General features: G+C 55.1%; 1 protein-coding gene and 1 long non-coding RNA gene across 3 annotated transcripts in view; both read left to right on the plus strand.

Moving 5' to 3' along the window:
• The window catches only part of LOC119233961 (uncharacterized), a 1,779-nt gene extending 165 nt beyond the window's left edge, over nucleotides 1-1,614 (plus strand). For both annotated transcript variants that reach the window (XR_005122509.2, XR_008549898.1), the window contains exons 2-4: nucleotides 373-814; nucleotides 919-1,058; nucleotides 1,271-1,614. This is a non-coding gene — a long non-coding RNA (uncharacterized LOC119233961). The remainder of the gene's footprint in view (nucleotides 1-372; nucleotides 815-918; nucleotides 1,059-1,270) is intronic.
• Nucleotides 1,615-7,349: 5,735 nt separating this feature from the next.
• CUNH10orf90 (chromosome unknown C10orf90 homolog) lies at nucleotides 7,350-60,713 on the plus strand. Its single transcript, XM_037496679.2, has 9 exons — nucleotides 7,350-7,518; nucleotides 10,687-10,778; nucleotides 18,016-19,150; nucleotides 46,830-47,120; nucleotides 48,499-48,683; nucleotides 50,656-50,833; nucleotides 57,813-57,876; nucleotides 59,739-59,838; nucleotides 59,907-60,713. Exons 1-9 carry the CDS (start codon nucleotides 7,473-7,475, stop codon nucleotides 59,943-59,945), a joined length of 2,130 nt encoding a protein of 709 aa, XP_037352576.1. The 5' UTR covers nucleotides 7,350-7,472; the 3' UTR covers nucleotides 59,946-60,713.
• The last annotated feature ends 235 nt before the right edge of the window (nucleotides 60,714-60,948 follow it).

The raw sequence follows: 60,948 nt of genomic DNA on the forward strand, positions 1-60,948 counted from the left end.
TGCGCAGGACTGAGCGCCTCCCTTTCATCACCCCAGACCCACTTCCCCAGTGAAGTTCATGAGCGTCAGCGATGGGCGGCTGGTCCCAGGGTGGCTGGTCCTGGGGCGGCTGGTCCCAGGGTGGCTGGTCCTCAGGCGGCCGGTCCGCGGGCGGCTGCTCTCGGGCAGCTGGTCCACACACAAGTGCCAGTTAAGGATCTATCGGCAGCAAAGTCGAGGTGTGATATCAAGCCTTGCTCCTTCTTTATTTTCAAATTTCCAGGGCTAGTGATAAAGAAGCAATTACCCGTTATCTTTGCTGGGAGAGACTATAAGCACCGAGCCCTCTCACCTCCCTCTTTATTTTAAGTCTGTGTGTTTGTTTAATCCGAGGCCTTCCTGCTCCAGCTCCTGGGACCTGGGGAATGTTGACTCGCCAGACGCAGTCCTTGAAGACTTAGTGTTTTGGGGGATCAAGGACGCCCCGCTGCCTCCCCAGCGGGACTGGTCTTCCATTGCAGGATCTCTGGGGCTGCTCTGAGGACAGTTTTCTCAGGCGCAGAGAAGCCCCTGGAAGTGGCGGGGCAAGTCTGTTTGCAGCGGCACCAGAGTGGCCTCCACAGGCCCGGGGTTCAAACGCTCTTTCCTTGAGATCCCGGCACCTGTGGGGGGAGGCCTGGACTTGGAGCCTGCTAGCTGGGTTTCAGTCCTACCACCCTCTCTCCTGAAGTCCTGGACAGACCCAGACCATGGCTGACCACCGAGGGCAGCAGCAGGTCTTGGCCTGTTCACCCGGCTCTGCCTGTCCCACACCACCTGCCAGCCCAGGTTCCAGGTCAGCTCAGTCCCATATGCAGAGGGGGGCAGTCTGTGCCCAGCAGGGGGTGGCTTGCCCTAGACTGAGGCCCTGGTTCTTGACGTCAGTGCCCCTGATTCTAGCCCAGCCACCCGCAGAGGCCCCTCCCCACACCCCAACACGAAATGGACGCCTGGCGCCCCTCTCTGGCTGGCCTGTCCTCCTGGCAACCTGAAGCCCTTTAGTGGCTGTGCGTCTGCTCCATGCCAGTTTCTAGAAAAAGGTCGGAATCAAGATTCTGTGCCCCCTGCCACCCACTCATGGGCTCGGTGGGGCAGCCTGTTCCCCAGAAGAGGCCTCCAGCCCCGGTGGGGGAGGGGCTGCTGGCTGCTGTGTTCACGTGGGGCCCTGATGGGGCGTTCAGGGGGAGGCCTGGAGGGGCAGAGGGGAGGGGAGTCTCTGTCGCCCACAAATGGCCTTGCTTCTCCCGCGCAGAGAGCCAGGACAGACCAAGGGCAGCAGAGCCTCATGCGGGAGAATCACCACCTGGGACGGCCGTGCGCTCAGCCCCGCCTGGGGTGAACCGCGCACCCTCCCCGCGGGGACCCCTGGAGTCAGTGACCGGAGGCGGGAGCACAGAGTGGGTGATGTCTGTTCATTTGCTACTGACCCGTTGAATCCGCTGACCCATCCAGCACGTGGACAGGCCTGGAAAGAGATTTGAAACAAATGCTCCAGCAGTAGAGCCGCGGGCCAGGGAACGGGGACCGGGGTTCCTATCAAAGCCTTTTCCCCAAATTGGGGAGAAGCAGGGACTTGTATGGGGATGGTCTGAGGCAGGGGAGGGTCTGTGTGGGCAGGAATTCAGAGAAACTGGGTTTCCAGGAGCTGCATGCGCGCCCTTTCTCTTCCTAGTTTGGTCCTGATGGGGTCTGCCGCGGCCGGGAGGCTGGGTTTTCCCCGCCGGGGTGAAGGAGGACAGAGGCTGAGCTTCTGGCCTGGTGACAACTTCACCGACGGTCAGAGAGGTTCACGTCGCACAAATCAAAACTTGGTGTGAGTCCCCCCATGTCCAAGTTCATTCATTCCTCACTGCTTTCTCCCCTAAGCGCCCCAGCAGACAGTGGGGACATTGGGGTTATCCCCATGGAGATGCAGCAGTGGGGCAGCAAGCTTTTTGGCTTCTAAAAATAGATTTGTTTTATGCTCACTCTGTATGAGATTCCTGACCCAGTTTGGTGGATGTCCCCACTCTGAGCAAGCCCAGTAAAGGCTCCATGTCAGAGCTCAGGGGACGTGAGGTGGCCCTCTTTTCTGGGGTTCAGAGAAGCAGCTGTAATGCCAGCCACGGGGATGGGGCCTCCGAGCCCAGCCGTAGGTCAGGCTGGAGGAGTGGAGAATGTGTTGGAAGCGGAGGAAGAAGCCACACGTAGCCCAGGCCCCTGCTGGGACATTTGAGAGGTCAAGTCTGTCTTCATTCCAAGTAATATAAGACCAGGGAGCCCAATATCAGGGATGTGGGGGTGGTTGCCAGACAACTAGCCTAATAAGACATCCTTTCCTAGCCGAGATCATAAAGATATTAGCTGTTTTTATCTCTGAACAGTTTTAAAGCTTCACTTTTCACTGTTCAGCTTTTAGATGACCCGGACTTAGTTTGTGGCTATGGTAAAATCATGGAAACTCATTTTGATTTTTAAAATTATACCAGCTGTCCAAGCACCGTGGCTAATCGCCGATGACATCTTGCTTTCGTCACGCAGAGCAGTGATCCCCGAGCATGCATGCGACAGCGCCACCCTGCCTCGCTGATCTTCACGATTCCACCTCTGAGAGTCTCTCTCTGGCCTTCTTGTTCTTTTCCATTTGTCTCTTTATTCCTATGGCAACGCACGGTCTTTTTCCCACACCTTTAATGTAAATTTTGGCATGATAGGGGCACATCCCTGCCCTGTGTGTCTGTTTTTCTCCACACTGTGTCCGCCACACTATGTCTCACTCTGTTTAACCCCCCTCCCCAAGAGGGACTGGCTCCTGGCACCCCACAGAGCGGGGGCTTAATGACTAGGGTGTGCTAGAGCCCGCATCGAGGCATGTCCTTTCAGGAGCCTCACAGGTCTAACCTGCTGAGGAGAAGGCGGGGGACTCGCCCTGTTCCAGGGGATCCGTGTTGGGGCTGACCCCTGGCGCAGGCAGGCTAGTGTGTTTCCAGCAGCATCGCTGACCTCTGCGTGGCAGCATTTCCGTGATGCCGAGGCCTCATTTGCTCCAGTGGGTTCTGCTCCTGGTTCGTGGAAAGCTCTGGAAACCAGCAGCTTTACTCTCCACTCAACTCCATGTCCAGCCCCACCAGCCCCACTGGACAGCTTGTCCAGCAGCCCAGTGGCTCTCCTTGCCTTTCTTCCCGAGCACCGTGCCCACTTCCTTCCTTACGCTGTTTTTCATGATCCGAGTCGTTAGGCTTCTCACGCCCTCTCCCACCACCAGCCCCAGAGGGGGGGTGTGGACCAGCCCCCTGGCCACCGGATGCTTGGCCGTGAGGACCTTGGCTCCCTGCGCAGACCTGCGGACCCGCTGCCCCGCCTGGCTCTCGGGTGTCCCCTGTGAAGACGGGGGGGGGGGGGGGAAAGGCCAGGCCAAGTTCATTAGTGAAACTTCTTATCTTGTCACTCTAGTTTCTGATGAGCTGGTACTTATTTTGCAATCAAGAGTAAAGATCTTGAATTATAATAACCAGCATCATTAACTGTAGCTGGAAAGGTCAGCTGGAGAAGCCCCACAAGGGCAGGGATTTTCTGCCTCTTATGCGCTGCTGTCACTACAAGGTCGAGACTAGTGCCTGGTTCGTGACTGGTGCTCTGGAAATCTCGGTTGGATAAATAAATAAATTTTACGGGGCTCTTCCTATATGCGGGGCCACACACCAAGCGTGTTCAGAGTGTCTTTTCTCGCAACAATGCAGTGAAACAGATATTGTGGCCCCTGTTTTGCAGCTGGGGAAATGGAAGCCCAGAGAAGCGAGTGAGTTGAGTTCCAAACTTTATAGGTGGCCAAGCTAGATTTGAGCCATGTCCTGGGGCTGCCAAAAAAACGTTCTCTTAGTCTCCAGGCGGACATGCTGCTCTTGTTGAAGGTACCCAGCTGTGAGACCCCACAGTAGGGGAGCTTGAGAATCTTGTTCCTTTCACTTAGGGGAGGGACGCAGGAGGCGCCCTTTAGCATCTTTTCCCGAGAGAGCTGCTGCAAGAAGACAAGTAACCCAGTTCAAAAATGAGTGAAGATATTTTTGCTGAGGAGATATTTTGCTAAAGAGATATTTTTCCAAGAAGATATTCAAATAGCCAATAAACATCTGAAAAAATGGAGAACATTTCAGGCTCAAGGAGAATGCAAATCAAAACCACAATGAGCCGCCTCTTCAGACCCATGAGAATGGCTGGCGGAGCGGGGCTGAAAGGGGACATTAGACATGGCTGGTGGGATGCCAAATGGTGCAGGCACTTTGGGAGACAGTGTGATATTGCCTCAAAAAGTTAAACATGGAATTCTGTACGAGCCGGCAGCTCTACTTCTAAGTCTGTACCCAGGAGAAAGAAAAGCCATATCCACACACACAAATTGTCCGCAAATGTTCATGCAGCATTATTTATAACGGGCAAAGCATGGACGCAACCAGATGTCCGTCAGCGCATGCAGATGGACAGTCAGCCGCCCTCCCCACCCCCGGACAACGGAGTGTGACCCAGCCACCGAAGGGGATGACACCTTGACACCCGCTACCCCGTGAATGTACCTGAAAGCAGGACGCTCAGCAGAAGCAGCCAGAACAGAATCCAGAGTCTGTGCTTCCATTCATGTGAAATGTCCAAAGTAGGCAAATCCAGAAAAAGTGTATTTGTGGTGCCCAGGGACTGGGCAGGGGGTGATGGAGGGTAATGTGCATAGGGCTTCTTTGGGAGATGATAAAAATTTTCTGGAATAGTGGTGATGGCTGCACAATTTGTGACTATAATCTTGAGCACTGCACTTCAAAGTGAGCTTCATGGTATGCAAATTATTTCTCAGGAAGCTGCAGAGAGAGCAGCGTGGCCCAGCTGGACGGGTGTCGTTGGCCTGAACGCCAGGGAGCCGGGGTCTTTGTTAGACTTGACCGAGCCTGCCAGCCCCGGCCTCTTCCTGGCCGGAGCTCACGGGCCAGCCCTGGCCTCCTGGCTGGTTTCCTTCTGTTGAAAGGTGGTGTGCGCACGAGCAGAGGGCCGGGCCGCCCTCGCTTCTCCTGGGCCTACACATTGAAGGGGGCAGTGACTGTGGTTCTTGCCCAAGTTTTGGGGCTGTTACTACAGAGGGCACAGAGGCCAGGGGCTTTGCTGCATTAAACAAGTAAACTGGAAAGACAAACAACTGAGAACTGAAGTTCACCAGGGGGCGACCGGCAACCTCGTTGGGACAGTCTGGCCCAGCTGAGGCGCTGCTGCTGAGTTCTGGAAGGGCCATGCGGTTTGCAGGGAGAGATGCAGTCCTGTGGCGCTGCGTGTGGATGAGAGCCTCTCCCCGGGGGTGCTGCCGCTCCTGGATGCGGCCCCCGGCGGCACCCCCCGACTGTGATGCGCTTGTGCTGTGGGCGCTGATGGTCCTTACAGTGAGACCAACGAGCGGGGCCTGCAGCCAGCGCTGACCTGGCTTGTGCAGCCGTGGTGGACCCTGCGTGCTCCTGTTCCGGGCTCCAGGCGGGCTCCAGCTACTTCCACAGAACAGACGAGAAAGTAGCAGTAGCACAGACTCGCTCACACCCGCCCCTCCCTGGCGAGAGCCATGGCCGCTGCTCCGGCGAGGACCCCGGGCTGGCATCTCATGGAGATATGTCTGTGGCTTGTTCACGTCATGGAGCTGAGCGGACACGTCCCGCTGGTCCCCTGGGTGGGGTTCTGCGGCTGCGGCTCCTGCTTCCCCTGCGGGGCTTTCAGGGGCCCCTGTTTTTCTTCCTGGTGGCTGGGTTGGTATCCAGGCCTGAATTAAGAGCCAGGACTCCATCCTGCTGCCCCTCCAGCAAGCTGGGTAGTGTGAGTGGGGCACTCAGTCCCCGCACAGCGGGCAGACCTCACCCCAGCCATATCAAGGCAGACCCGGGGAGCCCCACACAACTCCCGAGGGCACCCAGACATCAGCTAGACCCACACGGCTGCACGCGCAGTGGCAGGCTCCAGACCACCCGAGCAGGCGCGCAGGCCCAGCTTCCCGAGAGATCAGCGTTTGTCTTGAGGACGCATTTCCTCACCAGCATCCCTGTGCTCCAGGCACTGTGGGGAGCCGTAAAATACCTACATTCACTTCATAGTTCCTGGCCCTCAAGACCCGCTTCAGCCGAGCTTCCCGAGGAGCCAACAGAGGGTGGAGGCTCCCGTCAGGCCAGCGTCTACCCCAGGCCGCCCCGGCAGCTTTCTGAGCTCGAGGAGAGATGCTGTCAGGCCCCGGGTCTGCCTGTTCCTGGCTCTGCATGTGGGTCATTACTATTAGCTCAGCTCGCGGCTGGACGGTGGCCTCGCGGGGTGCTTCAGGGCGGCCAGCGTCCTCACCCATAAGGGGGCGAGCAGGGGAGGCCTCCTCCAAAGACCACTTAGAGAGGAGGGGACAGTTGTCTCCACCCTCCATCCCCATAAATCTCCCCATTATGATGTCATCAGTGTCACAGACCGACTCAAAGCACCTGGGTCAGCCAGTGAAATTCACAGTAAGTGACCACATGGGCCACGTGATGACCAGCACCCCCGGTGCCCTCGCCCCAGGGAGGAGGCCAGCCTCTTTTGAAAGCCTGACATTATGCCTTTGTCCCCTACCCCTTCCCTCCACCCCACCTTGACCTTGACTCTTGCCCTTGCTGGAGGCTGTGGGCATCTGTGCCGGTGCCACCTTTAACCCCAGCTTTTGGTTCCGTGATTTCTCCAGGCCATGACTTGCTTCCTTTGCCACAGTCTTACCGCTTTTTAAACCTGTGTTGTTCGTCATCCTTGTGATCTTATAATGTTAATTTATGCTCTAATTTAGTTGGGCATAAATTTTAAAACTTTGTTCATTATCATTTCATGTCAAAGGTGTTTTATTAAATTGTGTGAAACCGGCCATTCCCATGAGACGTGCTTGACAAACGACCGGCGGGGGCCGTGTTCTAGATGGACTGGTTTGCAGAAATGGGTAGCAATTATTTATTACAAGTAGATTCAACCAATTAACTTGGTGATGTTACCTGGATGTATTTTACTACTCGGGAAACTGTTGAACAGTAAAAATGCTGCTTGGCAACAGCATCAGCAGCATCCTCCAAAGCAGGAGGGAGATAAAGTCTGAGAAGTTGGGGGGAGGAGAAATGTGCGCTGACCGCGGCAGCGGGCAGGGACGCCCCCACCTCACATCTAATGGGGCTCGCAGAAAGCTGAATGGTTGTGCAACCTGATCTTACCTGTCGAAGAAGCCTCGGGTAGAAACATAGCTATGGGCCATCCGGGCTCAGTGAGGAGGTGGGTGGAGGTGGGCGCCCTGCCCCCGCCTGGTTGCCAGGACACCACTCTGGTGACGTCCTCCTAGGTAGAACCTGCGGTTCTTCAGCCCAGGACGGGCGGACCCTGTCTCATCCCGAAAGCAGTTACAGATGTGAGCAGGCCAAGCACATCTTGTCATTAGCAGGCCTTTGAAATGGAGGAAAATGTCTTTGAAATGTCAGTGGAATATGATCAAGCAGTTTGAGCAAGGTACGTTCTGATCTTCTCCCACCGAGGTGACTCTATCAAACAAGGAAACAATTTGCTCATTCAGTGCGTCTTCATGGCCAGGCACTATGCTAGACTCACGGGGAGAAGCAGAGTGAGAAGGCCTGGGTCAACAGTGGGAGGCAGACCCCAAGCGGATCATGACAGAGCAATGTACTGAGGGTGTGCTGACAGTGAGGATGTGGGACTAGGACAGCCGGGAGGGGCACCATAGAGAATTTGAATTTTCCTCCCCAAAGACTTGCTCAAGTCCTAACCCCATCCCTGGGACAGTGACCTCATTTGGAGATCAAATGGCAGATGCGATCAAGATGAGGCCTGAAATCCGGTGAGTGGCAACCTCATACGGAGAGAGGCATGGAGACGTGGGGACATGGGAGAGTTGGCCACATGAAGATGGCAAGGTCAGAAGTCAGGGTGAGGTCCCCATAGCCAAGGATCACTCAGAAGCGCCGGCATCCTCCAGAAGCTGGGGCGAGGCGAGGGAATTCTCCCCAGGAGAAGCGGAGAGCAGGCCCACACCTTTGGATGTCTGGCCTGCACTGCTGTGAGCCAGCTTGGTGATGGCGTCTGCATGGCCCCAGAAAAGGGTACAGGTTGGTGGGCTTCCTGGGTAGGGCAGTGCTGGGGGAGTTGAGCTGGCAGAGGATGAAGAGTTAGCCCGGGGCCACATGGGCCATGGCATCAGGTGAAAGATGGTAGCTGCTGGGCTGGGAGCTGCTGTGTTATACGGATTTCCATCTCCATGTCCCTGAGCCCCTGGGGGTGTAGACGTGTGTTCAGAAGCCCCAGATCCCGCACTGGGTGGGGAATGTATCTGTTTCCTTAGAGTTTTTATTTATTTTTTAAAATGTGAAACTGTAACACTTTATTATTTTTTTAAAGATTTATTTATTTTTATTTATACAAGAACCGAACCAGGGTACAGGCCAGAGGTGTGGGAGGGTGAGAGGATTCACCAGAGACAGAGCGGGGAACAGAACAGGCAGACTGATGTAATACACTGCTGAGGGGAGCAGCAGGCGCGACAGGCGATGTCTGCTGCGCCATGTGGGATTCTCCCTGGCTGGCCGGGATCAAACCGGCGCTGCAGAGGCTGCGGGCAGCTTCATAGCGCGGCGCTCAACCGCCTGCCCCACCAGGGAGGCCCTCCTTGGAGTTTTTAAAGGAGCGTGTGATCCCACAAGGCCACAGACTGGAGGCCGAGGGGATTTGGGGAAACTGGCAGGAGACAAGCTAGGGGGTCACCAGCTTGATTGTGACCTTGCTGTGGGGACAGGCGGTACTGGGGAGACTGGAGGGGGCACAGCCTTTCTCACCAGATGAAACTGGCCTTGCTTTCAGCTGGACATCAGAGGTGAGGGCAGGGGAGGGGCGCAGAGGGAGACACCTCAGCTTGTCTCGAGTGATGGGGGGTGGTCATAACTTGCCAAGATAATGAACACGGCGGGAGGGGAGAGGGAGAGACGGGGGGGGGGGAATGAGAGGAAAGGCGAGGGAGGGGCCAGTGAGAGGACCGCGGGTTGGGCTCATGAACCCTGGCAGCAGCCGTTCACCAGGCACAGTAGGGTCTACCCCACCCAAAGGTGCTCAGCACATGGGTGGCAAGGCTGGGGGGCTTGGCAGGAGGGGCTCCTGGCAGCAGTTTGTGGGCAAGGAATCTCAGCGCAGGTGAGCACCTCGCGCTGCAGGTGACCTGGGCTGCGCCAGCACCTCCCCCGAGCTCCTCGCTGCAGACACGGCCATTTCTGTCTCTATTAGCTGCACCATCAGCTCATCAGGATGCTCCGATGCAGCCCACAAACCCGTGAGCTCTCCAGGCCTCACATCCACACTTCACGGAGATTCTCTCACACCTCCTCTCAGTCAGTAGCCCCCAGTGATGGCCCTTAGACTCCTGGATTAGAGCTGACGGGGGCTCTGCCGTCACTCGGGAATGAGACGAGACGTGGGCAGCTTTGCAGGGGTCCCTCGTGACCCTGGACACTCCCTTGAGCCACCCTAGCCCGTTTGCAAATCCAGCGGACTTGAAGTCCTATATGTCATCTGTCATTCCCCCGTAGAAAGTGTGAGATTAAACAGTCATTAAGTCAAACAACCCTTCTGATGAGCTGATCAAGACTCTGCTTTAGAGAGCGGCCTTTTTCATCTCTAAATTTAAATTTTTAAAAATACTGTCGCTTGGCGACACAGCGTAGGCCTCAGGTGCGCGGCTGTGTGTCCACACCTGTGTGTGCTGCCGCCCATCAGCACGTCTCTCCCCAGCACTGGGGGTCGGTCTTTTCGCCTCCTGAAAGCCCCTGACCCCGACTGTGCGGTGGAGACAGAACCGTGGCCTGGGCCGGGAGACGGGCCCGCAGACGGCGCCGCTGCCCCACCTGCCCGAGTATGGTTTTCACCCCTGCAGAGTCTCCAGACCAGGTCTTGTGGGGACGAGGATGCTCGGCCCTGAGGGCCGGTAGCCCGGGCTCTTCTAGCACATCTCGGGCGCAGGCGGACGTCCTTACCCCATGCACGTAGAGCCACGAGTGCTCTTCCCTCCCACCCGGGCTCGGCGGGTGAGGCCACCCCTCCAGCATGTCCAAGGGCATCTGCATCTTTCATCCTGGAGACGGTGGAGCCAGGCCTGGAGCCAGGCCCTCCGCCTGGGTCCACCGTGGGTGCCCGTGGACCTGACGATGGCCTCGGCTTCCCGTGGCGCCCGTCACCAGGGCTCGGTCGGCCTTACGCTCCTCACCCAGACCCCCTTGGTCCCCACGTGGAGATCTAAAGCCCCGTCTCGGCGGAGGCCCTCAGCTCGGGGAGAATGTCCGTGCAGAGGCTGTCGAGGAGGCTGGGGGGGCCCTTCATGACTCGGGCAGCAGGCGACCGGGCCCGGCCTTCCGCCTTGCAAACTCAGGGTGTGTGAGCGTGAGAGGCCCCGTGCCGACGGCGCCCTGTCTAGGTGCAGGAATAACCGCGGGAGGGGTCGCACATCTGGTGAACGCAGTAGCCCTGGACTCGGCTGGGGCTGGGGGAGGCAGTGCAAGGTGCCAGTATGTGCGGATTCACTGCCAAGGAGCATCAACCTGAGCGGGTGACATGGGATTTTATAGTGAAGTGACGCAGCCGTGTTATCTGTCATCACTAATCCTGTGTCCTCCTGCCTAGGGTTACAGGACGCTCCACACTGCGCAAACAGCCGATTTGCCCTTAGAAATCTCCAGTCCGATGTTCCAGAGAAACAATCTGACTTCACCAAGGTAACGCGTTTCAAACTTCTAGTGTCTTCAGCAAAATGCAGCCAATTATAAGACACGATCACAAACCTACTTGTGGTGTGTCTGCATTTTGAATGGTGCAGTCAAAACCTGAATGAAAGCTGGGGCCTCCCTGGTGGTGCAGGGGTTAAAGCCTCAGTGTTATCAAGCTATCCACAGCCACTGCGGCCTCAGTTCGATCCCTGGCCAGGGAGCAATCCACATGGCGCAGCAGACCTCTCCTGTCTCCCCGCTGCTCCCCTCAGCAGTGTCTCTCAGTAGATCCACCTGTTCTGTTCCCCACTCTGTCTCTGCTGAATCTTTACTTCCCATACCTCGGTCTGCACCTCAGTTCTTGTATGCATAATTAAATAAATCTTAAAAAAAAAAAACAAAACCTAATGAGTGCAGCAGGAAATCCAGCCATCGGTGACTGAGATTGGTAGCAGGGAAGTGTGAGCTGCTTCCGTTCCTCTCTCATGAACTTCACCCACAGTTTGTCATTTGCAAGTCGTAGGAGAGTAGGGTGACCGGACCTCAACTTTAAATCAGAATTAATCTTAGGGGAGGCGGTGGGGAGAAAGATGCTGTATGTTGCCTGTTAGAAAAGAGGGATTTGAAATCTCAGGCTAGTACAGGTTATGAACTTGCAAAGTGTCAGGGTCTATAGCCGGGAAGGAGATTGGAGGTGGAACTCATGAGATGAAATGTTCCTGATCTCACTGCACGTCGGTTGGTGCTTCTGAGGTCCTGGAGTAGCTGTCGCCATTACACTTATTTTACAGATGAGAAAACTAAGGCCGAGTAACCCCAGTAGCCCACCCGCCCCAAGCGCCGCTCCACGGCCGCCTCCTTGCCTGTCTCACTGCACGGGGCTGACTGAGGCTTGTTCCGGTTAGCAGAACCAAAAGGACAGGGTCTCCCCCACCCGGGAGCCTTGTCCGAGTGTCCGCTGGGTCTCTGCTGTTTTCCACAGTGGATGTTCCATAGCCAACTTTTGTAATGCGGGGCGGCGGGGCAGGGGCGTGTAGAAGAATCCATCTCCCTAACAGATTAAAGTGGCAAAGTATCTAAAAAATTTCCCCCAAAAGTGCTTGTGGTGGGTGTCAGCCTTGAGTCAGCTCTGCGACGTCTAAAGCCCAGGTCTGAAATCCCACGTGGTGGAGAAAGAAGGTGATTCTGGGTCCTGAGGTTTAGTCATCAAGAGGTGAAGTCCTTTCTGCGCGGAAGCACCGAGCTCGCTGTCTCAAGACGGGAAAGTGCGTGGCTGTGGCGGGTTTGTTCCCTGAGAGCAGGAATTGGGGGGTTGTCGGGGGTGGTCAGAGGAGCAGCGGCTCGTGGAGAGCGGCCCCCGGGTGTGGCCACCCGTCAGGAGCAGGAGAATCTGAGGTCAGGTGCTGCTCTTCTAAGGAAAGACGCCAGCTGGAGAGCTTCCCTCCTGCGTCTCACGTTGGACGGGCAGATTGTCCACAGGAACCGGCTTTGTCATCATGATACAGATCTTTAGGGCCTGTGACTGAGTCTCCATCACACGCACATACACTTGTTGTCCGTGACTGAGTTTAAGGACGTCCGGAACCACACCTCCTGCCCGCCTGCTCTGGGACGAGCGGATCATCTCAGGGGACTTATCAGCCCCGGGACATTCCAGTTTCCCTGGGAAGGCTGGACTTTGAAGGCCGCCCTCGTGTGTGCGGTAAGAGGTTGTAAGATGGCGCAGCACCCCAGGCGGGCGCCCTCCCTCGGGAACGGCCCTAAGTCTCCCCTCCCTTCCAGCACCTGCCCAAGATCGAGCACTTTTGCTTTCAAAATCCATCCAAGCCGTAGAAAGGGGGTGCAGCAGGCCCCTCTCCAGCCGAGCCGTGACTCAAGAGGAGTGACAGAGGCACAGAGCTCCTGCGTTAAAAAAAAGTGTCCAATTTCTGATAAAATCATGGCGACTCCATGTAGACATGCAGGAAAATACAGAAATTATAACTATTTATTTATGTATCTGAATGCATTTCTGTGTGCTTGTATTTCCCCGCCCACAGTTCACACCTGACCGTCGTGCACGCAGCCTCGCTGGCTCGCTGGCTCACGAAACATCCCATCACAGGCCACTTCCCTCATCACTGGAATTCTGTGGAATCTTTATTTTTCCACTTCTGCAGGAGGAGCCGCAGGCGCGCACACCCTCATTTACTTTTCAAACACTCAAAAGCGCTGGGATCCCGGCCCACCTTTCCGTGCGATCTGTGCCTCTGCGCGGGACCCTTTGGTTTCCAGGAAACGTGCGGAAAGGCGGGGTTCCAGGGTGGAGAGGGAGGAAAGTCGTGTGTCCTCGTGTCCGAGACCAGCCGTCTCCCTGCCGCCCACTGGCGTGAGGCACACGCGCCTGCTGACACGCCCGCCTCTAGGCCGACCTCCCCGGGGCGCCGACGCCGGCTCCGCTTGTGGGCGTGAGCGAGCCTGCAGCGTGGGGGGGGCAGTGTGTGTGGATGTGGGGGTGCCTGTGGGGAGACTTGGCCCAGGACTCGCCCTGCACCAAGAGCTGCAGGTTGCACGGCAGGGAGGGGCAAGGGAAGAAATGTCTCCTGGGGAAAATGCGGACTTCAAAGGCGGAGACTGGTCTGACGCTTCTACTTTGGAGACATGAACCTGGAGAAGAGCGGAGCCGCCCTCGCTCGCCGCCCAGACCGATTTCCTGGGCCACCTGCCACCCAGCTCCCGCTGACGTCGGGTGATGCGATGGCGGGCCTCTTAGTCCTGCGCCTCGAGGCCTAAGTGTGAAGTTAAAACCAGTCGATAAAAGGCATAAAGCTATGAACACAGTTACCAGCACTACAAAAGCAGCCTTGAAACATTTAAAGAAATCAATATCTAAAAGCAGCATTTATGAGCAAGTAATGTCCAGATGGGAGTGCTGGGTGCTGAGGATCTAGAAATGGGTGATTTAGCACCAAAGCCAGCCCCGAGCCTGGCGCTCATTGGCCCTCCCTCTGACCTCGGCTTTCTGCTTAAATACAAGATGATTTTCTTCCTTGCAAATCAAACCTGCACCTCATTAATTTTATTTGAGATGAAAGATACCTTTTCTCAAAGCCCTGCTCAGTCGGCCCAGCACGGAGAACAGGTGCAGTGACACCGGAAATAGCTTAATTGGGGAAGATATTTGATGGACAACATGTGATTACTTTTGCAAGGAAATTTGTCCCGTTTTAAAAAGAGTTGGCGACTTAGGAACGTCAGACAAATCCTCTGTCTCCTCTCCTTGGCTCCCCGCCCCAGAAGGAAGACCAAAGGCCAGCCAGGTCCTGCCGTCTGATGTGGCTGAGTCGTGAGCCTGACCAGGAGCCATAACCCAGGCCTCCCACCCGGTCTCTACAGCCGGAGTCCTACCACATGCCCCGCCACCCACCCAGTTTCTCAGCACGGAATCCCCCTGGAGAGCAGAGAGCAGGCCCCTGGAGAGGTGGTGAAGGTTGAGTGTGGCATTGGGTGGCCCTAATCCAGCCTGATCAGTGCCTTGCAAGAGAAGGTTGGGACAGACACACAGAAGAAAATGTGAAGATGCAGGACAGAGACTCAGAGGAGACCAACCTGCCAACACTTTGATCTGCCTTCCAGCCCCAGGATTATGAGAAAATAAGACTTTCCACTGCTTAAGCCACCCAGACCGTTCTTTGCTTTTGCCATTCTCAGAAAACAATACAGATTTTTAAGAGATTGGGGCATATCTTCAATTACTTCATGACACTCAGGGAGAAAATAGGGTCTGATGACTAGGACGCCCCCTACAAGAGGAGGATGGATGTTGAAGAGCAAAGATACTAATTTCTCTGTTTATTTTTATCGGTTGGGGCTTTCATCAAAACTGAGTCTAAACACTCCAAAACCCGGGATTTAACCTGATAAAATTCCTGTCCTGGTAATTTGGTGCCCGGTTCCATGTGACTCCAGTCTGTTAACTAACTCAACGACCCAGGGCAGAGCCTGGCACCGAGAGGTGCTCAGTGACTATTAGTCTGAAGAGTGAAGAAATAAGTGGTTTGACCATGAGTCTGTGTTAGAATAACACGAGCACATCCGTTCTGCAGCTGCAGCCGCGCCGTTTCAACGGCTCACATGCTCACAGCCCCTCATGTGTGCAGTTCAAGGAAACTCGCATGCACTCTTTGCACATTCCACTGACGTATGACCCAGCGAGATGCAGTGCCCGTCTGCTCCCTGGTGAGACTCTCGGGTAGTCACGGCGGAGTCCCAGGAAGCGCACACCTTGGAGTTATATAACATGCTCAGATTGTCGTGGTTTTTGATTTCCAAACTATTCCCTGGCAGGAATAGCAGGCGACAGCCTTCCCTTCGTGCTCTGTCGCCTGCACGGATCCCGTTGGACAGCGTCACCCTGACACACCGAGCGGTTTCGGGGCTTCAGATAGAATCCAAACCCACACTGTTCTCTGTTGCGCTCCCCGCAGCTGCTGCTGAGGGCTCAGGGCTCTGCCCAAGGTGGGGACGGGGGTCTGAGTCTTCACCCACCCTCTAGACCCCCAGGATCTCCTATGGTGACACCCGTGCAGCCCCCGGGGTGCCCCTCCAGCATGTGACTGCCTGTCTCAGTGGAGCCAGATGGACCTGGCAGTTAGGGCACCTCCTGTCCTGTTGCAGGCTGCGGTGGTGTGACTCATGCAGAGCCCTGCCCTCCCGTACCAGCCTGGCACCGCGGTCCAGCTCTCAGGATTCAGTCCTTAGGACCTCAGGTGGGAGGAGCCCCTAGATGTCGGATTCCCGGGTGCTAGGAAGCCCAAGACCATGAGAATCACTATTTTCTCCCTGCTCTACAGGCAGGAGACCAAGGCCACGTCAGGTCCTGTGGCCCGTCCGGGAGCCCCAGGTCTGATATACCCCGAGGGGTAGGCCGAAGGCCAGTGTCCTGGCACCTCATGTGGGCCGAGCAATCATCTGGCAGCTGCTCAGAAATACAGACTCTGGGCCTTATCCCATAGATTTGATTCACGGGACCTAGAAATCTGCATTTTCAGTGTGACCACCCCCCTGGCCCTGAGATTTCTGTGCAGGTGGTTATCAGGCACCCCAACTTGGAGGCCTCGCCCTCCAGAAAAATCCCCATGTGCGGCTTCTGAGATGGATATTGATGCTTTTTATTCAACAACCAGTGTCGAGGCGCTTGCTGGCGTGACTGTGCGCTCTGTAGGGTGCTCGGGAACAGTGATTCTCAGAACTAAATTTAACCCAAATGGGAGGGTTGAGCGCCAAGCCCAGGGTCTGGGGGAGCGTCAGGTGCGCGTCAGTGCTCCTGTATGTGAACTGCAGCCCTGCATGGTGCTGGGGGGCCCTGGGGAGGGGAGAGAGGGAGGGAGGTGATGCAGAGAAAAGGCGGAGTGATACATCAAGTAGGGGGAAGAGAGAGAGACAGGGAGACAGAGAGAGACGGAGGAGGCAAGGAACAAGAGGTCCTCAGCATGTAAGTGCTGTTCTCAGCATTATCTGCCCCCTGGATCACGCTGGAAACTTTAAAATTCAGATGCGTGGCCCCACCCCCCATCCCCGCCCGATTCCAATGTGATTGTTTCAGGCTGAGATCAGAGTTTTGGGGTTTTACAAACTCCCCGTGACTGCAGTGTGCAGCCTGGGCTGGGAACCCCTGAGGAGGAGGTCTCACCCTCAACCAGCAGAGCCCACTGCCAGGGGGTTCCCCTCAAGCAAGTAGCAGGGTGTGGGTGGACTTGGAGTCAGGCGTCCCCAGTCCTGACTCAGTCCCTCTGCGCCGGCCCTCTGGAAAGAGGCAGCGAGATGCTGAGAAATGAACTTGAAGGCGATGTCCTGCCGGGTCCTTCTCCAGCTGTCCTTGCCCCGAGGACGTGCAACTTCCCTCTTTATCTTCAAAACAGCTGCACGCGGGGGAGAGCGACGCCATGAAAGCCGAGGGAAAGCAGGCGGGCGAAGTGGGCCTGTCCCTGCCCTGAGCGGAGGGGGCCCTGCTGCGGGAGGCCCGCTGGGCGGAGAGGGAGACCATGAGGAATGGGTTCATCCAAAGGACAGAAAAGAGCCTCTGAAGATTTTTTGGTAACATCTTAGCAAAAGAGAATGATTTGCATCTCCCCAGATGCACCTGCTGCTCTGTCATTCCAGGAAGTGGGCTCCCCAGAGCTCCTCCCTGGAATCCCAGGGTGCCCAACGCACCCACAGATGCACAGAATAGAGCGTCCAGAGCCCAGGCAGTTGTCACATTCAGGTGATTCCGGGCCCTCGGAGCTCGGAACATTGGCTCCACGTACGGAGCATCTAATGAGCCTTGGACTCCCCAGGGCAGACCCGAGGCCTCAGACTGAGCGGGAAGCAGGATTTATGACCTGGATCCGGCGCAGCTCCACGCAAGGGCTCATTTTAAGCACCTGCACTGATGGATGCACCGGGGGCTCTGGATCCCCAAGCCTGCCCGGAGCCGGTGTGCTCGGCCTCCTGGGGTCGCTTTCCACAGTACGCCAAATACATGACCAAACCAGGAATGAGAGACCCTCTCTCCTGGCGTTGACTGGGTCAGACGCCCTGCCCGGACACGCACGTCTGGCTCTTAGCACGTCTGTCTGCTGATTAGGAGGCATGAAACCCTTGGCGAGCATTGAAATACAGCGAGGCGGCCCCTGTCTCACTCCAGACCCTCCACCCCACCCACCCTGATGCTGGACATGACGCCAGCGTCACTGCGTTCACCTGGCTGCTGCAAGGGGCCTGAATCACGCTGGAAAACTTTAAAATTCAGATGTGTGGCCCCTTGGGTGCTTGGGTTCTGAGGGCTTGCTCTTAGGGCTTGGCCCCGCGTTGCCAAGCAGTGAAGGCCGGGGCTGGGTGGGGAGCTGGGACGAGGCACTCTTGCTGTTTCCACTGAGGCGTGCTGACTCGTCTCCCCGAGACCGGCGTCCCCAGGTCCTGGGCCCTTTGAGGCTGTGACCCGTGTTCCGGGGCTCCTGGCCCGGGGAGATGATTGTGGAATCTGACAGTCCCCCCGATGCGTCAAGAGACAGAGTAGGAACAGACACCCCAATTGGCAAACCAATTCCCCAGCCAGCCAGAGGCTCCCAGATACCCGAGCACTTCACAGACAGACCCGGGCTCTCGGGTGCGCCGGGTGGACGAGGACAGCAGCGCGGGCAGGCAGAGGCCGGGCCCTGGACGCCGGCCCCGCCCACACGCACCCAAGGGCTGCTGGAATAATTGCCTCTTTTTCCTCTTGCAGGAGACTCTGGCCTCGCAAAACACAAAAATGATTTCATCCATCGTCATTTCACAGCTGATGGATGGGAGCAAGTCAAGCGAGAACGGGGCCTCCCTGCCCGTGCCGTGCGCCTACCCGCAGCCCCCGGCCTGCTCCGGGAAGCAAGCCCTGGCTAGTCGCAGCGGGGTCGCCATCCACCGGGCTCTCGCCTTCCTGCCCGCCACGTTCAGAGTCCAGACACCATCGGAGGAGCTGGGGCCACCGCCGCCCCAAGGGGAGCCACCCGCCGGTACCCCCCAGAGAGGCTTTTCGTCCATCACGGTCACGGCCAGGCGTGTGGGCCCCCCCGCCAGCACCCTGGTGTGGGAGGTTGTTGGGGACCCCCTGTGCACCAAGTGCAGGGACAGGGGCGCTGTGCTCAGGGACCCTTCCGCTCCGGCCACCGGCTCCGATCCTCGGCGGCACCGTGCGCCTTTTCCATGCACGGAGTTCCCCAGAAGCAGCTCTGGCGTGCAGCTGGCGGTGCCGGAGGCCCACGCGCGCCTGTGTGACGGGCACGGGTACTGGGTCGCCAACGTGGACAGGGAGGACGGCTTTTCTCCCGACGCCCCGCTGGAGGGCAGGGGCCCGCTGGTGTTCAGCTCCTGCGTCCACCTGCGGGTGTCCCAGCAGTGCCCCAACGCCATCTATTACCTAGACCGCTCCCTCTCCGCGCCTGCCCAGCAGCCTCAAGCTGCCAGCCCTAAAATGCACAGGTCGGTCCTGTCGCTCAGCCTCAGCTGCAGTTCACACAGCCCGACACCAGATGGGGCAGGCGGCCCGGCCAACGCGCCGCCAGGGAGCGGCGCCCCGAGGCAGGAGCCCTGGCCTGGGCAGCAGGAGCCCTGGCCTGGGCAGCAGGACCCCTGGGGCGGGCGCTGGAGCCCAGGTTTGCCAGAAGGTCTCTCGAAGGAAGGCCTATCGCTGCGGCAGGTGCATCTGGGCCCGGGCAGCTGCCCGCGGAGTGCCGCGCCTCTGCTGGACGACACAGAGTCCAGAGATGCCGAGAGGAGCCAGGTCACCCTACGAAGAGGGACGGGTCCCCGTGCCCCCTGGCGCTCCAGAGGTGGCGCCAACCAACTGTCCATTCACATCCCCGGCTGGAGCTACAGGAAAGGTGAGTGACCGTCCACCCTGGGCAGCGGGCCCCAGCGCAGACCCTGCCCCCAGGGCACAGAGGCCCCACGGGGATGGTAAGTGGCGGTTCCCGAGCCTCCCGCAAGGCCCCTCTCAGCTCGGGGCCGCATCTTGGCGCTTGAAGTTCCTGAGACGCCTTTTGTACATGACGGGAAACCGCCCCTCAAAGCTTTGTTTCCCACGTGCAGCTTAGGACGTGATTGGGAAACGGTAGCCCCGAGAACTTAAGTAAGACCCTCACTGTAGAACTGGTGAGAAGGACACACCCCTGCTCCCCGGTTTTGTGTCCCTGGGCTGGACACCTGCCCATCTGGACGGCCGCGGGCCTGCTTCATACTTCTCAGCCTGGTAGGATCGCGGGTCAGTCTAGACCTCGACCTCAAGCTTTGAAATAGTGCGTGTGGTGTGTGTGCAGTGCGTGTGGTATGTGGTGTGTGGTATACGTGTTGTGTGTGGTATGTGGTGTGTGTTATATAGTGTATGGTGTGTGGTGTGTGTGCTGTGTGTGTAGTGTGTGCAGTGTGTTGCATGGGTGATGTGTGTTGCATGTGGTGTGTGTGTTGCGTGTGTGATGTGTGTGGTGTGTGGGGGTGGGGTGGGGGTGGGGGTGGTGGGAGTGTCATGTGTGGAGTGGTGTGGTGTGTGTGCACGCAGCTCTGTGTGTGTGTATAGTGATTATGAGACATTTCCAAACCAGGCAGGTTGGGGACTCTCCACACAAGCAGCCTGTTTTCTGGGGTGACTTGTCTGAGCGCGGCTGTGTTGCTGCTGAGGCGGGTGGACTCTGGGGTCCTGACCCTGGGCGGGAGCGGGAGGGGACAGGCCCAGCCGCAGGCCCCGAGTCCGGCCTCACTTTCTGTGAGAGGCCCTCATTTATGGATGAGAGACTTTCCTTCTGGGGGAGATATTTAAAGATAATAATAGTAAAATTGACAGGCCGCATATGCATCATAATTTTACGGTGCAATTTTTGTCCATTAAAGCTTTATTAATTAATAAAAATGGCTGTAAAACATTTTAAAACTCTAATGTGCACAGAAGTGGTAAATGATGTCATTAATTTTAACGGCGCGTGCCCCTCGGACGACAGCCCGTGGGCGCCTTCACGCTGCCGCCTCGTTAGACGTGGAGCTACCTTGGTGCCGCGAGCCCTGATGGCGTGAGGAGACGCCGGCGGACATGGCCTCGCCTTGGCATTTAGAGAACCCCCTCCAGCCGCTTCCTCGCCCTGGCTGCCGAAGATTCTGGAAATGTTGCCACCAGTGCCCCATGGACGCACCTCCGGGTCCAATGTGGCGTCTCGTGGCGTGACGGGATGGCTGGATGTCAGCCTCCCAGGCGGACTCTGGACCGTCCCTGCAGGGAGTGTCAGACGCCCCAGACGGTGAGGGCAGGGCACCCCGCTTATCTGGGGCTTTGGCGTAGAAGCTTTTTGACTGTGGCTGTGAAGTGACTCCTGTGGCTGAGCGAGGAAAGGGTCGGTGTTAGTCCCACTCCCGCAGGTGACGTCCCCCCAGTATTCCAAGGGAGGACGCACCCGGGGCGGGAGTGGCTCTTACGTTGTGTTTCTGGCCTCCAAGGGGGAGAGGAGGCCGCGGGGCCGTTCTGCGAGACTGGCCTGCAGGGAAGGTGGACCCGGGAGTGAGCCTGCCTCCCGGGAACTTGGTGAGACTAGACCCAGCAGCAGGAAGTTCCAGGCCACGGAGATCGGGGCTCCCTGCCTGGGGCGGGCACAGACCTGGGGTGTGCACAGGTTCACGCTTGCATGCGTGAATATGCAGCCCCACGTTTGCACGCTCAGAAACTTATCTGCAAGGGGACGGTTGTATGTCCGCCCAGCTGGTAGGAAAGCGTTCTTTGTCCACACAGGGCACTTCTGACCCCAAGTGTGTAAACGCCACTCCTGGTGTTGACCCCCATGGTGTGCAGGATGCGTCTGGGGCGAGCTTGTTGACCTTGAGTCTTGATAAGGCTGGTCAGCCTGATGCAGGCGCCTCCCCGGGGCTGGTGCTCTCGCAGTTCAGAGGTGCTGCACGGGGTCCCCTGGTTGAGGGGCTCTTGGCGCCTCCCAGGGCTGCACCTGCTGTGCGTGATCTTCACACACCAGTTCCCGAGTCTGCCCTTTACATCATCTGCAAGACTCTGAAACGTGGCCAGCGCGGCCGTTCTAGCTGGTCACTGACACTCGGCTGCAGGGAAGTGACCTGGGGGATTCTGCAAGCAGAGGCAAGCTCAGGTCCAGCCGTGAGGTCCTGGGCAGGAAGCCCCCTAAGCTGTTCCTGAGGGAGCCTCCAGCGCATGCCCAGAAAGATGCCTCAAATTGCAGATCCGCCATGGCTCCTGGGACACGCCTTCCATTAGCGCAGGGACCGCTCTGCTCTTTTCAGGCTTGGAAGCCACTTACCTGTTTGCTCAGCTCTGCAGTTCCTGTGTGTTTGCTGCTGTCACGGCCACTGTTAGGGTGTCCTGCCAGCGCCTGCTGCGTGGGATTGCCCAAGCCCCCGGGTGATTGAAGGGAGAGTTTTGGTGTCACCATTACTGTCACTATTGACAGCAGCAGCAGCTTCTGCCGCCTGCTGCCCATCACCAGGACACACCCTGGAGACCTGAGAAGCCAAGCGCTGGGCCTGCAGGCCGGGACTCACTGGGCCTCTGTGAAGAGCACCGGGATCCCAACTTTGCAGACGAGTGAAGCTTGGAGGTGAAATGGCTCACCCAGTTCACGTGGCCGTGCAGAGCCGGAGCAGACAGCAGTCCTGTGTGCCTGCTCCCGCTGCACCCTTCTCATGACGGTCCTGGCATAGCCACCAGGAGGGGGCAGGTGGCCCAGGACCCTACGGAGGCGATGCCTGAGGACCTCCCTGCACGAGGCGCTCCTGGAGTGATAGCTTGGTTGAGCTATAAGGGGCGTGAGCTGCCTGAGTTTCTAATTAAATAGTAAGCCACGTCATTTGATAATGAAAATTTACTGCCTCAGAAATCCTGCCCACCTTGAAATCCCATATTTTTGTGGGATTGTTCTGAGCGGATCTCTCCCCGCTGGGTGCTGCCTGCCTAGAACCGTGTTCACTTTGGTGCATCACTTATACTGTCTCATTTGGGATCCGATTTTGTTAGGGGTGCTCGGCGGAGACGGATGGGCACACTGCTTGTCTGCATGTGATTGCCCCCAAAACACTGATGCTTGGCAGAGGAGCCTCTGCCAGGGATGCCCCCGCCAGTGCACAGGCTTCGGGGGCATTGGTCTGAGAAGCCCCAGGAGAATCTAAACTAGGGATCAGAGATGTAAGTCACGGGGGAGCAAAGTGCCCTGCAGACCCCCGGGCGCATGCAGTGTCCTGTGCGCTGCGTAATCTGACCCGCGGGTGGCGAGCAGGTCTGGTTTCATGAAGGAAGCACTCACTTCACACGAGGAAGACTCAGCGGAGAACCCACGTTAGCCCCTGCTCCCCAGTCCCACGAGGATCTCTTACTAGAGGAGCCAGGGGACATTTGAGGAATCCTGATTTTACAAAAGTGGTTTTTCTTTAATGACTTGGAACTGGGGCAGGCAGACTTGTTGGGGTGAAGGGCCCAGAGTAGTCAAGTTTGGCTTTGCCGGCCGGGGGGCTCGCAAACAACTTGTCAGCTCTGCGGTTGCAGCCCCGAAGCAGCCATAGACAGTGCTCAAGCACGGGTGTCTCTGTGTTCCAGTAAAACTTTCTTTACAGACCAGGCAGTGGGTTCTAGTGGGTGTGTTGTGGCATCCCAGGGTTGTAACTTGCACCTCCCTGGTGGCATACGAGGCGGAGTCTTCTCATGCTTTATTTACCACCTGTACCTCGTCTTCGGCGATGTGTCAAGGGCATCGGCCCATTTTTAATCAGGTTGTTCTCTTATTGTTGAGTTCTTAGAACTCTTTACATATTTTGGGTAACGGGAGGTTTTTATTCAGTGGGGGAAGATCAAGGAGGAGCAGAGAGCTCCTGAGCTCCATGAGGACGGGTCAGTGTGACCTCAGACGCACAGCAAAGCTGGAGCTTGTACTGTTACTCTGGAGCTTGAGAGAACATGACGGGCTCGGGAGCCATCGTCTTAGCACTGGGGTTTCATGCCACAGGGTGTGTGAGAGCGCCCAGGGAGAGACAGGGACGGGGCAGCAAAGGCCCCGGGGATGCGGTGTGTCCGGATCTACGGGACCAGCCTTCCTCTGTCTCGCCTGCTGTCTCATCACATCATTGGCAAAGTCAAGAGTCTTTTGCGTCCATCCCTTCTTGCCCACAGCCATCCTCCTCGCTACAGCCATCCTCCTGTAGTGCCCTCATGCAAGACCTACTATGCACAGATAGATTGACTTTCCGACTGTAAAGTGAGTATGTTCTAGGCTGTCGAGAAGAACAGAAAGAACATACAGACCAGCTTCCTGATACACTCATTGTTAATATTGAGGTCTATTTTCTTCTATTCTCTGTGCATTTCTGTTTTTTTCCTTTTCTTTCTTTTAAATAGTTGAGCCCCTGGGGCACAGTGGTTTCCCTTTAGGCGCCTGCCCCCCGCACGCTACCGCACGTATGTCATGGCATGACGGTCCTTTCAGTGGTGACGCATGGAGTATGGGATGTGTATGTGCAGAGATGTGCAGTTTTATCTCACGACGCCTCCTTTATCCCTCGTGGTCCGTATGGTGGTGGCTCCTTTTCCTCTTGTTGGGACAATGTTGATGTGAATGTGTGGGACGGGAGACTCTGTATGTGGGATTATTTCCCTTCAGAACAAATCCTGGCGATGGAATGTCTGGGTCACGGTGGTTCAGCCTCCTCGAGGCTCTCGAGCACAATGCCAGATTATGCCGCAGGAGACCCGCCGGGAGAGCCTCTCTCTGTGGGCGCGGCCAAGAGCAGGCAGCCGTGTGCACATTTCCAGAGGAAAAACACTCCCTTGTTGTGGCCTGAATGGGCACCTCTGTGATTGCCAGCAAGGGAGGGGGTTTTGCTCACGGTTCCTGTCCCTCACCTTGCCCTTGGCCATGCCCTGTAGGCCTTGGCTGCATCAGCATTTGGGGACAGATAATTCCCTTTTGGAACTGTCCGTGTATTGTAGGATCTTTGACATCCTACTTCTCCCCCATGCCAGCAGCCCTCCCTCCCATGCTGGCAACCACACGTCTCTGGACATTGCCTGGGGGTTGGGGGTGACACTGTGATAGAGAATGGCTGACCTGCCCTGTGGCCAAACCTCCTCACAGACAATAGTGATCACAGCCGGCAGTCTCTGCCGCCTCCGGGCTGATTGACTCAGCGCATCTGCCAAGCCTCCTCTCTGCAGGGCGAGCCCCAAGAACTGGGTCTCCTGTTGTGTTGTATCATGCGGGGGCGTTCTTCTATAGCCTGCAGCCTCCAGTCAGGGCCAAGTCTGAGCACTGGCAACGGCCACTCCACCCCAGCAGGGAGCACCCAGCATGCACGTGCTCAGCACCATGCCTGGCCGAGAACGTGTCATCTTGATGACCCTACAAAGCCTCCCTGATGTCCCTCAAAAGCTCACTCCCTGTCTCCTTCCTCAGCCGGCCTCTCCCCAAGACCATAGCCAAAACCTCGCTGGCCAAGAATATGTTGGGAGCCATGTAAGATCCCCTGTCCAGAGGTAGGTTGGGAGAAAGTAAACTGGAAACTTGAGCATCTCCACGTGGTTTAAATTTTGAGGTGGGGCCTCCCCGGTGGTGCAGCGGTTGAGCGCTGGGCTGTGAAGCCGCCCGCAGCCTCTGCAGTGGCAGTTCAATCCCCAACCGCCGGCGAGGGTCCCACATGGCGCGCAGACCTCTCCTGCCGCCCGCTGCTCCCCTCAGCAGTGTCCTTCGGTCCTTCTGCCTGCTCTGCTCCCCGCTCTGGCTCTGGTGAATCCTCTCACCCTCCCGCGCTTCTGACTGTACCCAGTGCTTGTATAAACAAATAAATAAATCTTTAAATAAATAAATAAATAAATAAAATTTGAGGTGGGAGGAACTCAAACTATTGTTTCCTTCCAAGAACTCACTAAGAATAATCAAAGATTGTCGTAGCACAACTTTATTATCCTTCAGATGGTCAGATTTGATTGTCAGAAAGGAGAACATTTTTGGAGGATTTTGGAGGGTTTTGTGTTTGTTTTGGTTCATTTAAGTTTTCGTAAGTCTTGATGAAACGTGTTGTTTCCCCGTCATCTCGACGGGGTGTTCAGACGGTCCCCAGCGCTGTCGGGTGTAGCATGGGCCTGTCCATGACTCTGGGGCCTCGGTGGAGAGGACGCCCCCTTTCTGCTCCCTGCGTGACCCGCTCAGTTCCATGGTGATGAAGAACCAGTCGTTCCACGGGGCCATTTGCTCAGCTTGGGCTGGAGGCGCGAGAAGTGCACTCAGGACCTGCGCAGGCCGGCGGGGCTGGGCCTGTTCCTTCAATGAGAAACCGCAGACTCCCCCCGACCCAGGACGGCGACGCTGGTGCTCGCGGTGACCGGGCAGGAGCGCCGTGGGCGTGGGAGGGAGACCCTTGGGGGCTTCAGGCCAGACTCTGTGTTGCCGAACTTGTGTGTCTCGGTGGCTGCTCCCTCAGAGCGCTCTCAGGGGGTGCCCGCTGGGGACTCCGTGCATGTGGCCCCCTCAGTCCCCAGTGTCTCCCGGGCTGCCTTAGACACGACCCGGGGAGGGGAGGGACACGGCACGCGGGCTTCGTGGGGAAAGACCCCAGACAGAAGCAGGACGTGGGCGACTTGATGGCTCTGCTGTTTCCCCAGTTATCTTAAAGCAGGGGCTCAGGTGTTTCCCAAGCAGCCGGTTTTGTGTGCAGTGTTACCCCTTCCTTGGGCGAGGAGAGAGGCATGGACACGGCGGGAGCGGCCTGTGGCTCCGTCCTCAGCTGTGTGGCCGAGCGGGGTGCGGGAAATGCGACGCCCTCTTCGCCCGTCTTCACGGGGCGTCCCCCAGGCGAGGCCACCCCCACCGCTCACACACGGACCTTCTCGAGGGCTCCCGGGGCTCAGCGGCTGCACCAAGAGGGGAAAAGTGTTCGCCGGGGAGGGCAGCGGACACTCCGGGCATGTGTGGTGTGCTCTCCCGCGTCCGCCGCTGGAGACTGAGCCGGAGCCTCCCTGGTTGGGGACCCTTTCTGGGGGGAGCAGGGGGACAATAATTTTCCTTCTACATGCCCTCTGGGGTCCTAGGGCCTAAACCCTATTAAAATGGGGAAAACAAGCAAGTTTGTTAGTTTATTGACCTGCGCACCCGCGTGCACGAGGGAGAGCCCAGAACGCCGAGTCACTCCGAGCGGTGGCTGAGCTCTCTGGCTTTAGTGTGTCCCCACAAAGGACAATCACTTTGCGGCAAGATGTCAGGACGAAGGGAAGCAGGGTGGGGCTTCCCAGGTCAGTGAGCTGGACAGGTCAGCAATAGGAGGAGACTGACGGTAGATGGAGGCCAGTTAGTGACATGTGTCCCGGGCTGACGGGGTCTGAGTTGTCCCCTGTGACGCGTGTCTGCTCTTCCTGGGAGAGCAGGGAGCTGGACCCCTTAGCCAATGGAGGACCTGCTTTTAGGCAAATAGGGGAGGCAGGGAGCTTGCCTTGTAGCTGCTTTTTCTCAGTTGCCTTCAGTGCCACCAGTGTCACCGCTTGGGGGCCAAGCGCCCCGAGACATCAGGGGACCTTGAGCTCTTGCCCTTATGGCAAATCCTGTGGTGATTCTCTCAGCCCCGCTTGACCTTCCCCATCAGCCCTGCTGGTAGCAGGGAGGTCCCTGTGTTCACGTCATCCACTAAAACGCTGCTTGGAAACGAGGGTAACCTGGCAAAGCAAATCATGTGCATTGTGCAGGCAACGAGAGGGAAATACAGAGCAGCGTAACCCCAAGGCACGATGCCATCGCTGCCAGCCTTCCGTACGCTTCCCGCGGATGACTTGGATTCTCTCATAGAGTCAATTTTTTAATTTTATTCCTTTTTCTTTTCACAAAAAGGATCACGTGAAACTTTGTTCTGGAAGGCGGCTTTTTCTCAGTAATGGATCATTAAGTAGCTTTTCATGTTCTGTGCATTCCCGGCAACCATCCGGGGGGTGCACGGGCCTTGGTGGATGCTTCACCTCAGCTGGCCTTTAAAAACCTTCCTGTTACCTAGATTGTCCATCTACATGTGCTGACCACTGTCCTGGTGGAGGTTTCTGTGGACATTTTGCATATTTAAACCAGGTTCTTAGAATTTCTGGGTCTAAGGAGGGTTGAACTTTAGGCTTTTAAATGTAGGTTTCCAAATGACCCTCCATAAGCCTCACAACATGTACATTGTGAACACACAAATACCAGCTTCTGGAACATTCACAAGCACCGGGGGTTGGCATTATAAAAATCCCCAGGGACAAGTGAATTCCTGGTGGTCACTTCCTGCCAAGAGGAGAATGGTGGGTGCTGTGTGCGTTGTGTCCTGTGTTTGCATTTCCTCCTGTGTTTTTCATGCCTCTCCTCTTTTGTGAGTGCCTCTATGTTTTCTTTAATCTTTTGATTGGTATGTTACAATATCCTTTCCTATTTTACTTTTTAGCATTGTAGATAGTGATTTTTAAAACTTTAAACTTTGACGTTTTCGAAAATGTAATCTTTGACATTTTCAAAAATGCAATGAAACCTTCATGGAGCTTCACCGTGTGTGAAAAGTTACAGAACCACAGCGCTCCCCTGGGCCAGGGCCCTTCAGCCTGGGCACTACGGACATCCTGGGCTGATGCCACATCATTGCTGGGGGCGGGAGTGGGTGTCCCGTGTATTGTAAGATGATTAGAGCATCCTGTGACGTGCTAATACCATCCCCCTCCCTTCTCTCTGGTTCCATAACAAAAAATGTCCCCAGACATTGCCAAATATTCGCTAGGAAGCAAAACACCCCCACTTGAAAATCACTGATCTACACCAAAAAAATCCCTATCAGTGCAATACTATTAACACGTGCAGATTTCACCATTTTTTCCACTGATGTCATTTTTCTTTTTCTTTTTTTTTTTTTAAAGATTTATTTATTAATTTGTTTGTTTATACAAGCACTGGGTACAGTCAGAAGCGCGGGAGGGTGAGAGAATTCACCAGAGCCAGAGCGGGGAGCAGAGCAGGCAGAAGGACCGAAGTACACTGCTGAGGGGAGCAGCGGGCGGCAGGAGAGGTCTGCGCGCCATGTGGGACCCTCCTTTGGTGGCCGGGGAGCAGCCGGGGATCGAACCGGCGCTGCAGAGGCTGCGGGCAGATTTGCAACCCAGCGCTCAACCGCTGCGCCACCGGGGAGGCCCTGATATCATTTTTCTATTCTAGGATCCCATCCAGGATACCATGTTGCGTTTAGTCATCATGTCTGTCTACGGTAATTTTTGACATTCAGATGGTTTTATTATCTTCTTCATCTTTTCCCCTTTGTTTTCACTGACAAGCTTAGAATGGCCTCTTCTGACTGACATTCCTCTTTAGCTCTTTTATTTAAATCTGCAATCCCTCCGGATGTGTTTCCTCAGACGGTGCAAGGATGCGGTCAGTTTCTCCTGAGTGGTTTGCCTGTTGTATCGGGACTATTGATGATGTTAACTGGAATAAAAATCTCCATGATAACTAGACAAGAGAGTTCATTAGATCATCAAAGAGAGTGTTTGACTGAGGCAGTCCAGCAGATTTTACTCTGTGGGGATTGCTCTAACAAACACTGGCTGGATTTAGTTTGTATAGGTAGGAACAGAGTCATTGACGTGAAATGTAATTGCTCTTGACAGGGAGACTGCTCTTAAATTGTTTTGACCTAAAGACATTTTGTTACTATTTTTCTGTAGGGTGGGCAGTGCTGGGGTTTAATCCCTTCCTTTCTGAAGAAGGCAAGGTGGAGACTTAAAGGCTGGGGCCCACTCTTCAATCTTTGACTCCACGGTCATTTTAGAGAGAGTTGAAAAGACTGACTTTGCCGCAGGCAGCAGATTTTGCAGTTGATTCAGACTTCAAGTCTCTGCAGAGGGCTTTGCTCTGTTGTCTGCTGGAGCAGGGAGAGGAACCCAGCCTGTGCACAGTGAGAGCCCATTCTTTCTCCACTGGTTGGAAATGCCAGTTATATACGGAATTCGTGTTTATACAAGGATTTCCCTGACTTACACGGTTGTTTCCTTCCAGAGAATTTCATGCAAATTGAGTATTCCATAGGCTCTGGTACTGTCTGTAGGCTTGCAACGACGGAGGCGGCTCTTGGATGCTGGTAAGTGTGAACTGTTAGCATGTGAGGAGCTCATGGTGCAGGGGCCAGGTGGGGTGTCTCTGTGGCCGCCTCATAGTTTTTGAAGTTTTAATTTGATATTCTACAAATGCCCTTCAATCTGGTTCCACACACCATTGTTTTCAATCGGCTGTTTTAATGTATGATTTTCTGACATCAAAGGTCACGTTTGATGCACATGCCCATGTAAGCAGCACCACAAAGAGACGGAGATTATTTCAGGCATCTCAGACAAGCGTGCCTCCCTCCGCAGCTGAGCGTGCTCCGCCCCAGATCTGTCACGATCTATAGAAGCTATATGAATTGAAGCAAATTCTAGTTGCTTTGTGTAAATTTTCTTTCACGGAGACTAAAGCTTTGCAATTCTTCCCTGTCAGCTTATCTGGGCTCTGCCGTGTTGTGTAGTTTTCATTATGAAGATCTTTCGTGTGCTTTGTTAAATGTATGCTTATTTATTTCATATCCTGAATGTTACTATAAATGAATGATATTGCTTTTTAAATAATTCACTTCCAACTCCTTTTGCTTACCCGTAAATCTATGTACGTGTGTGTGTGTGTGTGTGTGTGTGTCACTGGTTTCTCCACAGGGACCTTGAACCTTGCTAAAAACAATTACAGTAGTTTTTGTAGACTCCTTGATTTTCTGCATATACAGTAGTAAATGAATGAATGTTTCGCTTACTCTTTCCTATGTTGATGCCTTAATTTTTTTTCTTATTGAGCTGGTTAAGACAGCAAAATATTGACTAGAAGTGAATAGAACGTGAGCTACTCCACTGTCAGCTAGAGATGTGTGTGTGCGTGAGTGTGTGCCTGAGTGTGTGCATGTGAGTGTGAATGAGAGTGGGACTGATTCCACCCATCAGCGTGAAGAAGGTTCTATCCCTAATTTTCTTGCTTCCGTGTTTTGTTCTGACAGTCTTCACAGCACGATGGCGACCACCTTAGCTCTTCTGCGCGCGTGATTCTGGGGCACCAGCCCGCTCACATGGCTTTGCACATGGGCACCGTCTAGTCACGGAACTTTCTCATCTTGCAAAACTGAGACTCCTGCCCTCACATCCCCGCTGCCCAGGCCCTCCCCTAGTTGTCAGAAACTCATTCTCCGCTCTGCCTCAGTGGGCCTGACCGCTCTAGGGTGTGGTGGCATCGCGCGGTACTTGTCTTTCCGCGACGGCATCATTTCACAGAGGTTACTGTCCTCGGGGTTTTGCACGTCATCTTGTATGCCGCCATTTGCACCGCGTTCAGGCTGAGTAATGTTCTGGTTCTTATGGACCACGTTTCGGTGATCGTTCTGCTGCTGTGAATAGCGCTGCCGTGGTTATCGGCGCGCAGATACTTGGTCGAGTCTCTGCTTTTCATTATTTGGGGTGTGTAGCCAAAGTGGAATTGCTGGACCACATGGTAATTCTGTGTTTACTTTTCTGCGCAACTACCAGACCATTTTCCACAGCAGTTACACCATTTTACATTCCCACAAGGCCACCAATTTCTCCACATCGTTGCCAAGATTTGTTATTTTCTGCTTTTTGGCACTAGCCATCCTGGTGCGTGTGAGTGGTGATTCCTTGTGGTTTGGATTTGCATTTCCCGCATGCATCCCAGTGGGGCTGGACATCTTTTCATAGGTGCATTGATTGCTGTAGATCTTTGGGAGAAATAGCTATTTAAATGCTTTCCTGTTTTTCATTCAGTTGTTTGGTTGGTTGTTTCTTATCGTGTGTGGATGTCGAATATGGACATACTTTTTATGCACCTATTGGCATAATAATAGAGTTTTCTCCTGTATTTTTTTTTAATTATTTATGCATACAAGAGCTGGGGTGCAGACCAGATATGCAGGGGATGAGAGGATTCACCAGAGACAGAGTGGGGAGCAGAACAGGCAGACTGACTGAAATACACTGCTGAGGGGAGCAGCGGGGAGACAGGAGAGGTCTGCTGCGCCATGGGGGTAGCTCCCGGGCTGGGGGTCAAACTCAGGCTGCAGTGGCTGGTGATAGCTTGATAGCGCCGTGTCTTTAACCCTTGTGCCACTAGGGAGGCCCCCGTATTTTGTAAATATGGAAAATAACATTTATTCTGGTATGTTAAATTATCTGTTGGGTTGTCGGAAAAGTCATGATGCTTTTTTACTTGAAAAACATAGAAAAAAATATGTCATGACCGTTCCGATAACCCAGTATTTCTAGGTTAAACTGTGCTATCACAATGCATTTTATTTTTAAAGGGTATGTGTATTGCTGGAGTGTATTTGGTAATAGATGTAGGGGAATTTTGATTATTGATATTCTTAAGGAATGTTGGAGTATCATTTTCTTTTTTGAAGTGTTTAGATTTTGCTACGAAGAATATACCAGCTTTATACATTGAAATGGGAGTGTTTTTTCCTCTGTTTCTGAAAGCAAATTTGGAGGATTGGTATTATTGACATTATTTCTTTCTTGAGTGTCTGGTGTGTGGGAAAACTTTATATTTTGAATTCAGTTCCCCTAATAGTTGTACAACTAATCAGGGTTTTTGTACTTATGGAGTCTGTTTGGTAACGTGTCTTTTGAGGAATTTTTCATTTTTCAAAGTCATTGAAATTATTGATAATGTTGGTCATAATATTTTCTTTTTATTCTAGGATCTGTAATGGTGTCCCATCATTTATTCCTGGTTTAAGTAATCTGTGTCTATTTTTTTTTCTTATCAGTCTAGCTAGAAGTTTACTCGTTCTTCCATTTCTTCCAAATATCTAGATTTTGTTTCTGTATTTATTGATTTTTCTACTATGTTGATTCTTGGTTCTAGTTCTACTATTCCCATATGTCTATTCACTTTATTCTAAATTTTCTTTTACTTTTGTTGTTTATATTTTAGCTGAAGGAGACGCTCATAGCAAATATTTTCATAGCAGACTTGCTTTAACTCCCGATGTGCCCTCAGACAGATTCTCTATGGTATTACACGTTTTAGTCCCATCCTGGGTTTTTGTTTTTGTTTTTGGTAATTCCCACAAACTGGATGTTACTTTTATAGCAAATATTTTCACTTTATGTTTTGTTCTAATTTTGATATCGATTTTTCATTTTTACTCAAAATATTTTCTGCATGTACTCCATCAACATCATTTTATTTTAATTGTATCATATAATAAATAATGTCTGATGGGATAGGACTATGTTCGTGATTTTTTTTTTTTTGCAAAATTTCATTAGGTATCCTTAGGCATTCATTTAACTAGAAGAATTAGATAAATGTTGCTCATTTGTATAGATGAGATTATTTCTATCACGTTATTTAGGCTTACTGCTTGTCCTACCTTTTGTTTTATCTCTTTAATAGCCTTGTGTAGATTTCATCTTTTCCCTCTTTCTACCTTTTTTTCTCTGCAAGTTGAGTGATATTTTTTATTAATATGATTTTAGGGACCAGCTAGAATTACAACATGTGAACTTGACAATGTAAAAAGGGAATCAATGTTTTTAATCTCCCAAACAACGGAGAAACTTGCTTTAACTCCCGACGTGCCCTCAGACAGATTCTCTCAGACAGATTCTCTATGGTATTACACGTTTTAGTCCCATCCTGTTTTTTTTTTTTTTTCTGTAATTCCCACAAACCGGATGTTACTTTTATAGAGTCACTGTTTACTCTACTTCGGTTCACCAAAGGCTTGCTCCCTCTTCCTTTAGACACGTCCAATCTTTGCTGCCGACAGCAGTTTCCATCTTCCTGAAATATGCATTTTAGCTGCTCCTTTTTTGGTGATACATCATGTGGAGGGAATTTCGGTGGTGAACTCTGCAAGAGTGTTTGGATTGGGAAGGTGGGAATTCACCGTGCTCTTAAAAGAAACTCTGTTATACATATATACCAAGAATCAAATAGTGTATATATAGCTATATATATGTTTGCATATATATGTTTGCAATTTTAAATATATAAATATGTTTGTAATTATTTTCTCTCAACCCTTTAGAACTATCTGATGCCTTGGGCTTCTACAATTGCTATGGAGAAAACAGGATAACCAGCACTGATCAGCTCACTTGCATCTTTCAATCCAAATAATTAACTAAATGAACTTTAGCTACAATCTGATTGGTCCAATGAACTTGAAGCTCATTGGTCTATTTACAATCCAGGAATCAAATACAAAAGGGAAACAGAGGGGCCTGCACAGGAAGAGCCTTAAGGAGCCATGAAGGAGCCAGCCTCTGTGGGGGCAGCACTGCACCCGGTGCCCTTCAGCGGCTGGGCATAACAGTGCAAAGTGGGGAGCCTGCAGCAGCAGTAGGATGTGGCCCCAGAGCTACTGTGGGGTGGGCTCTGCATGGAGCCCCATGTTGGCCAGGCACTCCAGGCCTCTCCTGCCTGTGGCTCCAGGGAGCAGGCTCAATAGGCTGAACCAGGGTGGCAGGCAGAGCTTGGGGGCTGCCTCTGCTGTCAGAGCTTGCTGTGGCATGGACAATGTTGCCACTCCAGCCCCAGTGGGGCTGCAGGCCCTGGGACAGTGGGCAGTGGAGTACAGCCACAGCTGCCATTTTTTAGAGAGAGCCACACCAGCCAGCACACAGGCTGTGCCATAAGGCATGCCTTACCACCCAGGCAGCAGGAAAAACTGGCCATGCCCCGTGCACAAGCCTTGGGGATCCGGCTTCACATTCAGTAAACATTTTAGGTTTATACACTGCTTTACTAATACTCTTTTCATCTACACCTACAGTCATTTGAGTTAAATTTCAATTAATGTGATTTTTATTTCTAGGAGTGTATTTTAGTTATTTTGAAATCACTGGATACTTTAGTCTCTGTCCCTCACAGTTGTAGTTAACTCATCCCATCAAGCATATCAGTTATTTGTGCCTGTCGCCAATGTAACAGGCTCGTGTGGGCCTGATTCTGTGGTTTGGCTCATCCGCTCCCCGCTCCTGGTGGTGGTTCCTTGTGTGAGCTGTTGTATGTGCTGTTGTTGTGTGCTGTGAAGAAACCAGGACACCCATGATAACAAGAAGCAGGTTTATTGTACCAGTACTTGACTCAGCGGATCTACAGCCAAAGGCTGAGCCCTTTTATACATTTCAGCTTGTGCGGGGTGGGTCAACATTGTGGCTGTTCAGGGGAAGCCATGGCATGAGTTGCAGTCCAAGAAATGTAGCAACTTGCTTATCACGGGACCCTGGGCCGCCCTGCGCAGGCCCCTGCTTCACTGTGACTTTCGGAGCATAGACATTGCTTCTGGGGTTCCGAGCTCACGTCAGCGCAACTTTAACTGTGGGACTCCCCCGCATCCTCGACTGGGGACGGTTCCTCAAGGTGGGCTCTGACAGCGCTGCACAGTCAGCTTCTGGTTCTCCACACTAAGTAGGTTGTGAGATTTTGGGGCCCAGGCTTCAAAGAGGGTCTGTTTCTGAATACAGCTCGAGCTTTTGTATGGAGGTTCCAGTCTGACCTTCCCTATCCTCAGGTGCCAGGCTTTGTTTTCAAATCCCAAAGCTCCAGATGACCAGCAACCAGTAGTGGCCCCAGGGCCAGGCTTTGTTTCCATTTCCTTCCCCATCACAGGATTTCCAAGCTTTCCTGCAAAATGAGCCGCACATGTGACCTGAGTCACACACGCGAAATGTGTGTTTATGTTGATTTCCAAGATCTTAATTACTTCTTAGCATGAGGCTTCTGGGGGTTATCAAGTCTACCATAGTGCAGGGAAGAAGAGGCCTCACTGATTTCTTTTTTCTAGTAGAATTTTATTATTATCCACCCATACAAAATAATTGTTAAGATTTATGGAGAGTTTTAAAATTTTGCAGATTAATTCAATGGTCACAATTAATACTAATTATCCTATACACGTATCTCATGTGCTTCCCTATTCACACACGTAGACACAGTGTGACTTCTATTTTTCTTTGCTAACAGTATTAATAACATTATTAAGCACTTTCTAACCTCTCCACAGTTTTTATCAAGCTGTGAATCCAACTGACCTATTTTGTATGTTATTAAAAATTCTCTGCAAACCTATGAAATAACTAATATTCTGATCAGATGATCAGATGGAACACTTTCATCATTGCCTGAGTGTTGTGTTTTAACTTGTTTCCTGATTTCGCAACCCTCTAAACAATCCTTCATTGGTCTCTCTGAGTCTACATCTCTGAGCACACTTCTTGTGTTCTTAAACTGTATCCCTGGAGGAAAATTGTTCGTAAATGATTTGAACATTTTAAGATATTTGATTCTATGTGACCAGTTGTGTTGCTGCTCTTGGCACGGAAGCCGAGTTTTGGTCTCTGATATTCTCCCTAGAATGGAGAATGTTCTATGCTTTGCTGCTTTAGTGGGTGATAGTGTCTAATTTAACATCACATTGCAAATATAGTGCCATTGTTTCTCTAGTGACCATGTCAGTTTCCTGTTCTGGGATTTGTCCTGCCGCCCTGTCTCCCTGGGGCTGGGGCTTTCCCTGGGGCTGGGGCTTTCCCAGTCTCACAGGTACTGGCTCTTTGATGTCACTAGGGACCTGGTGGGGGGTCTGTACCCTCTGGTGCCCACTATTGCACACTGACTGTTTTGTCGGTGCCGATTTGGAGCTGTTGTGACAACAGGGTGGGTGTAGAGGGAACTGGCATCTGAAGAGAACTCAGATATAAAAAGAACAGAGGCCTCCATCGTGGCGGGGGTTAAAGACAGCGCTATCAAGCTATCACCAGCCACTGAGACTTGAGTTCGATCCCCGGCCAGGGAGGTGACCCACATGGTGCAGCAGACCTCTCCTATCTCCCCCGCTGCTCCCCTCAGCAGTGGATTTCAGTGGATCTGCCTGTTCTGCTCCCCGCTCTGTCTCTGGGGAAAGCTCTCACTGCCCCCCACACCTCTGGCCTGCACCCCAGCTCTTGTATGCATAAATAAATAAATCTTTTTTAAAAATGTAAAAAGAGCACATTTTACAGTTTCTCTGGAAACACTGTGCATGTGAACATGCAGCCGTGCTGGGCACCAAGGGTGACGCCGTGATGACCACAATGCACAGACTAGCGAAAGAGGAGACCTACAGAGCGAGTTACGGCGGCTTCGGGGATTCCTCACCCCGAGCTGAGCCAGCAGACAGAGGGGGCCGGCTCCCATGGGAGAGCTGGTGATGCTTCAGGGAGAGGATGGAGGAGCAGGAGGGAGCCTCCGGGGTGGAAACACATGGCAGATACAGCAGGGCAGGAAGTCGTGGAGATGACAAACAGAACATGCACTTGGATTCCTGGGGGCGTGATGGGTTGCAGACAGGATGTGGCCGTGGGAATGAAGTCCAGGATCTGGCCTGGGGGACAGTCCCTCAGACTTGCTCTGGGGGGTGGTGGAGCTGCCCCGGCTGCAAGCTGTGACGTGGCAATACCTGCGTTGGATTGGAGAGAGGACTGGGCTCTGGAACCGTGACCAAACTCTTGTTCTGGAGACACAGTCATACGTACATTCTGAGTATTTCCTTCCCAAAATATATCGGATGGACTCAGGCATGCATTTCAGACAACTTGGACTAAACTAAAATATCACCGAGCGTTTCAAGCCCAGCCCCAGGCTTGCGATGATCTCGCTGCTTCTCTCCTGAGCATTGAGCAAGTCAGCTTGCAGGCTCGGAGGCCAGGATTAGTGGAGAAGGCACTGGAAAAGGATTTTTAACATGATGTAATTGGATGTGAATCATTAATTACATTATGAAACTTAAAACACGAAAACCAGAGTCTCTCTACAGCTGAGTTGAATTAGTTCCTCGACCAAAAGAAATTAAGTCCAAGTCAAAAGACTAGCACAGACGCAGTGCCAAGTGCACATCCAGCATATTTCACTCGGCTCCACCTGCTAGACACGGTGCTCTCTGCTCGATACCTGTGACACGCTGCCCCGCCGTGTAACACCTGCCGCCACATGCCTGGCAGCATGGCGAACGGTCTTGCTTTTTGAAAGACTGATTTAACAACAGCTTCGTGGGGATATAAACCACGTGCCATCACTGTCTTGCATTGCTGCTCCAGCCAGCAATCTCTTCCAGACCCAAAGCAGCGGATTTCTGAATGTTGCCTATTGTTACATGTTCTTTAGCTGGAGTAGCTGATGTCACAGGTGTCTGACCTTAACATTAAGGGTCACCAAAAGAAAATATGTTCTTTAACTCCTCCTCTAGCAGAGAAACTCCCCTTTACAATGAACATGTTTTTTTCCTGCAAGAAAATGTACCCCCCCTCCTCTTCTAAGCTCAGCACACCATAGTTTGTTGTCTGGTCTCCATGGCCGGTAATGCTGATCTGCTGCTTCCTTCTTGAAAATTGCCCTCACGTGACTGTTTTGTGCCCAGAAGGGAGAACGTGTGATTTCAAATCCATGGAAAAGCCAGAGAGACACCTATTAGCTATAGAGGAAGTAAGAGATTTCAGTCAAAGGGTAATTGAGCCCTTTCCTTTTCTGGCTCTACTCTTCTGCACACCTGGCTTTCGTCTAATTTTCCACCCATCTGGGTTTCTGCTACGAGTGTGTGCGCAGGGTGAGAATACGAATTTGGAGTTGGTCAAGTTTGCTCTGTGTTTCAGAAGAAATTGGTGCCGAAAAGGGCAGGTGTTGAAGTCCATGGTAGAGAGTTATGAGATTTGTATATTTGATTTTTTGCTCATGTCTGGTCCAGGTTGAGCTGGGGGGGACACACCCCGCATCCTTCCCCTTGCCCTTGTCCCGTTCCGTCAGTGGGTTTACAGCACTTGCCAGTAAGGCAGCCCAGGTAAGGCAAGCGAGGTGGCTCCCGCCCTCCCGAGGACAGTGCATGGGAGAAGCAAGCACGGACCACGGCGTGCCGAGAACACTGCCGTCAGGAGCTGGACTCTCTCGAAGCCGTCTCTCCTTTCCTCGAGGCTACTGAGGTCAAGAGAACCCAGTCCACTCTAGAGCAACAGGCCTTGTTACTGTCAGCGCGGAGATGGAATTCTCCCTGGACTTAAGGCATCTATTCTTTTGTCAACACTTTTTCCCGCTTGCCCCTTCTTGGGGCCGGCATCATGCCTCTCTGCTCTCATCACACCCCTAGTTTACAGTGGGATCCTTGACTGCAAGAATTCCTGAAAAGTACATTTGAATTATTGAATGAATGGTCAGCCCTAAGAAGTTGTCAAAATTTTCCTGAGGATCCTTTTGGGTGGGGATTCTGTGACTCCTCATTATTTCTGACTGTCTGGCAAGCAGGCGCGTCTCCTGGGCTGAAGACATGAGCCATCAGCTCAGCGCCGACATGTCCCTTGACGGATGCTTATTGGGTGCCAGGTGTCCTCGTGCTGTGCTGCCCAGCTCTCTGTGCGCGGAGCTTCCTGTGGAGGAGAGAGCAGGACACGAACAGACACGCCACCCTGGGCAGTTTCAGGAGGGATCTGTCCCTTTGTGGAGATGGCAGGTGGTGTGATTGAGTTGGCTGCTGTTGGCTCCTATGCACGCATGGTTAGGCAGGAGTCTCCGAGCCCCATTTTAGCCAGTACCTGCGTGACAAGGGGGAGGCTGCCTTGTGAAAGTGGGGGGATGTGCCTCCCAGACAGAAGCAATGGCTGGGGGAAAGCCCCTGATGTGATAAAGAACGAAATAATCACATGCAAGGAGCAAGACCGAGGCCTCTGAGAGGTGGGCAAGAGCCGACGTGCCAGGAGGAGTTGGTGGTGTAGCTTAGTGGGATGGAAGCTGGTGGACCCTTGAATAGAGGGTTGGCATGATCTGACTCATGTTCTCAAGATCTCAGGTAGATGCAGGAGTGTCAACAAAGTGACCCAGGTGATTGGTGAGGGAGAGAAGAGGGAGGTGCCAGGTGAGTGTCCTGTTGCTTAGAGTTCGTAGAACTTGCTGGTGGACTGATTGATTCCAAGCACAGCGGAGGGGGAGGAAGGAATCGAGGAAACACCTAGACTTGGGGGTAAGCAAGCCACTGAATGTGGGGCAGGGGTAGCTCAGATCCCACCTACTGATTTCTGAATCATTTTCTAATGGATGCGAGCAACCGTGGCGCTTGGCCTGCCCTGGGAGGAAACCCCTGCCTGGCAGAGCCCGGACATGCCCGTTGGTTCTCAAGTGCTAGACTGAATTGAACTTGGAGGGGAGACCATGTTGAGGGATGCCTGGAAATTTAAATCACAGGAAACGTGAAATCAGCAGCCAAAGGGTCTCACGTGAGAATTAGAAATGTTAACGTGAAAGAAGACGGAACACGTTCGCTAATTTCAGAAAATTCTCCACGTATGAGATATGAGGCAGACAAGCAGCTCATTTTCAGGGCTGCCATTTTGATTTTGGCCCGTGGTGCTGTTAGCCTGTTGAGTGTGCTGAGGACACTTTATGACCTCCTTTTCTTTCAACATGTAACTTTAAAAGAATGCTTTGTGTTTTCAAGTGTGATTTCGTTATATCCAAAAGGTTTTTCTAAAAGTCCTTGTCATACATAATTATAAGTGACTAGTAAAATTCATTAGGGAAATAAAATCTCTCTTGAGTAATTTTCTGTAAACTTTTCTGGAACACAGCTCTTATTTTGAACCAGAATGCAAGACCACTCTGTAGCCTGGTAGCTGAGACAGTCCTTTTAGTGTCCTGGTCTCCAAAGACAGGCTGGACTTTTCACGGGCTCAACGGGGAATTGCTTCAACCACGCACGGAGGGTAATTGAGCAGATTTTGGATGATCTCACAGCTAACTCTGTTTAACGATGAGTAAGCTATCTGCTATGACCGAGAGCAGGAATGGATATCCCGGGCAGAGAATCTCTCTGGTTCCTTTTTGTTTTGTTTTTACAATCCCAAATAGAAACAATACATATGTTTTCCTTCTCCAGATTTTATTTTTAGAAAATCTGGAAAATGAGATGCCGTTAGCACAGACAGATGATTCCCATTAGCCTTCATGGGAGAAAGGCATCTTCACGGAGGGAGAGCATCGCCTCCAAGTGCAGAAATACCAGCACCGGGGCCCTGGGAGGCCTCTCGGAGGCAGGCCTCACAGCTGAGTCCTTGGGGGGCTCCACACAAGTCAGACCCCTCCTCTGGATGAGCTGGGATTGAACTCTTCAGAGTCCCTTCAGAGTTCGGGGTCCAGGCACTCTTCTCAACCCCCAGCCCTCAGCTCCCAGCTTTGGGGAACCATCCCCAGACCTTGAAGATTTACACCAAGCTTGCTTCCCCAATGCTAGGGCAACCCCTGTGTGACCCTAGAGTTTGTCCCATTGCCACTGGGCTTTTCTGAGAAATTCCACATTTATGTTGATGAGTTGACCTTGGAAGGCTGAGTTGACCTTGGGAGACTGAGTTGACCTTGGAAGGCTGAGTTGCCCTTGGGAGGCTGAGTTGCCCTTGGGAGGCTGAGTTGCCCTTGGGAGGCTTTGTTGCAAATCTCAGAGTTGGGTTCCTCTTCCCCTACCCACGTGAGCACCATCTGTCTGATGCGCTCAGGGCACCTGTGGAGGGAACGGGGCCAGGGGAGGGGCTGGCACGCAGCCACTGTGCATGGAACGTGCACCGAGGGTGTCAGATCCCCTCCTGCTCCCACGCTGGCCCCGCATCGTCCTCTCTCACCCACTTCCAGAAGAGCCCGGGGCATGACACAGGACAGAGCTGGCACCTCCAAGGGCTGAGACCAAGGGCAGCAGGGCTGGACAGCAGCACCCCTCCTCCAGGTGGCCTCTCGGCTCGGTGCACCCACCATGTCAGATGCCACAGCCCCTACCCACAGGGACCCTCACTGGCCGCCTCCCGGCACGTTTGGCTAAACAGGCAGAACATGGCAGGCTGGGAGTCAGAAATGGGACACGCATTTAGCGCTGTGTCTTCCCGCCTCGCTTTGTGTCCATGTGTGTATTTTTCGCTCTACGGTTGACATAAAGGACACAGTCTCACCACATCATTTCTGGACCGAGTTTTAGGGTCGTGCCTTTGAGACGGCCTGTCCAGGCTGGGCCGCCCTCTGCTCTGTCCTGTTCTCCAGACAAGCAGAGGCCGGTGGGCGGGGGCGGGCGGGCCTTCCGCACCCACAGTTACTTCGAGGCAGCGGGGAGGGGGGCGCACGTTCCCAGCCCCGGTGTGAATTCCACATCTTTTCCATTTCTACTGCGACGGCGTCCATCTTTCTACGCTGACACCGCGTTGCAGGCCTGGCCACCCTGGGGAGCCCGTGCCCGCCCTCTCTGAGGACTGTGCCGGTGCCTGGTCAGTGGAACTGACCTTGGGGGAGTCCAAGCAGCCGGGACCAGACTCCACTCACCAAGAGACCGATGGCCACTGTGGCCTGTGCTGAGCGTCATCGGCACCATTTTTTAAGATTTATTTATTTATTTTTGCATAGAAGAACTGGGGTACAGGCCAGAGGTGCGGGGGTGAGAGGATTCACCAGAGACAGAGTGGGGAACAGAACAGCCAGATGGATGGAAATCCACTGCTGAGGGGAGCAGCTGGTGTGACAGGTGAGGTTTGCTGTGCCATGTGGGAGGCTCCCTGGCCGGGGATCGAACTTATGCTGCCTGGCTGCGGACAGCTTCATAGCGTTGAGACTTAACCCCTTGTGCCACCAGGGAGGCCCCATCGGCGCTTTAACAAATCCAAAACACAATTTACCAACGTGTCTGTGCCATTTCTGGTGAAGCAACAAATGCAGATACATGAGTCATGTTGCAGTTACTAAGAAGTGACTTTCAACTCTATAAAAAATGCTACTCTGAGTTTTTCTAAACCTAACACAAGTGACGCCTTTAAAAAACATTTAAGTTTGTACTACTTTTAGACTTAATAGAAATGGTGCAAAAATAGAAATAAAAATTTCTTATACCCCTCATCCTGCCTCCCCTCATGCTCACAGGTAGGATGTTAACAATGACCATTAAAAAAAACATTTTTCATGAACAAATCAAGAACCCACACAACCTAAACACCTGAAAATACCCTTATTATATGGTTTATTTATTTATGTATTAAGATTTAATTATTTATTTATTTACACAAGCACTGGGTACAGTCAGAAGCGCGGGAGGGTGAGAGAATTCACCAGAGCCAGAGCGGGGAGCAGAGCAGGCAGACTAACAAAGTACACTGCTGAGGGGAGCAGCGGGCGGCAGGAGAAGTCTGCGTGCCATGTGGGACCCTCCTCCGGTGGCCGGGGAGCAGCCAGGGATCGAACTGGCGCTGCAGAGGCTGTGGGCAGCTTCGCAACCCAGTGCTCAACCGCTGCACCACTGGGGAGGCCCTATATGGTTTATTTTTTGACTAAGCTCTTAGATATTGTCGGCATCGCTCTATGAGTGTAAGAAAAAGGCATTAACTTCCCCACTGTCCTTTGTGTCGCCTTCCTCCCGCACACCCCTCAAGCTCAGCATCCCCAAGATGTCTCCTGGCGTCCACTAGTTTTTGAAAGTCTTACGTTATTGAACTGTCTGCTACGGGAATGTCTGGATTTGTTTTTATCACGCTGACTTTGCTACACATGATTCTCTTAAGTTCCCTGTGTTTCGCTGAAAATGGTTGTATTTCCTCTTTTCTGATGGCCACATAGCGCGGAGCATCTTGACCCGCCGTCAGTAACCGGACATGTCGGCTGCAGCCACGTGATGGCCACTGTCAATTGCGCCACTGGGCACGGCAGGGAGCAGATGGGCTCCGTGTGGATGGTCCGTGTCCCGTGGGCAGCGCCCAGAGCAGGGTGGCCAGTCACACGGTATTTCCATTTTCAGTTACTTAAGGTAAACCCAGATTGCATCCACGATAATTTCACCAGCACATTCCTGCCAACACCGCGAGGCATTCTTTTCCCTTCAGTCTTCGCCAGCACTTGTTGTGGGAAGTTTTTTTTTTAATATGTGTCCTCCTCACGGGCGTGAGGCGGGGTCTCCTTGTGGTTTTAACCCGAATCTCTGTTACTGGATGTGACAACGAATGTCTTTTCCTAAGTCATGTTCTTCCCTGTCCACACCCTGGTATCCGCTGCCCATGTGTTAATTGAGTTGCTTGTTTTTATCTATTGTAGAACTGCAGGAGTTTCTGTGTGTGTGTAGCGTGGACATTAGTCCCTTATCAGTTATATATTGCATGACTATCTTCTCCCATTGTATTTTCTTTCACTATATAGAAACGTTTTAACTTGAAGTACTCCCAATGCCTCACTTTTGTTTATAATCCCCGTAACACTGGGGTTAAGTCACTACAAACATCTTTATTGTTGATATTGTTTCAACTCAGCTGGTTTCATGGGGCATATGCTTCTTTGCACCCCAGAAGTGCCTTGAAAGGCGCTATGATGAGAGGCGAGGAGGGCTTACTATCAGGGAGGAACTGGGCAGAGCGGAAGGTGGCACCTAGTGGTGCCCAGTGAAAACCGATCAGCTGCCTTATCTCCCACTCCCTGGAACCCTGATCCAGAACAGGCAGTCGGGCCAGGCTGGGACGAGAGACACGAGCTGTGGCGTCTGTGGGATGCAGCCGACAGTCGGGCTGTGCCAACCAGCTGTGAGCACTCGGCAGGAAGTCGCCTCCTCTCTGGCCAGCACGGAGCGGGGGACACGGCACGAGGGCCTGCTCCTGGCCCCACACTTGTCCATTAGATGTCGGCTCCGGAAAATCCTGTGCTCCAGCGATTCCGTGATCCATGCTGCTCCATGATGATGGTTTTCAATAAGACAGTGATGAGCTTGTTTTTGCCAAGAAACCCCTCTGGACACTCGCTGTGGTGCTGCAGAAACAGTTAAACGACGCTCATTTTTCTGTACCTAAGTGGCCTCCTGGTGCAAACCCATAAACTAAACAGGTCTTGTTTCCGAGGCATCGCGCTCAGTGAGGAGAAAGAGCTAACTCAGGACACCCACACGGGAGGGTGGGGGATGCGCGTCCGATGAGCACCGGTTTATTTCATGGCGAAATGATGGTCACGAGGGCCGGGAGAGGCCTGGAACGCCTCGCGGGCCTGGGAGACCCAGGCAGAGAAGGCCCGACGCAGGGACTCGCGCTCTGCCCAAGGCTGTGGCCGCGCCCGGCTGATTCTGGATTTTTTAGCTGCTGCATTTATCCTCTGTTGCCATTTCCGTGGGGCCTGCTCCTCTCTCCAGAGACCCCGGGGAGCCCCTCCGATGCTGACTTTCAAAAACAGCTCTGCAAAGGGCGCGGCATCTGAGAGGAAGATGCGTGCAGGGCACGCGCGCCGGCTGAGCTGGGGGGACGCGATGGAAGCTGTAAAAGGCGTCTGAGCAAACCAGAGCAATGATGGCGCCGAGCGGCCAGCGCCCGCCCATCTCCCCGCTGAGATCAGCTGCTTGCGGGAGACAGGAGGGTCTGGTGTTTGCTGCATCTCGTGGAAGACACGGCTTCGGGGCTAGGCGCGCCTGGCGCTGGCGAGAAGTCTCCTGCTCCCCTGGCCCCGCTTGCGGGAGCCCCTTCACCCCGGCCCCTTGATGCTGCTGCCCTCTGGGCCCCCACTTACCTCTGCTCTCCTCCGGGCACCAGCTCCGGCTCTGCCTCTGCTGCGCGCATGGCTCCGGGGCTGCATGTGGGGCTGCTCTGCGCGGCTGCACCCCTCCGCCTGGAGCTGCTTATCCCATCGACCCTGCCCCCTCCCTCTCCTTCCCCCCTTTTCTGATCCCCTCCTGGGCTCCAACACCTCCAGACAGAAATGTCACAGAAATATGCTGAAACAATTACGGGTTGATTCGCACCAGAAGTCTGGATCGGCTGGGGTGCGGGGCGCCAAATCCAGCCCCACTTCCACATGAGGAAACCAAGTTTTGATCTGCGCCGAGAGAGGAGGCAGGCCCGGCCCACGGGAAGCCCAGAAACTCCCGCCAGCCTGGCCAGCGCGCGGCTTGTTCTGCATTTTCTCCCCAGGTTGTTTCTCGAAGGGCCGCCGCCGAACGACCTGCTTGACTTTCTCTGATTGCCTCTTCCTGTCTCGTAACTGGAGGTGGCTTGAGGTTTCCTCGCTCCTGAGAAAGGGAAGCTGCCGGCCAGCGCTGGCGGGCGGAGCTGTGAACTCGAGCCCCTTGCTTCCTGTCCAGGGGCCCGTCCCGCCAGCACAGCTCTGCCACCTCCCCAGGCCGGCGCCGCCTGCGTCCCGCACCTCTGAAACACAGGACAGTCTCCCCACTGCATCCCAGGGTCGCCTTCTCAGGCTGTGCCCCCGGCACCGGCCTCTGCCAGGTGACCTGGTCTAGGATGGGGCGTGAACAAAGCTGAGGGCCAACCTGCGTGCTGAGCAAGTGGCAGAAAAGCTGGTGGGCCGCCTCGGGGACCCCCGTCTCCCTGGCAGAGGAATCCCAGGCCCCGCCTGAAGGTTCAGAACCCACAGGGAGACCCAATTAGGGCCGAGTCAGAAAGGGTCTGCTTGGTTGTCTGTTTTCTTTTCTCCCCTCACCAACTCTTTCCACTTTCTGCAGTTGTTAAAACTCTTTCAAGTCATAGGTGGGCGTCTAACTTTGACAGAACCAGTCTCAAGAGCTTATATTAACCAGGTAGATTATTGATAGATCGGCGGGCAGGCGGGGGTGGGCGTCTCCTCCATTGAGTTGAGGCTCATCCGGCAGGGCTGGCAGACTGGGGTGCACCCCAGTAACTGACCTGGGTTTTGATTCTGTACGAGAATGTCAGATGCAAGAAAACAACATAGAAAGGAAGAACTTGGTTAAGGTTAGAGTTATGCTGTTTCATACTTGATAGAATTGATAATGTTGGAAATGAAAGTCTGGAAAGCTTTTCCTATAGAAATTAGAAAACCTCAAGGAGCTCGCAAGAGGCCACCCCCCTCCGTGGCCCCTTATATAGTCTCTCTGCTCGGGGCTCTGCACCCGGAGCTTCGCCGTCACCTGTGTGTGAGAACACGGGGCCGGTTCCTCTTGTGGCCTCACTAGTCCGTGGCACTGTTTAAGCATTTTATTACCTCAATTTTCATATTTATATTAATAATAAAAGCATGTTTATTATATAATACGCATTATAGAGGATATAAAATATAATGGTGTCAATAACATTTTTATTCTGTAATAAATACATTTACTACAAAAACAAATGATAGGACTAGCACTACAAAAGCAGTGTTTCAGATCATTCTAGTATCACCTGGGTTTTTTTAGGGGAGGCCGCAGCATATGTGGTGGAGGCGGGATTTGAGCTCAGGTGGCTGGGCCGCCTTTGAGAAGGTCCTTTGAGGCCCAAGGGTGCCGTGGTCCCTTCGCAGTCAGTGCTCATGGCGGTGGCGGTGCTCACAGCGGAGCACCTTGGTGGGGGCCCTGTCCAGGCAGGCTGGTCAGGTTCAGGACAGGATGCCTGCCCTTTCACCCCCGGGCACCAGCACCTCTCCACCCCAGCCCAGCCCCTGCCTCTGGAGGAGGCTCCTGGCAAAAGTCAGATGAGCTCCTCAGAGGTGTTGAGCACAACTCTCATTTTATTTTTAGTAGACACCAAAGTAATTTCTGGAAGCAACGAGAAGCAGCCAGGAGAAGCACGTGTGACTTTGTCTGCCCCAGCGGTGGAGCGGAAGCTGGCTCGAGATCTCCTCCCCAACGGGCATAGCTCTCCAAGCAACAGCTGTCAGCTTAGCCCCCGCCCCGAGCCCCCAGAGTGCCAGCAGCAGGGCTTCCGGAAGCCCCGCGCCCCTAGGCCTGGGCTTCTCTGCCCCTTCCCAGATTCAGGCGCATCTCCGCAGGAAGACAGTGCCGGGCAGGTAGAAAGGGAGGCGCCCGGAGGTAAGGAGCCAGGGCGGCAGGCGGAGGGGGTCCGCCCCCACCCCAGGAGAGGGTGCAAGGTCTCCGGGGCCCTGGGCCCCACAAGCTCCCTTCTCCAGAGCAGGGGACAGGACCAGCAGGTTTGAATGGCGGGACATTTCTACCTCCACGCCAGGAGGAGGCTGCCCTGAGTGGGTCACGGATCCCCAGCCCTACCGTGTGCAGGTCAGCGTCCCCTGAGTCGCTGCCAGCCCACGGCAGGCTCCCAGACTTGGCTGGAGAAGGTTCCAGATGCCAGCGGGGGCTGCGTCTCTGCGGGCAGCGAGCCACCAGGCTGACTCGGGTCCCATAGCCACCTGGAGAAGGGGCCAGTGCTCAGAGGCATGAAGAAGACACGAGAGCCTCCGCGTGGGGCGCAGCGGGGGAGAGTCAGGCGTGAGTGGCCGCGGGCAGCCTGGCTGGGCTCCTCGCGGGGAGCGTGGGCAAGAGGACGGCTGGTCCCGGCCCGGCCCCGGTGTGGCTGGTGGAGGTGACGGCAGGGGGTTAGGAGAAGCGATTCCTGAGCCCACGGAGGAGCGTCCTGTGACCGGGGGGCCTCCTGATGGCCTCCTCTGCCTCCACAGAGCCAGCTCCTCGGGCACCCCGGCTGGCCCCACAGAGACAGCCATGCTACTGTGGGGACTCGGGGGAGCGACCTCGCAGAGGGCGGGGCTCTGCCTGAGGTGGAGAATCGAGGGCTCTGTAAGGGAGGGGGCGTGGGGGCAATGAGGCTGCTAGAGAGGGCTCTGGAGGCTGGGGGCATCTGGCGAGGCTGTGTTTGGGGGTGACCTGAGGTGGGGAGGGCAGGGGAGTGGCAGAGCAGTGGAGGACATCGTGTTCCGGGGAGGAGCGGAGCAGTGGGTGGCCAGTGACTGTGCGCGACCCCCCTCCGGGCCGAGGCTCGATGAACTATTGGATCCTCCTCTGCGCGGGTCACGCACAGAGGGAGGCCCCCATCAGGAATGCGAAGCCGGTGGTCCTCTCTGGCAAAGGGGAGACCAGTGAGCGCCATTCTCTGCCTGACGTCACTGGCGCAGCAAACATGAGCTACATTAACGCGGGGGCCCAGCAGCCGAGCTGTGGTAACTGTGCAGGACACGCTTGATACGAAGCACGGCTAGAAAACTCTCCACACCAGAAGCCCAGGGACGTCTCCACACGCCACTGGCCAGCGGAGGGGCGGGCGGCCTGGGACCAGGGCGGCCAGGGTCTGGGTGATGGTGGCGCGGTGCGGGCTCAGCCTGACGAGGCCCATTCACCACCACGGCGTTTCCAACGGTCTCTCTAAGGCGCGGAGGAGCAGATGACAATGCTCTGCCCGCTAAATGGGATTCTGAATCTTCCCCCCCCCCCCCGCCAGGGGATCACACCTGCTGCGACTTGGTGGTGAAAATAAAGGAATACAAGGAGAATGGGGGCCCCTCGGCCCCCAAGCCTGAGCCAGTGTCCCCCGAGCCAGCACCCCCCGACGAACCAGAGACGCCCGGCCCGTCGGAAGACTATCCCGAGGGCCAGCAGGCGCCCGCCAGCCCGCTGACCCTGCAGGTAAGGTCCTGCTCCACGCGTCCGGGAGTCCGACCCAGGGGACCTTCCTCGGGGGTCCTCAGGCTCAAGACCTCAACTCAGCTCCCGAGGGTGGAGACCTGATTCTCTTCCGCAGGGCTGTGTGACTCGAGGCCGGTCTCCTCACCTCTCGGAGTCTCTGCCTCGCAGAGTGAGTGGGGGAGAGCGAATCTACTCCCCGGGCAGAGCGAGGGCCGCACGAGCCCAAGTGCGCACAGCCGGCCGTGATGCGGGCGTTTCGGGGCCCAGACTGGGGCAGCCACGCCGTAGGCATCCTGCCCTCCCAGCCAGACAGCACCCTGAGGAGGCAGGAGACCCCAAAACCTAGTCTTCAGATGAGGCTAGGGGGAGGCGCCCCGGTCACAAGCCACGAGTTCAAGCGCATGGAGCTCTTGCTTCCTGAATGCGGGCGTTTCCTGCCTACCTGGTTACAGGCCAGACAAGACCAGATGTCATAGCCAGAGGGTCCAGCGGGCTCAGAGACAGCCCTGCTGACAGGCCGCACAGGCAGCCCCCCTGCAGGCCGGGCCTGGATGAGCCTGGTCAGCCTCCCTGCTGTGGGGAGAAAGTGCCATTGGTGGCCCCACACCCCTGGGGTCCACGGTGAGAGGCTCGTGGTTTCCCCAAGATGGCCCGAGCTTCCAGCCTCAGGGCGGGCGGCCTCCACAGGAGCCAGACTCCGGGCCTTTCTCCAGGGACTGCCCCTGGGTCCCAGCCACGGGTCTCAGGCACCTGGGCCTTAAGCCATGGGCCCCTCCGACGGAGAAGACTCACGTCTGGCAGCGCTGTTCGGGGAGCAAGCAGGACAAGATGGAGCCCCCGCCGCCCTCCCCTGGAGCTCAAGGCTCCGAGGGCTGGGAACGGAGTGGGGCAGAGGACTGGTTCCTCCCGGGCAGTGCCCCTGGCAGGATTTTGCTGAGCTCCTGCGTGTGCCGACTGTGGCAGCGGCTGTGAGGGCTGCGCTGTGGAGAGGCCACCTAGGAGTTCGCAGCTGAGCATGCGCGTAAACATGCATGCAGCGCTTGCCCGAGATGGTCCAGGAAGTCCGAGGATGCTCAGGCTGAAGGGGGATGGACAGCTTACTTACTGGGAGCACCGGGACTTGAGCTAATGGGCATGGGTGGGGAGCGGGGCTGTTCTCTGCAGGGAACAGCCTGGGCACGCGTTTCCAAGGAACAGCAAGACAACAAAATGGACCGGCGCGTGGGGAAAGCAGGGGCCTCTGGCACTCAGGGTCCTGTGGGGTCTGCCTGAGAGGGTGGGCCTCACTGCGCTTCTGTCAAATGGGGCTAAGCAGGCCTGCCGTCCAGTCACCTGGGCATCCCCGGGACAGTGGACACGCCCAGAACCCGCATCTGTGCAGGGCAGAATGCTTGAGGGGACGCATCCCTTGCAGCTGCCAAGTGGGGGGCCCTGCCCAGGGCGCAGGAGTGCAGTGAGAGACGAGGCTGAGGTGGGCCCGTGGGGAATGCTGAGCTCTCCTGGGCCCGCAGAGCCACCTGCGCAGCCACGCTGTCACGCTGTCTCCTCGGCCTCCGCCAGGGGGAGGACCCGTTTTGGGGAGCACCTTTCCCGCTTCTCCTGAGGCACCTATTTCATCCTGGGTGGACGCGCTGGGTGCGTGCTCCGCGAGCGGCCAGGCCCGCAGAAGCGGGGCTTGGGAGGGAAGGTCAGGCATCTGCACTGGACGGGGGGCGCGAGCTCACCTTTGCACTCACCGCCCTGACGCTGGTCTGGGCCTCGCTGCAGTGGCGCCCTCGTCAGGGTGGGACCGCCCGCCGGGACTGACCACCAGCTGACCCCCACGACGTCGCCGCGCCCACGGAGGAGCCGCGCTCTGCTCTGCTCCCCGGCGTTGGTTCCCCGGGCTGCGCTGGGTGGCTTGACCGGATCTCGCTGGTCTGCAGCCCGGCGGGGCGCCCCTCAAACATGGGCTATTTCTTGCTCGGTCTAGGAAGCGCTGGAAGTCCATAAGCCTCAGTTCATTTCTCGCTCGCAAGAGCGCCTGAAAAAGCTGGAACACATGGTCCACCAGCGCAAAGCCCAGCGGCAGGAGAGCCTGGGGCCGGCGCAGAGTCTCCTGCCCGTGCGTGCCAACAAGAAGCAGTTCACCGTGCCCCACCCGCTGAGCGGTGAGCTGCGGGGGCCTGGCGCTGGGTATGCCTGGCCGGGGTGGGGGGTGGGGGAGGCTTGGGGGTGTGCTGGGCGCTGGATGCGTCTGGCCAGGGTGGGGGGTGGGGGAAGCTGCGGGGTGCTGGGTGCGCCTGGCCGGGGGTGGGGTGGGGGCCAGGCTGGAATCTTCAGGCAGGGTGTGGTCCACGCACTGGCAGGCACGGGCCTCCTGGAGCTCCAAGTCGCTGACCCTGCCACAGCCCCCTGTGGGTCCAGTAGGTTTTAAGAGCAAATTATATCTGAGCACTGAATTCAGCAGAATAACTCAGGACACAGCTCCACATGGCAGCTGGGGAGGAGCCGCACCACTGCAGGGCCAGGCGAGCAAGTTCAAATTCTTGGCTCCTGGCGGATATTTGCAAGAGGTCCCCTTCACCCTTTGTCAATTGCAAAACAGAGCTCAGGGTGAGAGGTTGACTCCAGCTTGTCTGCATCAACATTTGTCATCCTGAAACCCTTTCCCGCTGGGAGCTCAGGGAACGGATGACCAGTCTTCCGAGCACCGAGAAGCCAGTGTCAAGCTGACCCTGTGAGGGTGGCCCGCAGTCACTCGCCAGAGAAGGAATGATCCGAATCTGCCTCTGGGCCAGGCACCATGCTGCTGCCTGGGGTCAGCCTGGTGAGCAAGACTGACCTCAGCACTTTCTTCGCGCAGCTTATAAACAGACTATTAAGCCAGCAAGAATAACAAGAAGAGATGAGGGTGAAATAGGGCTTTGGAGCTCATGCTCACAGCCTGCCAACTCAAATCTTAAAATCTGGGGGTGGGTGGGGTGGGGAGGGAAGCCTCCCTTTTATTCCTTTGGCCAGAGGAACACGCTCTCTCTTCCCAGGAAAATGTTCTGGCCCCAGGAGATGAAATCATGGGTATAGCTCTGAATAAAAGTCTTCTGGGGAGAAACCATATTCAATAAAATGAAGCTTAGCAGATATTACCAGGATGCAGCAGAGGCGCCTGGGGGCAGAGGACAGGGGGTTCTGTGCCAGGGGCAGGGCTGCCTCCTTGTGCACCAGAGCACCACTGGGGAGCGGCTGGCCCTGGGGGCAGACTTGACCGCATCCTCCTCAAAGCAAGGATTCAGCCAAGACACCCAGCTTGGGCCCAGGGCGACTTTGCAGGGTGCAAAGAAAAGGAAATCCAGCCGGTGAACAGGCAGCACCGCCCCCGCCCCCTCCTGAAAATATGCCTGTCTCCGGCCTGGCAGGTCGTCAGCAGACACAGACTCGCTGACTGGAGCGGGCACCCAAAAGGCTCTCTGGCCCCGGGGTCACCGGGAGCGCCTGGGTCCAGGGCATTTCAGTCGACCAGGGTGTTGTCCGTACTGCAGAAACAGGCTGCTTTAGAACTCGACGGAAGCTCAGACACTTAGCTCAGAGCCTTCACTTCGTGCGGCAATGGAGCAGCAGAAGCAGGCACCTGGCCCCTGCCGGCCATTCCTCACCCCCAGATCATCTGACCATGCCCCACAGAGGCCCCAAGTGGCCCTGGGACGGCCGCCCCTCAGATGTTGGGGGCCTGCTTGGTCATCTGTGGGGTCCCCTGGGCCTGCTGTGAGGCTTGACCATGCATGGGTGGCTAAAATGACAGGGATTTGTCTCCTGGAGGTCGACGCAAACCCCAGTGTCCTTTTGGGCGTCACCTCCCGGGGCTCAGCAGGAGACCCTGCCTCGCCCTCTCCTCTGGCTGGGTTCCCAGGTGTCCTCAGCGTCCGGGCGCTCACTCCCAGCTCTGTCTCCCGGGGGCCTCTGTGCTGTGTCCAGGTTCCCTCTACTCACAGGGGCGCCATCATTGGCAAATGTACCACCCGAATCCAGGCGGACCCCACCCTACCTTGGGTCTGTCTGCAAAGACACTGTTTCCAAACACCCACCCTCACAGGGCGGGGCGCCGAGGATGAGGCCTCGAGCACGTCTTCTTGGGGAGATGCAATTCCGTCCAGTCCATCATCCAGCTCCAAGACAAGCATCCTCGCGCGTAAACTCGGCTTGAAACGGTCTTAGAAGCATCTCTAAGCAGAGGTGACCAGACCACGTCAATAGTCTCGGGAATAACCGGGACACGTTTTCACTCCCTGAATCCCAAGAACGTCCTGGGGGACCATCCCCCTCAGGGCCTCGCCAGTACCCTACCCTGGCCCGGCAGTGCTCACGTGGGGGTGGGAGCTGAGCACTCGTGTTCGTGAGGGCCATTAAATCAGAGCTTCTAGAGGCAGATCTGAAAACTCAGCAAGCAAGAGGGCGTTTTTAGGCCCCATTAAGCAAGTCTGCAGGACTCATCTCGTCTTGAGCCTGGCTGCTGGCAGGACAATGAAAGCGAAATGCAGATGTTTTTCTAACATGTTAAATTAGTTAATAAATCACTAGGGTGAATGAGCTCTGGCTGCAGCGTCAAGACGTCTGGTGGTGAGCAGGCTCGAGCTGGGCTCGCCTGGCCGCCCTGGCCCGGGACAGACGGGAGAGGGGCCCGTGGAGCTGTGGCCGCTGCCAGGCGCCCCCTGGGCCGGGGATGCTGACCTGCAGGGGGAGTTATGGTCCAGGTGCGAGGGCCGGCTCCGCTTCCTGTTGGCTAGTGCTTAAAAGGGTTGGCTGAGCTGCTTAAAGGGCCAGAGGCAGCAGCTCGTGTGAGCATGTGTGTGCGTGTATGTGTGTGTGTGTGTGTGTGTGCGCGCGCACATGCGCATCTGAATCGGGGTCCCTGTGTAGAGACGGGGAAGTCGCCTCATGAAGGTCCTGCCACAGGTGCAGCCGCCTGTCCTGACTCGTCTCACCTGTTACTTGCGTTCAGCGAGCGCTCAGGTCTCTCCTCCCAGGAGCCTCCTTGCAAGTGTGTCCTGCCCGTGCCAGCATCTCTGGAGGACCCAGTGGGCACAGCCCCCGAGTCGCCCTCTCCCTGCGTCCATGGAAAGCACGCAGAATAAGAGGCCAGAAACTTGGAATTTGTTTAGTGCCGGAAAGGGGTTTGCCCCGGTTGTCATGGAAACACCTGGGCTTAGACTGGCTCCCACTTTGTGCATACAGGAGGCTCCAGGTGGAGGAGGACCCCAAAGTGTGTCAGGATGGGTAGTGACTCTGCAGGTGAGTCGGGGCGGGGGCAGGGTTGGAAGAACGGGTCGGGGGGGGTGAGGATGTGGAGGTACAGTGCTGAGAGGTTGCTGGGGTGTCCACTCAGCTCGGACTGGTACATGGGTCCTTCGTTCCCGGCCTGGAGGCGTGACCTGGGCTGTGTGGGGACTTCAGATCTCAGTGAGCACTTGCCATTTAATCGCTGCTGTCACCAGCGGTTGGGCTGCCCCAGGGCTCTTGCAGGTGTCCCCTGAACGTGCGAATGGCTAGAAACCGGTCGGACACACCCCTTCTCCACGAAGCCCTCCCCGAGTCCTCCCAGCCCCCTTCACAGGCGCGCCCTGGCATCTCCAGACCCTCTCTGGATTGTCGTCTCAGGAGGCTGCTGGAAAAGTCTCCCTGGACTGTCAGGGCCAGTGGGCACTTGTGGCACCGGGTCCATCTGGGAAGGCCCGTGCGTCCAGCAGACAGGCGCGTCTCATCTGAGCATTCTCCACACTGCGCAAGCTGAGCCAAGAAGAGCCGCTGAAATCACGGACCAGTGGAGGGACGGAATCCTCCGGAAGGCCTGCGGAATGCCTGCTCCAGCAGATCTGCCTTCATGGGTGCTTCTTGGCTGGAGCAAGCATGAAAATGAGTTTGCATTCCCAGAGCCTCCAGCCGGAGCGGTGACCGGCAGGCGGGGGCTGGCCGGGAAGTCACAGCGTCCGGTGCGTGGCCCGCGCTGGCCTCGCTGTCCCTCCTCCCGCCCGAGCGGATCTCAGAGTGCTTTTCCATGAGGCATTTAATAAACACTTGGGGGTAGTTCTCCCAATAATACTCACAGAGGAATTTTAAAATGTGCTTATCAGAGAGCAGTAAACCGTTGCTTCATCGGGCGGCCAAGGGACCTGGAAGTGTGATTTCTCCAAAGGCCGGTTACCCTGATCCGGAGGCGTTTACACTGTTGTCGGCGACCTGCATGACAGGTGGTGGCTCTCTCAGAAAGCCGCAAGAAGCGAAGACCGCCTTGTGCCCGGGGGGGGGGGGGGGGGGAGGAGTCCTGGAAGACGGGGCTGCTTCAGGTAAAAGCCCAGCGCTGCAGAGCGGCGAGGAAAATGACTGGATGGCGCCTCCTTTCTCAGTCGCCCTGACTTTATTTTCCAGACGGCTTCCCTCTCGGCCCACCGCGCCCGAGCAGTAAAGCAGTAAAGCCTGCGGTGGGAGCGCAGATCAACGTTTTTAATTTAAGTATGTCCCTAGCAGTGCAGGGGCATCCTGTGCCACAAAATGTCTCACTGTTGACTTGAAATGCATGTTTCACTGGGGACCTGTGTCCCCCAGGAGTGACCCCTCCTCTGCACCGGGGGGATGGGACTTGAGGAACATGCGCAGGGTCGTGCCATCACCCGAGCACCCTGGAGCAGGCGCCCTGGGTCTCTAACTTACCTTTGTGCAGTGCAGTGTGTGCTGTTTAATTTCTGGGGGCTAATTAGCCCAGGACAGGCCACCTCCCTGTGGCCTGTGTCAAGCAAATGAGAAGCTCCGCTGAGGGGAGCTGAGCTAGTGATGTGCAGGCGACGGGCTGTGTCTCTAGAAAGCCGTGACGCCGTTGCTCCAGCTGCTCTGTGACACTGACACTCGCATACCAGACAGACTTGCCATCTTGAGATACACTTACGGGGGTCCTTTTTTAGGGAAACACTTGTCTACAGATTTCCCCCCAAAACATCCCGTTTCCATTCCTGCAGGGAGGCCCAGTCGCTTGCAGAATATTCTGGGCAGGGGTGGAGACTTGGCATCTGTGCTCAGCCTGTCTCTCTGGCTCTCACTGAGCTCCCCGACAGGCGTTTGGTGGTCTTGGCGTGGCTGCGTGAGGGGAAGCGAATGGCTGAATGATCTCCCGAAGTGCTCAGGGCGGCTGCAGCAAGAAGCTTCTGGGAGGGCAGCGTAGTAACAAATCCCGCGTGAACTTGATTACCATTTAGATTGCCGCTTGATAGGGAAACAAAGCTCTGCATCAGGCCTGCGGTGAGGCTCCCCCAGCTAGCAGCCGTACGCCCGGCTGGTTCCGCCACCACCGGGTGACATCGCCAGCTGTGTGAGGGTCGAGGCCACCTGTCCCAGCGTGCGCCATGCACCTGTGCAGGTGGATTGCACACCTGTGAGCAGAGTGTTGGGTAAATACGCGGGTGTGTTTATGGAGATCGGTGGGATGCTGGGGCTCATTTTGACTTGGCTGCACCCCCAGAACAGCCTGGAAGCAACAAAAGCAGGGAAGCTGGTGGTCTGCTGACCCCCTGCAGGTGCAGGCTGAAGCTGGCCTGACCTGACCAAGTGAAATTAACAACAGGTCCTGGAGTTTGGATCAGATGAGTCAGACACAAGAGACTCAGGTTAAAAAACAGCTTCCTTCCAGAAATACAGACATGGGTAATTTGCCTTAGAAACATTACACACACACACACACACACACACACACACACACACACTCTCTCTCTCTCTCTCTCTCTCTCTCTCTCTCTTATATTTGAATGATAATGGGAAATAAATACACCCCAACTCCTTTTCCCTCATGCTAGTGGATCAGAACACACAAAGTTTCAAGGAAAATCCATAATGGACAAGGAAGTTGACAGATGGGCTTTTACTGCATTTTGAGCAAAGCACAATCAGGACGGTCCCGTAGCAGGTGTCCTTGGGGCCAGGCCACCGGCAGCCACCGCACCTCCCCTGGGCCTCTGCCCAGTCCTCCCCTCCCGTCAGGGATGCTGGCACAGGCTGTCCATGGATTGAGACAACAGAGCCGGACTGTGGAGGATGGGGCTTTGGTGGTGCATGGTGACATAGCACCTGTACCCCGAAAACATCTACCGCGCTATCGACCAACATGACCGCGAGAGACATAATGAAAAACAAAATTGGGATTAGCAACGTTCTCAAACAGCATTTGTTTCCTCTTGGAAATAAACCAAACTTCATTGTATCAGATGTTCTAAAGAAAAATAACTGAAAATAAAACAACCACAGTGGAACCCCGATTTCAAGAGCGAGCCATGTGCTATGGAAGGGAGATGATAAAAATGGTGCAAACACCCCGTGTAACGTTTTCATTCAACTCTGATACTTGGCCAGGAAGCCCCGGCACCGCGGCCTATGCTGAAGGAAGGTGTGGAAGCCAGTGGCTGTCCAGGACACCCAGGGATCCACCCCACGTGAGCACCCTGGGGCATTTCTCAAGTGCAGATTCCTCGCTAATCTGTAGGGCTGGAGCCTTGCGGAAATTTCAGTTATTGCAAAAGGGTAGACGCTACTTGTTAACGCAGACCATCAGAGGCCGACATGAGGCTGCTGCCTGTCGTCACGTAGACTTCACTGAAAAATACCCAGACTCTCAGCTGCCTTTGGTCACCCCGTCACCTTCCCCAGTCAGAGGACACTGGACAGACTTTATCCCGCATGTTGCTGACCCTGCCATTTCTGACACTGGATGGAGGGACTGGGCATCCTCCAGGGAGGGTCCAGAGGTGCCTGGAGCCTCCTGCTCTGAAAGGGTCTAGGGTGAGCTGGGAGAGCTCCTCAACCTTAGAGGCCCCAAAACCCTACCGTAGAGGGCTTTTGTGGGTAGGGTGACTCTGAACCCTGGACTGTGTACCCCAGACGATGCTGAGGTGTGTCTTTGGCCACCTGACACCATCCCAGGGGCCCACTGCTGCTAAGTGAGGTCAGATGCTGTCTTTGACTTCCTGTGCCAACGTCAAGCCCGCCCCGTTGGTTGTCAGTGGAGGCTGCAGCGCCGGGCAGGGTGCTCAGTCTGCCCGAACCATTCCTGGAGACGTGTGGCCGCCAGATGTTCCAAATGTAACACGCTTTCTGTTTTTTTGGTTTTTTTCCCAGATAACCTATTCAAACCCAAAGAAAGGTGCATTTCAGAGAAGGAGATGCAAATGCGATCTAAAAGGTACTTGGTTGGCCCGTGACGAGTGGGGGGCAGGGGCAGGAGAGCGGGCCTGGGGGCCCGTGGGGCTCTGTTCCTGGGTGTACGTGGAAGGTCCGAGGCCGTCTTGGCCGAGACTCTGAAAAGTGCTGGTGGAGTGCAGCCAGGGAGCCGGGCCCGCCACGTCAGGGCAGTCCTGGGAAAAGCATAGGAAAGTGGTGGTTCTTGGATTCTGCACGATGCAGGCGTTGGGCTCCGAGATCCTGGCCCCTGGTGCGCTGTCCTGCGGGTCCCCCCCCACCGCCCCGTCACCCTGGCACGCAGGGCCCGCCGTGCTGTGCGCCTGCGAACGGGGGTGCGTGAGGAGGCCTTTTCTCCTGGGGCCCTGGCGGGAATGGATCCAAAGGCAGAAGCCACGTGTGGGAGCCAGTGAGGGTGCAGAGGGCCACAGCCTGGCCTCCTGGCGCTCCTCTCAGGCGGCCTTGGCCGCTGCTGCCGGCCGGCTCTCTGTTCTGCTGGGCTGCTGGCTGCCGGCGCCGCCGCTGACACCCACCTGCCATGCACAAAGGCTGCCATTCACACAGGCCTGGCCTCCTGACCCAGATGTAGCAGCTCAGCGGTGTTGGCCGGGTCCATGCAAGTAAAATGTCACGAGCTTGCTCTAGTTAACTCCGGGAGGAATTATAATAATTAAATCAAATGGGGAGAGCACTCAGGGAAACCTCTGGAATGGGGAGGACACATTTCTCCTCACTCCAGGTACAGAATCTCTGCTTTTATCGGTGGTTACACTGTTTTTGGGATAATTAGCCAACCCACTCATCTGTAGGGAACCACTTTGTAAATAAAAAAACTGCCAGAGAGGCGCAGGGGACTGTCCATTAACGGCCTGACCCAGCCTCCTAACTGGGGTTTCAGAGAGCCCCAGAGTTTGAAGACTTGCTCTCTCCCGAGTGCCGTCGGGAAACCTCCGGCCAAGAGCCGTCCTCTTTCAAGTTAATGGAAAAATGCTCCAAAGCTGCTCCCTGCAGTGCCCACACCCAGAGCTGCCGCCTGGAGCCTGGTGGCTGAAGCAAGAACTCCCACAGCACCTCTGTGGCCGGAGCGTGCTGGAGTGTGCCGAGGCTGGGAGCAGAGAGTAGGCGGGTGGGGGCGCTGGGGGCTCGGCCTTCACCCAGGCCCGAAGCCAGGTGTCTGCCGAGGGCTCAGGCCTCGGTTTCCACTCTGCTGTGGGCTGCGTCCTGGGTGGGCTCTGACCCTTTCCTGACATCCCGCCCACATAGAATCACCCACAGAAGCGCCCCGGGTGCTCGCTTCTTCTGTGTTTGTTATTAACGATGTTGCTAAATTACGTTTTCATCTTTAAAATCCAAACAAATGGAGATCAAGTGAAAGTCCCTTCTGGAAAACACGCCCCCTCCCGCCCCACCCCAGGAAAACCCACCGTTGTCAGCCTCCAGGGTGTCCTTCCAGGACTTTCTGTCCAAAAAAGACTTCATTTGTCTCCAGACAACCATCTTCTTTATCCCTGCCCCGGCCCTGGCGGTGCACGCTCCACACGCCACGTCGTGCCTCGGTGAGGTCTCTCTGCGCCAGCCCCAGCCTAGGCAGCTTCATGCTTGGAAGGGCCAGGCAGGGTCTCGGCTTTGCAGGCCGGCAGCTCGTGGTCGGAGAGGACGGAGGGGTGGGAAGAGCATTTTCTCAAGAAACAACCCACCCTGCACTTTGCCCGGAGGACCCGCTGGGCAGCCGCTCCCCGCCCAGGGGCCAGGGGTGCAGGCCCTCGGCCCTGGCTCTGTGGCTCTGAGAAGGCTGCCAAGATGGGACGAGGATCCACCCCGGGCCCGGGTCTGCTCCGCTCAACACGTGGTCCGAATCTGTTTCAGAATCTACAATAACTTGCCGGAAGTGAAAAAGAAAAAGGAAGAACAGAAGAAAAGGGTGATCCTGCAGAGCAACAGGCTCCGCGCGGAAGTCTTCAAGAAGGTAAGGGCGGGCGGCGGGGCGCGGGGGCGCGGGGTCGGGCTGACTCGCCCCTGGTCCCGCCTCCCCAGCAATTACTGGACCAGCTCCTGCAGAGGAAGGCGGTGTAGCGAGGCCCCGCGGGCCCCTCCTGGACCGGGATGCGCCACTCGCCGGATGAGCCATTAAACTCAGCTTTCTCTCCTGACGCCCAACATTACTTTGGATTTTTTTTCATAAAAGAAAACAACGTTTCCTGAACTGCTGAGCACAACCTAGCAGGGCAGGGCCCCTGAAACATGGGGTCAAGGCCACAGCACCTGCTAGACCCGAGTCTGTCCCCGTCTCTTTTGAGTTGCTTTTGCTTTCACCTTTTGCTTCTGATTTTTCCTGCCATTTCCACCCAGGCCAAAGGGCCTTTGCCACTCCCGGCGGCTTAGATCTGTGGTTACTTTTCAGCAAATGTTCCTTTTTAAATACCAGTCCCAACCTCTGCTAGATCTGCCGGCTCCAAAGTCTGGGTCCCACGTAGTGTGTTGGAAAGCACAGGTGCCTGCCACGCCAGGCCAAGGTGGCTTGTTCACCTGGAGACCCTGCGCGCCCTGCCCGGACCCTGTGCCCCAAGTGATGAGAGCAATCATTACCCCACCCCACTCACATTTTCAATTAGCAAAAAGAGTCATTTCCGTGGGAGCTCTAAAAGCAGAATTGACTGGAAAAAATGGTAGTCACTGCAGTGTTTTCTGCGAATACTACCACCACCCCTGGAAAAACACTGCTCAGAATCGCTGGGAGACGCCAACACTGCCGACGGCTCTTCCGAACGCTGAGGTGTTTGCTATTTGTGTGTGTGTTAGGAGGGTTAAGAACAAACTTGTCCTTACCAAAAAATGCAAATAAATGTGTAATTATTACAAAAAATAAAGGATCCTTGTGTGTGTGTTCTGTGCTGTGAACTCAGCAGACAGTGTAGACGCCACTCAGGATGAAATGCCCAACGCAGCGTGTCCTGGGCGTCTCGGCACCAAGACCCGGGCCAGGAACCCCATGCCCGAGCGAGAAGGAGAGGCAGGGGACGCTATTGAGAGTTGTGGGGCCCTGAAGACCCCAAATCTCCTGAGGACTCTGCAGAAA

Source organism: Talpa occidentalis, unplaced genomic scaffold, assembly GCF_014898055.3.
Source record: "Talpa occidentalis isolate TD23 unplaced genomic scaffold, MPIMG_talOcc4v2.1 talOcc4.8, whole genome shotgun sequence".
NCBI classification, from domain to species: Eukaryota; Metazoa; Chordata; class Mammalia; order Eulipotyphla; family Talpidae; genus Talpa; species Talpa occidentalis.

Bases quoted from the DNA above. Each gene is read 5' to 3' on its own strand.
- CUNH10orf90 (XM_037496679.2), top strand. From the start codon at position 7,473: ATGTCTTTGAAATGTCAGTGGAATATGATCAAGCAGTTTGAGCAAG. The intron at 7,519-10,686 runs GTACGTTCTGAT...CCTCCTGCCTAG, and splicing joins GATCAAGCAGTTTGAGCAAG to GGTTACAGGACGCTCCACAC. The intron at 10,779-18,015 runs GTAACGCGTTTC...TTCCTCTTGCAG, and splicing joins AACAATCTGACTTCACCAAG to GAGACTCTGGCCTCGCAAAA.